At 39.8% G+C, this 72,089-nt stretch overlaps 1 protein-coding gene and 1 pseudogene across 1 annotated transcript; both read right to left on the bottom strand.

Moving 5' to 3' along the window:
• Positions 1 to 26,450: 26,450 nt before the first annotated feature.
• LOC142439174 (heterogeneous nuclear ribonucleoproteins C1/C2 pseudogene) lies at positions 26,451 to 28,845 on the bottom strand (annotated as a pseudogene).
• Positions 28,846 to 44,503: 15,658 nt separating this feature from the next.
• Positions 44,504 to 65,562, bottom strand: FAM174A (family with sequence similarity 174 member A). Its single transcript, XM_075541312.1, has 2 exons — positions 64,957 to 65,562; positions 44,504 to 44,642 (listed from the first exon to the last, which is right to left on the bottom strand). The coding sequence occupies exons 1-2, from the start codon at positions 65,367 to 65,369 to the stop codon at positions 44,504 to 44,506; spliced, it is 552 nt and encodes a 183-aa protein (XP_075397427.1). The 5' UTR covers positions 65,370 to 65,562.
• Between the last annotated feature and the right edge of the window lie 6,527 nt (positions 65,563 to 72,089).

The raw sequence follows: 72,089 nt of genomic DNA, 5'->3' as shown, positions 1-72,089 counted from the left end.
AACACTATAAGCCACTGCACATGAAGGCAAACGTTGAATAAATAAAAATCCTTGAAGCCATAGTGACACACACACAAAGATAAGAAAAAAAATTAATTTAGGCAAGATATATTTCAAATAGATTGATGACACTATATAAATGTTTGTAATATATGGCAATCATTGTAATACCTATAGCTAGAAAATAATTTTTTTCTCTAAGAGATATAAGCAACTTTCCAGTAAATACAGGTGGTTTTCCTTTCTTGACATTATTTGGCTTTAGTCAAAAGTGTAAGGCTGTAAACCTTGTTATCAAAATATACAATGATTAACACATGATATTTGAATTATCTATGTGTTTTCTACTGATAAAAATACTGATTCCTAAGAAGTAATTACTATAAATTTATAATTTATAAATTAGTAAAGTATTTTCAGTGGAAATACAAGCTAATTCATTAGATTGTGCTAAACAAAACAACAAAAGCATATTTAAGAAGCCTTATAACTATTGAAAGCATTTTAATAGCTGACATAATATGAAAGTAGGGAATATGTGGCATTTATAATTTTTTAATGACTGTTCTATGTTTCAAATTCCAAAAGGAAGCTCTCAAGATTCTTCATTCTTCCTGAATTTGTTTAGTTCTAATAAATAATTAAACCAGGGACCCTTCAATCATGGTACACATTTTAAAAAGCTCTTTTATTCTAGAATGGAGAGATCATAAATCCATGGCACTAACATGAAAGAGAGTGTGTGTGTCCACGGAGTTTATTTAGCCTGTAAAAGTCAAGATGGTGGTCTTTAAATAATTTATCTGGCTGGATGGTTGCTTAGGAAGCTGAAAATATGCCATTTGCAATCATTGCTAAAAAAAAAAAAAGCCGGTTTATCCATGATAATGTGTTGATTTCCTGTGATAATTGTCTGTTTTATAATGTAACACTTTCTGATTTTTATAATTTGATAAAACTCCTGTTTTATCCTATAAAATGAATTGCATACACATATCTGTAATTTCATGAACCGCCATTATCCAAAAGCCCTGGCTGTCCTTTTCCTCTTTATTGATGAAGCCTGCTGAGCAAAAACAGAAGCACTGACACAATGGGATTTCTTGTTTTAGGTATATGCCAATTGGAAGTCAATTCCCAGCCATTCTGAATGAATGCATGAGGCAAACTCAACTTGAGGACAGGGACTATGGATAATTCAAAGAATGCCCTCCAGGAATTTAAACATGAGTTACATGTAACCACGTTTCCCTTGTGAAGGTTTGTGGAAAACCTTCCTGAGAAACAAAATCAGCTATGTCCTTTTTCAGATTGCAAAAAGAAGTCCATGAAGCCTGTGTCTGTCACGGGAGCCAGGGTTTCCATGGTGTCCTTTTGAAGCTGGTGCTTGCTTATCCAGACTGTATAGACGTTTGTGTCTCATGTTTTAAAATGCTTGGCTGGAAAGGATCAGAGATACACAAACAATTCACTTAATTGAACTTCTGAAATAGAACATAATTGTCTTGTAGGAAATTGGGGAACATTCTGTTAGGCAGCTAGAAGCAGAATTAAGGGTGGTCCCTCTACATGCCAAAAGCCTCTGTCTCCCCTTACAGGAAGTTGGAAGCTGCTTAAACCTGGAGGGAGGCATGCACACATTCAGCTCTTTGGAAGTCACTACACTGGGTGGGACTCCATCCAGGCCAGTGGGTTTAATTCACCCAATGGCGTCGACCAGTCTTGTCAACCACACCTCCCAACGGTGGAGGCTCTGAAAGACCAGACATTTTTCTTCTGGCTGTGGTCTCATGCATTTGTGCCACTTCCAGGCTCTATAAACTCACTCGGATCACAAACTAGACGTTGGGATGAATACTTTCTCGCATGAAGCTAAGGACTGAAGTATTTCTCCCATGAGAGAAACCTAACCATTTTTTTATAAAATCATTTTATTTGGGTCTCATACAACTCTTATCACAATCCATACATACATCAATTGTGTAGAGCAAATTTGTACATTCATTTCCCTGATCATTTTCAAAACATTTGCTCTCTACTTAAGCCCCTGGCATCAACTCCTCATTCCCATCCCCTACTCCCTACCCTCTCTCCCCTCCCTCTTGAAGCCTTGATAATTCCTAAATTATTATTTTGTCATATCTTGCACTGTCTGACGTCTCCCTTCACCCACTTTTCTGTTGTCCATCCCCCAGGGAGGAGGTCACATGTAGATTCTTGTAATCAGTTCCCTCTTTCCACACCACCCTCCCTCCACCCCCCATTATCACCACTCTCACCACTGGTCCTGAAGGGATCATCTACCCTGGATTCCCTGTGTTTCCAGTTCCTATCTGTACCAGTGTACATTCTCTGGTCTAGCCAGATTTGTAAGGTAAAATTGGGATCATGATAGTGAGGGGGAGGGGGGAACCAAGTGATGGCATTTGAATTTTTAGGGAATGTTAAAAGTTTGTTTGAGACCTAACCATTTTTAAACGACAAATAAACTTTTAACATTTCCTAAGAATTCAAATGCCACCACTTGTCTGTCAGTGTCTCAGACTATGTTGGCTTATGTGTTGCTGGAAGCTATGCCCCTGATATTTCAAAAGCCAGCAGGGTCACCCAAAGTGAACAGGTTTCAGCAGAGCTTCCAGACTAAGACCAGCAACAAAGAAGGACTCCACCGACCACTTCAGAGGAAGAGGCTGCTGAGCACCTATGCATTGCGTGGAAGCATTGTCAGATGGGCCTTGCAGTGAACACTATGCAGTCAGGGCCCCAGATTGTAGTGAGCACGGCAATATTAAGTAATTCACCGTACTGCATGTTTGTTTTTACACAAACATAAAACTTGTTACAATGATAAGTTATCACATTATTTTTAATATGTGAACCTTTAATTCACATTTTCCAAAATATGTATTTAGAATATTAAAATAGATAACAAAAGCTTTAACTTCTAAAGAAAATACCAGATGTTTACATCGAAAGTGTAGCTGATGTAAAGGGCATTATACTTAAAGGCATATAATTAAGATATAACTTAATTTCTGATCTCTTCATGCAACTGTTTCTGGACACGAAAACCATTCCTATGTTTACTTACAACACTCCAGGCCTTGAATCTGGTATTTTGGTCCTGCTGCTTCATCTGGCATATGTTTGGTAAACAGATGGATTTCCCATTATTCCCTAAGGGCTAGAAAACTCGCTTTCTCTAGGAAAGCAGTAAATTATTTGTTAACATCCCCACTCACATCTCCGTTAATGACTTGGTAGATTAGCATGTCAGTGAAATGTGTAAACTAAGTTTGTGGTGGTGCGAAGAAAATCAGTAGATACATGAAGAACGACATTGATCAAAGAATCGGTATGGAAAGATTTACCAGTATATATTCCTCATTGACTTATAAGGAAAATAATGAGTTAAATGAAAGCAATGTAAAGAAGTAGTAAGAAAGAGTAAGTTAAATCTCTGGGATATGCTTTTATGATTGTGTGCATGTTTAGAAAACATAATAATATGGAATTTCCTACCGTGACCTATTTCTTCAAAACAAAATCCAGAGGGTTTATGTAATTATAAAAATGTACTGGACTAATTACTTTTATAAAACATTTTATTAGGGGTTCATACAATTCTTATCACAATCCATGCATACATCAATTGTGTAAACCACATCTGTACATTCATTGCCCTCATCATTCTCAAAATATTTGCTCTCCATTTAAGCCCCTAGCATCAGGTCCTCTTTTTACCCCTTCCCCCTCTTTCCCCTCCCCCATTAGTTCTTGATAATTTATAAATTATTATTTTGTCATATCTTGCCCTATCAGACGTCTCCCCCCACCCACCTCTCTGCCATCCATCCCCCAGGGAGGAGGTCACATGTAGATCCTTGTAATTGGCTCCCTCTTTCCAACCCACTCTCCCTCTACCCTCCCAGCATTGCCACTCACACCCCTGGTCCTGAAGGTATCATCCATCCTGGATTCCCTGTGCCCCAAGTTCCCATCAGCACCAGTGTCCATCCTCTGGTCTAGCCAGACTTGTAAGGCAGAATTCGGATCATGACAGGGAGGCGGGGGCGGGGGGGAGGAAGCATTTAAGAACTAGAGGAAAGTTGTATTTTTCATAGATGCTATATCGCACCTTGACTGGCTCATCTCCTCCCCTAGACCCCTCTGCAAGAGGATTTTCAGTGGCTGACAAATGGGCTTTGGGTCCACTCTGCACTTCCCCCTTCATTCACTATGGTAAGATGTTTTTTTTGTTGTTGTTCTGATGATGCCTTATACCTGATCCCTTCGACAACTCGCGACCACACAGGCTGGTGTGCTTCCTCCATGCAGGCTCCGTTGCTTCTGAGCTAGATGCCCGCCTGTCTACCCCCAAGACTTCAAGACCCCAGACGCCATACCTTTTGATAGCTGGGCACCATCAGCTTTCTTCGCCACACCTGTCCGTGCACCCATTTTTCCTCAGCGGTCAAGTCATGGAGGTGTGCACCCAATGATATGATTCTTTCTTCTTTGATGCCTGATAACTGATCCCCTCAGAACCTTGTGGTCACACAGGCTGGTGTGCTTTCCTGTGGACTTTGCCACTTCCCAGCCAGACGGCCGCTTGTTTATCCTAAGCCTTCAAGACCCCAGACGCAATATCTTTTGATAACCGGGCAACACCAGCCCCACTCAGCACATCTTATTCACCCGCTTTGTCCTCAGCGGTTGTGTCGGGAGGGTGAGCATCATAGAATGCCAATTTAATAGAAGAAAGTATTCTTGCATTGAGGGAGCACTTGTGGAGGCCCAATGTCTTTCTGCAAGCTTAATACTAAACCTATAAGTATAGGCACATAGATCTATTTCCCATCCTATATAAATATATTTGCATATGTACATGTCTTTATCTAGACCTCTATAAATACCCTTTGCCTCCCAGCACTTTCCTTTATTTCCCTTGACTTTCCTCCTGTCCCATTATCATGCTCCATCCCCACCTGGGTTTCAGCAATTCCTCTTCATTACATTACCCCTGATCATGCCCCACCAGGCCTCCCACACCCACCTCACCACCAATGTGGATCACCCACTGTTCCCTGGTCCCCTGGCCTGTCAACACCACTTCCTTTCACCCCACATCCCCTGTCCCACTTCCCCCGGGAACTGTCGGTCCTGTTGTTTTCCTCCAGATTGTTCATCCAGCCCATCCTATTTAGACAGACCTGTGGAGATAATAACATGCACAAAAACAAGACAGAGCAAAACCAAGCAATGATATACAACAAAACAACAGCAACAACAAATCACTGACATTGAACAAAACAAAACACAACATGAAAGAAAAGTTTGTAGTTAGTTCAAGGATTGTTTGTTGTCTTTTAGAACCACACCCTAGCCCCAAACTCCATTCCCTTGCTATTCCACTGCACTTCCTCAGTGCTTTGCCTCGGTGTGGTGGGATCAGGTCGGGTGCAATTCCCACACTGGGTTTCCAATGCTGTCCCCCGAAGCACCTGGTCAGTATGGGATGTCATGTCTCATAGTGGGGGTGACCATATGGTCCTCTCTGTGGACTGGCTGCTCTAATTGGGGTCCTCGTCCTCAAGGCCTGGTGGGCCAGGATGTGCCCCACTCTCTCCTACTCCCACTTCATCGGTTCCTGTGTGCTCTGATCAGATATGTCCATCCCCCAGAGCTGCAGATTCAATGCCATCCCTTGAAATAAATCCTTCTGGGGGAGGGGCAGGCATCCACTTAGTATTTGGTACTTTGGCCAGCCCCCAGACCTCTCCACTGGTTCCCTTACTCCATACCGGACTGTTGCATTCACACCTTGCGGCACTGGGTTGAAGTCTGGTCCCTCTTTCCCTGGGGAGATATAAACAATACCCTCCCCTTGGGTGGGTTAGCGCCCTGTGCCCCAGCTACTCATTTTTCCTTATTTTCATCCTTTTTTTCCTTTCCCACCTCCTCCACCATTGTCTACCATGTGCATCCCTGCATTTGATCTGGTCTCTGCCATACTACATGGTCCTCACCCCAAGAATGTTTGTATACAATAGCTTTATCCCTATGCCCCTTTTGCATTTTTTTTTAATGCTTACCTCAGCGGGCTCATGTTGTACTTGTCCTTTTATGTCTGACTTACTTTGTTTAGCATGATTTCCTCCAGTTCTTCCCATGCCGTGATGTGCTTCATATGTTCATCACTGTTTTTTAGTGATGTGTAGTACTCCATTGAATGTATATACCACAGCTTTTTAATCCAATCGTCAGTTGATGGAAATTTGGGTTGCTTCCAACTCCTTGCAATTGTGAACTGTGCCGCAATGAACATTGGAGCACAGATGCCTGGTCTTAATTTGTTTCTTGCCTCTTCTGGGTATATGCCCAGTAGGGGGATTGCTGGGTCCTATGGTAACTTGATTTCCATCTGCTTTAGATATCGCCAGATTGATTTCCATAGTGGTCGTACACACTTACAAGTCCACCATCAGTGAATGAGAGTTCCTGTCTCGCCACAGCCCCTCCAACACTTGTTGCTTTCTGACTTTTGAATTGGGTTACCTTTGAGGGTGTTAGGTGGTACCTCATTGTTGTTTTAATTTGCATTTCTCTTATGGCTAAAGACCGGGAACATTTTCTCATATGTTTGTTGGCCATTTGGATTTCTGCCCCTGTGAAACATCTGTTCAAGTCCTTTGCTCACCTCTTAAGGGGGCAATTAGTTTTTTTTCTTTTGAAAGCAGAGTATTGTAGATTTTAGTAATAAAGCCTTTGTCTGATGTGTCATTGCTACAGATGTTTTCCCAGTCTGTGGACTCTCTTATTACTCCCTGGGTGAATTATTTTAATGTACACAGGTGTTTTATATTCAGTATATCCCTTTTGTCAATTTGTGCCGCCTCTGTGTTTGTGTCCTTCCCTATTTCTGATAACCTATGTATTCCCTGTGCCAAAGTTCTCAAGTTGGTCCCAATTCCCTCATTGATGGCCCTAATAGTTTGGGGTTTAACTTCAAGGTCTGTGATCCACCTTGAGTTTATTTGTGCATGGAGTGAGATAAGGGTCTTGCTTCATTTTTCTGCAGGTAAATATCCATATTTTTCAGCACCACTTGTTAAAGAGGGCATCTGCTTCTCATTTGATATTTTGGGGGCCCTTATCAAAGATCAGTTGTCTGTATGCTAATGATTTTATCTCTGGGTTTTCAGTTCTTTTCCATTGGTCTGAGTATCTGTCATTTTACCAATACCATGCGGTTTTGACAATTGTGGCTGTATTGTATGCGCTTAAGTCAATTTTGGCTGTATTGTAGGCTAAAGCAAACCCTCCCACAGTGTCCTTCTTCTTGAGGAGTCCTCTGCTAATTCTGGGCTTCTTCCCTCTCCATATGAAGTTGGTAATCAGTTTTTTCATTTCTTTGAAGAAAAATGAGGGTAATTGTATGGGAATTGCATTAAACTTATATAGCACATTTGGCAGTATTGATATCTTGACTATATTGAGTCTTCCAATCCAGGAGCATGGGATATTCTTCCATTTGTTGAAGTCGCTCTTGGTTTCTTATAATAGTGTTCTGGAGTTTTCCCCATATAGATCTTGTTTTTTCAGTCAGGTGTATCCCTAGATATTTCAATTTGTGTTTGGCTATTGTGAAGGGTACCACCTTTTTGATCTCTTCTTCTCTTATCTGATGTGTATAACAGTCCGATGGACTTCTGTTTGTTGATCTTGTATCCTGCCACTCTGTCAAACTCCTCTATTGCTTCCAGTACTCCCCTTGTGGATCTTTTGGGATTTTCCATATATAAAATCATATCATCTGCAAATAATGATAGTTTCACCTCTTCCTTCCCCAGACGAATACCTTTGATGTCTCTTCTTTGCCTTATGCTGTTAGCTAAAACCTCCAGTACAATATTAAATAAGAGTGGGAACAAGGGGCATCCTTGTCTGGTCCCCTTTTTCAGTGGGATTGTGTTAGTCTTTTCTCCTTTGACTACCACATTGACTGTTGGTTTTTCATATATAACTTGTATTGTCGTGAGGAACTTTTCTTCCATTCCTATCTTCTTAAATGTCTTAAACAGGAATTGGTGTTGGATGTTGTTGAATGATTTTTCTGCATCTATCGATATTATGTGGTTCTTATACTTTTTCATGTCAATGTGACGAATAATAATAATGGTCTTTTGTATATTGAACCATCCCTGCATCCCTGGTGTGAATCCCACTTGGTCATGGTGAATTATTTGCTTTATATAATTTTGTATTCTGTTGGCTAGTATTTTGTTAAGGATTTTTGCATCAATGTTCATTAAGGATATTGGTCTGTATTTCTCGATTCTTGTGGGATCCTTGCCTGGTTTGGAGGTCAAAGTTATACTAGGTTCATAGAAGGAGTTCGGGAGTTTGACACCTTTTTTTATGATCTGGAGTTTGTGTAGGATTGGTGTTAGTTCTTCCCTAAATGCTTGGTAGTATTCTCCAGTGAAGTCCTCTGGTCCAGGGGATTTTTTGTTGGTAATCCCTTGATAACCTTTTCTATTTCTTCTATTGCTATGGGTCTGTTGAGATTCTTGACTTCCACCGAGAATAGTCTAGGGAGGGATTGTTTTTCCAAGAATTTGTCAATGTCTTCCAAATTGTTGAATTCATTGGAGGACAATCCTTCGCAGTACTATGTAACTATCCTTTTGATTTCATTAGGGTCTGTTGTAATGTCCCCTCTTTCATCCCTTACTCTTGCTATTGAAATTTGTATCCTCCTTTCTTTGGTTTGGTTTGCCAATGGTCTATTGATTCTGTTTATCCTTTCAAAGAACCAACTTTTAGCAGTATTATTTTTTTCCAGTTTTCTTATTTTCCCTCTCCTGAATCTCAGCCCTGATTTTTATAATTTCGTTTCTTTTGCTATTAGTAGGATTTCCTGCTGACTCTGCTCTAGTTGTTTTAAATTTTGTGCCAGTACATCAATCATGAGTCTCTCTTCCTTTCAAAGGTGTCCATGTATTGCTATGAAACTTCCTCTGATGACTGCCTTTGCTGTGTCCTATAAGTTTTGGTACATCGTGTGTTCATTCTCGTTGGTTTCTAGAAATTTCCTAATTTCATCTCTGATCTGTGCCAGTACACACTCCTTTTGCTGTAGAGAGTTATTCACAGTTGTCTGAAAGAGAGGTCTGTAATATTTCAATGTGCTTAAATTTATGTAGATTTGCCTTGTGCCCAAGCATGTGGTCTATCTTCGGCTATGTGCCATTAGAACTTGAAAAGAATGTGAATGTGTTTGTATTTGGATGAAAAGCTCTGTAAATATCTATCATGTCAAATTGTCTTATTGTGGTGTTTAGATCTCTAGCCTCCTTGTTGAATTTCTTTCCCTGTGTTCTCTTTCTCAGAAAGTGGCACCCACTATAATTGTTGAGGCTGTGATGTCTTTTTTCATCTTTTGGAGTGTTTGGTTGATGTATTCAGCGGGTCTCTCATTCTGGGACTATATGTTTATGATGCTTAGTGGTTCTTTGTCTACCATTCCCTTGAACATTATATAGTGTCCCTCCTTATCTCTTTTTATGGTTTGCACTTTGAGGTCAATTTTATCTGAGATTAGGATTGCAACCCCTGCTTTTTTTGTATTGCTGTTTTCTTGGTAGGTCCTTCTCCAGCCTTTGATTCTCAGCCTATTTTTGTCTGTAGCCTTGAAATGCGTCTCTTGTAGGCAGCAGAATGATGGGTTTTGTTTTCTAAGCCAGTCTGCTAGTCTCAGTCTTTTAATGCCTGAGTTCAGGCCATGGATATTCAGGGCTATTATCTCTATTATCTCCATCTGTGGAGTCTGTGATGTCATTTTATACCTTTTGTCTTGAGAGTTTTTCTACTTTCTCATTAGTGTGTTGTGCATGTGTGTGTGTGTGTATCATTTCTGACTTCTTTCCATCCTAAAGCCGATGCTATCTTGGGGTCTGTTTTCTCTTTGTTGTCCTCTGGGTGAGATTGTTCTATGTAGCAGTCTTATTTATGCTTGGTGAGTGTTGTTGTTCTTCTACCCATACTGTATTGGCAAGAATCTTTTGTAATGCTGGATTTCTTCTAACACATTCCTTGAGTTTTTCCTTGTCTGGGAAGACATTTACTTCTCCTTGTTTGATAATTTGGCTGGGTAGAGTATTCTTGGGTTGGCATTGTTTTCCTTCAATTTTTGGAATATGTTACTCCACTCTCTCCTCTTCTTCATAATTTCTGCTAATAAGTCTGAGCATATTCTTATTTGGGAACCTTTATATGTGATTGCTTGTTTTTCCCTAGATACTCTCATTAATTTCTCCTTTTCCTCAAAGTTGGATAGTTTAACTATTATGTGCCTTGGTGACTTCTTCTTGGGATTCAATCTTGCTGGTGTTCTTCCAGGCTCCTGAATGGTTGCCTGGTTTTCATTCATTAAGCTGGGGAAGTTTTCCTCCAAGAATTCTCTCACTATTGTTGCAAATGACTTCTTTGTTGTGTCTTCCTCCTGTAAGCCAATAATAATGTTATTCCCCTTCATAGCATCAGACATAGGCCTTAGGTTTTCTTCAGTTTCTCTGATGATCTTATTAGATTTTTGTTCACGTTTGTTAAAGTCTCCTTGGCTGTCCTCCAAGTCACTGATGCGGTTCTCTCATTCCTCCAGTCACTTCTCAAGGTCCATGTTTCTGCTACTGTTTTTGTTATCTCCTCCCTAAGCTCCCGTATTTCCCTTTGATGTGTGGCTTTTATCTCCTCTATCATTTCATCCAGTGGAGCTACAAGGGTTTAGTCTCTGCCCCAAGGCAGGCGACAAGCTGAAGCTGAGCCGAGGTAAAGCCACTGCACAGCCCTCAAAGACCTCAAAGACCGTGGGGGGACAGAGAGAGAGAGATGTAAACAAAAGCAACAATGTAGCTGAACCCCAATCCGTGGAGCTTGGAGAGTTTGGGTTTAGTCCCTGCCCACACATGGTGGTGTCAAGCTGTGGCTGTCTCGTGAAAAAGCCCCTGTGCTGCCTTTCAGGGCTGTGGGGGCAACAATGTAGCTGAACCCTGATCAAGGGTCTTGACCCTGCCCTGAGGCAGACGGGGCAAACTGTGGTTGTGTTGAGACCAAGCCCCCCTACAGGTTCCAAATGGTCCCAGCTCTGGCAGAGACAGTGGTGGGGCCAATGTCAAGTCCCAACTGGCTTCCACTATGATAAGCCAAAATCCCCCAACCCCTCAAAACCCAATGGGTCTGTGCCTACTTATCTTTATGATGTTCCTCCTGCATTCCAGCAGTTTTGAATTTCCCTCTAAGCAACTCTCCTGGTCTGGATTCTGCGGAGTCCCTATGGTATGTGTCACTCCGTCGCCATCTTCCTGGAAGACCAACTAATTCCTTTTAGGCCACTATACTTGAACATAATATAGTACAGTGAGCACTTTGTGGACTAGGAAAATGAGTGTCATTTCTATTCCTTAGAACTTTCCATGTACCTTAAGTTTTGAAATTATTATCGAATTTAGGAAAAATTGCTTGAAGTTTCCAAAAATTAAAAGAGAGAAGCAATTCTATATATATGAATGTTAAGTAGGTTGAATTCAGTAAGCCTATCTTTTATTCAATATACATGTTTTTAAAGTTTTCCTTTTTAATATTTCTGTTATGAAAATTATCTTTAAAAATTCCTTGGTTTTAGAAGATCTATCCTTGTTTAATTTTGCTGTCATCTACTATTTATTTACTTAGCATTTCCCTTCTTAAGTCTGAGTTGGCTTAGAAAAATAAATTGTTAGGCTTCTTTAAATGCTGACATCAGCATTTATAAATAATGAATTTAGTTGGCATAGAATTTAACAGAAATACACAATTGCTGCCTTAGCCAATGGAAATGGCTATTCCCTAAGTGTTGAAGGTATAATAGCTTTGAGATTTTTAGATGAGAGGGAAAGAAATAGATGTGTTTGAGTAGAGGGCAGCTATGTTTATGGGTTTTACTGATAGATATTTTGTATAAAGCAAGAACTGCTAAGCGTGGAAGCCTAAACTTAAATCATGTTAGACAGCCAACATTGATGGGTTGATGGTAAGACACAGCTGTAATGTAGTCTGACTCTGACAGCAGCCTTAGCAGATTTTCCCGTTGCTTCAGCTCTTATACAAAAGCATTCAGTTGGCTAAGGACCAAAGGTATGTTCTTAGTATACAAAGATAAGATAATTAATTAATAGAAAATAAACAGAAAGCTAATAGTAGATATTATCTAATGGATATGATTTATGAAAGGTATTTTCTTGATATCTGTAATGTAAACTATTATACTTATTTTTAATTCTCCTTAATTGATTAGAAATTTGGGGAAATAACATTCACACTTTAAGGGAAATGTATTAGTGACAAGTAGAGAATAGGTTGAATAAATCCAATATATTTCTTACAAATCACACTGGTTTATGTCCTCATAGAGGAGATCATTTATGTAATCAACATGATTTTAGTGCTCATATTCTTTAATTAAATATCAATTTATTTCCCATACAATTATTTATTTCCCATACAACTTATTGTATATTGACAAAATGTTAATGAACTTGCATTATATTAGCAACTTTATCTTTCAAATAATTGAAACCTGTTTCCAAGCCCAATATTTGAAATCACGAACAAACACAAAAATGAAGAATATGTACATATCAGTTCTATCCTGGTACATAGCCACCTGTCCTCATGGGACTTCCAAGTCTATACATTTTTATGGAAGCCGACCATGGCATTTTTCTCTTGCTCATGTGTTCAAACTGCCAACTTTTCAGGTAGTTGAGTGTATAACCACTGAATACCTGTAGAAAATAAAACTAAAGGCTTGAACTCTATGAAGCATGCTTGAAAATCACATTACATCATAAGATAAATAGGAAAATAATAATAGTAATCAGAATTAATACCAGAATGCAAACTATCCTCACAACTTAAATTTTAAATATCTAACAACCTCACACTATTTTCCATCAAGAACTATTATGAGACTAATGGCTAAATATTAAGACTCAGTTACAATATACTTGGTCCAAAGAAAGAAAAATATGAAGTGATACCATATAGTGACCCCTGAATATTCTGAGATATATTCTTATTTTGGGGGTCTTAATTTTCAACAAAGTCTTTTCAGTTTTCTAATATCCAGAATTATTTATATTGAGATTCAAATAATAAATATAATAAAGTCTTCAAATTGATAAAAATATAAAATGTTTTAGTTACTGAGAGCCATTGTAACAAAAATATCAGAAATGAGAGTTTAGAGAAGAGAAATGTACTTTTTTAAAGTTCAGAAAGCTAGAAATTGGAATAGCTTCAGGGGGAACATTCTTTCTTTTTACCACTTCTAACAGCTGACAGCAATCCTGGACATTTCTGGCTATGTAAATTTCTCTCTCTCTTCTGTCTTCCTCTTTTCCTTGTGTATTTTTCTGTGTCTATTATAGACTTTTTACAACTCAAAATTGCTTTAGAATCCACCCTACATTGGCCACTGGCTCTAGTGGACTACATGCTTGGCTACCTAACCTCACGGTCAGCAGTTTGAAACTACCAGCTGCCCCCAGGGGGGAAAGATGATGCTTTCTATTCCCATAAAGAGCTTCTGAACCCCATAGGGGCAGCCCTACTCTGTCTTAGACGATCCACATGAGTCAGAAATGTGTCAGTGGCAGTAAGTTTGGTTTGGGTTTACCTTTATAGATCAAGTAGTTAGAATTTCAACATCCATTATTAGAAGGAGACATAATTCAGTATTTGAACTTAGGAAGTTGTTTCAAAGTAAAAATAATATATAGTACCAATAACTAGGTCCCTTTAAGTACTTGACTGCTAGTTGTAAGTTTGCGGATTCAAACCTACCATTAGATGTTTTAGATGACAGCCCTGGAATGGAGCAGTTCTCTGTATCTATGTGGTTTTCGTGCATGAAGTGAATTGGTGGCAACTAACAACTGTAACTATAACTTCTGGGACTGTAAGTGGCACAAGCAATTAAGCAGTGAACTATAAAATAAAAGTTGGCCATTGGAATTCACCTGCAGATACCCCAGAGGAGAGATTGGCCTATCTGCTTCTAAAAGAATAAAGTCATGGAAACCATATAGAACCTACACACAGTCCAAGGAGCCAGTTGTTCAAGCAGAACAAGAGTTTTAGGAAAGGTATCCTTTCGCCATACTTATTCAATCTGCATGCTGAGCACATGATCCGACAGCTGGACTGCATAGGAAACATGAAGCCTAGGCATTGCAGGAAGGCTCATTAACCACTTGCAATACACAGATGCCACACCTAGATTGCTGAACGTAAAGAATACTGGAAGCTCTTACTGATGACATAGGAGCCTGTAAGTCCCAGTCTTAGTTCATGTGTTACACTGGGCTCTCTAGAGAAGCAAAATCAATGATGCTTATATGTATATGGAAAGAGATTTCTACCAAGACAAGGACCCACACAGTTGTAGTTCAAGTCCATAGGTCAGATGTATTATTAAGGCTTCTCCTAACTCCAGTAGCTGCGGGGGCTGATGAACAGGGAGTAAGAAGGTGGGTGGATGCCGAGCTGAATGAAACCAAGATTGGCTGAATGAATTCCAAAGTTGGCAGTCCGCTGATTGCTCTTGGGATCAGCAGGTGATATAATAGGAAGTTAATATATGCAGGATACAAATCCAGCAATAGAAATGCACTAGCTTTCACACATTGCCAATTTATACTAAGAAATCCCTTGAAACCCTCCACAATCTTATGAAGGCTGTGACCAGATCAAGGAGACGGATCCTCCCCACAATGGCTTGGCTGCTCCACAGCAGATCCCATCATGTCATGGAGCAAACTCTATTAGATCGTGTCATTGGAGAAGCCTAGCATACCCAGAGTGACATGGAACCGACCATAATCCCCATAGTGACATCCTTTCTGAACGAAGGTGTGGTATTTGCAACCACCTCACACGCACGTGAAAGTTATACAGTAAGTACGGCTGAAGAATTGATCCATTTGAATTGTGGTGGTGGCAACGAATATTAAAAGTACCGTGAGCTGCTGGAATAACAAATACACCTGTCTTGGAGGTAGGACAACCAGAGTGCTCCTTAGAAGCGATGATAGCAAGACTTTTGCCCATGTACTGTGGGATACAAAAAGATTTTCCCCCAGGTTGTCTCCTGCTTGCTAGCTCATTGTGTAGTCAGCTGCTTAGAAGTTTTCTCCCTGAAGACATCAGCCATCCAGAGCAATCAGACTATTGTCTATCCCACAGTAGGTAGGACTCACACCCTGCTGATAAGGATAGTGGGTTGCTTTCCTGAAGGAGAGCTCAGAATAGGTCAAACCAACTCAAGACCAAGGTTAGGCTGCCCTCTTGAATCTAGGATCTGCTCATCTTGTCACATGTGTACCCCTAGTCCATGTAATAGTCCTTCCTATTACATGTGGACCTCTAGCTTGTCCCTCTCCCATTGCTATATTGCCTATGGTACAACCTCTTCCTGTGACATATGTGGTTACCTGTAATCAGGGGGCTTGCATGCCCCTAAGTATATAAGACTTGGTTAGAAATATAGTCTCTCCTCTCATCTCCCATCTCCACATGGACCACCAAGAGGGACTGAGGCTAGCATGCTACAATAAAATGTGTCTGACTCCTTTGTTTTATGTTCTCTCTTATTCTATATTCTCTAGACTTTACTACAATCTTTATATATTATCACCATATGATTGTGCCTATGGACCCTCCATGGTTATTAGAGGCTGGATTACTCTGATAATGTACTTTGGACATGTTATCAGGAAAGGCCAGACACTAAAAGAAGACATCATTCTTAGTAAAGTATAGAATCAAATAGAAAGTCATCAGAGATAGATTAACTCAGCAGCTACAGTAAAGGGCTCAAATAAAACCCCAATTGTGAAGATATCAAATAACGTTTTATACATAGGATTGCTATAAGTTGGAATCAACTCAAAAACACCGGACAAAATAAAATAATATTTATAAACTACTTATTCTATCTTTGGAATTAAAAATAGATTTACATTAGTAGAAATAAATTCACTAAATCAAACTCAGTAGTTTATTGTGATCATTACTAGCTATCTTTTTGGTTGAAAGCGCCTTAAAGAATTTTAACTTCAATATTTTCTATGTATGGAAAAACCAAAACCAAACTCACAGCCATCTAGTCAATTCTGACTCATTGTGACCCTCTGAGGACAGGGGAGATTTCACCTGTAGGTTTCCTGGACTATCACTCTGTACAGATGGATAAAGCCTCTTTTCTCCTTCTTGGAGTGTGTTAGTTTTTAAATGGTAACCTTGTGGCTAGCAGCCAAACTTGTAACTTCTAGGGCACCATGGTAGATCATAGAATGGTACTCATGCGATTATTTTAAGAAGTAAATGAATTAACAAGTTTAAACCATTGAGTAAATTCAAACGCATTTAGTCTTAAATATGAATGATATATAAATGGAAAAGAGTGCTCTTGGGGAAAAGAAAGATGGAATATATCTACTGCAGTAGGTGACTATTTATTCGAGTTTAACATACTGTGGCATGTGTGTGTTTCTGTGATGCTGGAAGCTGTCATCAGTAATTCAAAAGCCAGAAGCGTCATCCAAAGTGAACAGGTTTCAGCAGTGCTTCCAGACTAAGAACAGAATGAATAGGCTGTCCATTTTTGAGAAGTGAGCAAAGGAAAACATTATGGACAGAATCAAAACATTAGAACATTGCTGAAGATGGGAGATGAATTTCTCGAGTCAAGAGGTCCTCAGACTATGACTGAGGAAAAGCTGCCTTCCAAAAATTGAGTTGCCTGGAATGTGAGGGAGACCTCGCTGCGCCATCTGTCACCCCACTGATCTCCAGGGCTGATTTGGCTGACCTGGCTGGCTATGTGGGTGCCACCTTCCTCCCTCACTGCTCCATGTGAGTCCCCCCAAGGCTGCATGCTCTGTTGAAGATAACGACCTTCCCTTATAGAAGGAGGATCATCCTTTGGTCAAGGGTATATAAGTAGCTACGCTCTTCTCATAGAACCTCCAAACAAGCCCTCAAAAATAGAGTTGACCATAGTGACATGGATGGAGTCCCCCTCCTGTGGGAGTAAGGCTTTCTGGACCTGCACTTGTTCAGGAAGCACCTTCAAAGTGAGAAGAAACAGCGATGAATATCAACTAATATTCAGATATTGGAATATAGGAAGTACGAATCTAGGAAAGTTGGAAGTTTTTTAAAAAATGAAGTGAAGGACCTGAAAATTAATATTTTCAGCATTAGTGAGTTGAAATTGACTGGTATTTTTCATTTTGAATCAGAAAACTATATGGTTTACTATTCTGAGAATGAACCAATCAAGAGGAATAGTGTTGCATTAATCCTCCAAAATGGCTATTTCAAGATCTAGCATGAAGTACAGAGCTGTTTGTCATAGGATTATATGTATGCGCATTCAAGGATTGTGATGGTGGCACAGGACTAGTAAGTATTTTCTTCTGTCGTACATGGGGTCACTCTGGTTTGGAACCAACTCCAGGGTACCTAACAATGACACAACAACAACACATTGAAGGATATCCAATCAATACAACTATTATTCAAATTTCTGTATCAACTAACAAAGCTAATGAAGTTGAAGAATTTCACAAATGTCTTCTTTCTGAAATCGATCAAATATGCAAACAAAATGCTTTGACAATTATTGGTGATTAGAATGCAAAGGCTGGAAAGAAAAAGGAACGGTAGTTGGAAAATATAATTTTGATGATAGAAAAAAAGCTAGAGCTTGCATGATAGAATTTTGTAAGACTAATGACTTCTTTAATAGCAAATGCTTTTTTCCAACACAAAAAACTATTATACACATGGATTTCCCTAGATAGAATACACAGAAATCAAACTTACTCCATCTGTGGGAGGAGCCAAGGGGAAACTCAATACCAGAAGCTAAAACCAGACCAGGAGCAGACTGTGGAATAGACCACCAATTGCTCTTATGTAAGTTCAGGTAGAAGCAGAGCAAAATTAAAACGAGTCCCTGAGAGAAAAAGCACAACCTTAAGTCTATCCAACCTGAATTTGGAAATATCTCAAAATTAGATTTGGTACATTGAATATTAAAGAAAGAAGAGCTGATGAGCCATAAGATGACATCAAGATATAATTCATGAAGAAAGCAAAAGGTCATTTAAAAGACAGAAAAGATAGAAATGGATGTTACGAGAACCTCTGAACTTGCTCTTAATTTTTAAAGCAAATTGAAGAAATGATGAAGAGCTGAATAGAAATTTTCAAAGGGCAGCTCAAGAAGACAAAGCATATTATAAAATGTGCAAAGGCCTAGAGTTAGAAAACTAAAAATGAAGAATTCATGCAATGTGTCTTATAAAGAACTCAAGAAAAAAATTCAATCCTGAAGCTGCAATATTAAAAGATTCTACGATCAAAATATCGAATGATGCCAGAAGGATCAAACAAAGCTGCAAAAACACCAAGCCACTGAACCAAAAAGAACTAGTCAACAAGCAGCAATTACGAGAAGTATGAGCGAGAACCTAGGTACTCAAAGAAGATGTCTAAGCTGCACTGAAAGCATTAGCCAAAACCAAAGCTCCAGGAATTGATGGAGTACTAGTTCAAATGTTCCAAGCTGAAGAAGCACAGGAAGTTTGGAAGACAGCTAATTGGCCAACTGACTGGAAGAGATCTATATTTGTATTCATTCCATAGAAAGGTGACCAAACAGAATGGTTAAATTACAGAACAATATCAATTGCTAGTAAAATTTTGTTGAAGACTATTCAAAAATGGTTGCATCAGTATATTGACAGAGAGCTGCCAGAAATTCAGGCCAGATTCAAAAGAGGATGTTAACAAGGGATAACATTGTTGAGACTAGATGGATCTTGGCTGAAAGAAGAGACTACCAGAAAGGTGTGTGCGTGTGTGTGTGTGTATTTGTTAAGGCATTAGACTGTGTGAACCGTAACAAAGTATGTATTGCCTTGATATGAACAGGGATCCCAGAACACTATATTGTACATATGTGGAACTAGTACATGTATCAAGAGACCGTTGTGTGAACAGAAAAAGCACATACTGTATGGTTTAAAATGACAAAAGGTGTACACCAAGGTTGCATCCTTTCAATATCCTTTCCTCTCCGCATAGTTAATCAATTGTATACTGAACAAATAGTGAGAGAAGATAGATTTTATGAAGAAGAATGTGGCATCAGATTTGGAGATTTATTAAGAACATTTTTTGCTGGAAATGGGCAGGACTTTAAGCACTTGCTGATGAACATCAAGAATTGCAGCATTTAATATGGATGACAACCATATTAAAGAAAACCAAAAAAGTGACAAGTGGTCCAGTAGGTAATATCATGGTAAAAAGCAAAATGATTGAATTTGTCAATGATTTTGTCTTGCTTGGATCTACAATCAATGCTCCCGAATGCAGCAGTCAACAGATTAAAGGAAACATTGCATTGGGTAAATCTGCTGCAGAAGACCTCTTTAAAGCGTTGAAAGAAAGGGTATCACTTTGAGGACTAAGGTGCACCTGATCCAATCCATTATATTTTCGACTACTTCATATGCAAACGAAAGTTGGACATTGAATAAGGAAAACTGAAAAAGAATATTCCAAGTATCATGGACTGTGAAAACGACAAACAACTTCGTCTTGGAAGAACAGAAGAATGCTCCTTGGAAGCAAGGATGGCAAGACTTCATATCAAGTACTTTGGACATGTTGTTAGGAATGATCAGTCCCTGGAGAAAGACATCGTTCTTGGTAAAGTAGCAGGGCAGTTAAAAAAAAATAGGAAGACCTTTTAGAAGATGGATTACACAGCGGCTGCATTATGGGCTCAGCTCTAGTAACAGTTGTGAGGGTGGGGCAGTGTTCCCTTGTGTGGAAGACGGGCAGCTCTGAGTCGAGACAGACTTGATGGCACCTAACAACCAGAGCACAACCTATGGAGTCAACCAAAAATAAAATTGTGAGCCAACATCCAGAATATATCCCCTCACTAGGAAGAATTTTAAGTACTTTTCTAGGCAATTAAATGAGAGGCAATAGATATAAAGATGTGAGAAATAAAATGGATTAATTTGTTGGTATGTATCAAAATTTATATTATCTTAAAGTCAGAAATAGCAAAACTATTGAATAGTGGAACATAAAATCCACACATCTTAAAAATAGAATTACAAAATCCATTTGAAAAACCCAGTCAAAAATTGTAATGATTACTTTTGGTCATCAGTATAATGCCTATGTAATGCTAAAGGAGAAATAATTATTAGCACAAAGGTCCACCCAGAGTTTGTCTTTGCTGAAAAGTGATAATTATTGATTTTATCTTAGTTGATAAGATTTGTTTAAAAATAAACATTGCTTACTGGAGCCATACCACAGATCTAACAAGTCATGAGCAAACAATCCAAGGTCACATATCTGTTTTTGGAAATAGGTAAATCTGGAGCCTTCTTAGTCCTTCTTGCATTAGAATGAGTTTATTTCAGGATTACTAGTTTATTCATGTTAATTTATTGGTCCACCAGTGTGGTAGGTTGGGTGCTTTAGAGAAACAAATCCACAGAAACTCATGTATAAGAGAGTTTTATATTAAATAGTAAGTGCACAACAAGAAAACAGCCCAACCCAGTGCTGACCAAGCCAACAAGTTCATTAGCCTATATGTCCGACACCACTCCACAAAGTCCTCCTCCATCTCACAAAACAGACGCAATGATGCCAACTACAGGAGGAAAGCTGAGTCAGTGAATGTGGAAGCATTTCAGCGCTGGCAGGGGTCTCCACACAGCTGCTCCAGCATCCAGGGCTGCATCAGGGTAGGTCCATGTGGCTTCCCCTTGGGGATGTCTTGCAGGAAGTGTGCCTTGCCAACTAAAGCAAAGAACTGGCTAAGGCAGCTGCACGCTGGTCCGACCATCACAAAGCAAGAGACCCCAGAGCTAGAAAGGCGAGATTCACCAAGTCATTTATCCCTCCACCCTTCAATTAATCCCACGTGTTTATCAGCCAGGTTGGCACAATAAACTACCTACCTCAATCCACCGCTTGCCAACTTGGCACCTGTTCATCATTCTTTACCCTCACAATTGCAATTAAGTAACACCTACACCTTAATCCTATAATCCTGTATGTTCCCCCACCCATGAAAGTTTGTAAGCCATCCACTTCATGTTTTTATCTCCCTAATTTTGGGTATCCAATTAATATACTGCTCACTTACATCAACCCAGTGCTCTCAGGAGACAATCATATTTTTTGGCATGAAGAGTTTCATTCCAGTTGGAACCTTGTGAAGACCACGTCTATAAGCAAAATCAAACCGGAAAGGCCATCCATGAAGTCAGCATCAATATACACCAGTTCACAGGCTCAGAAATCTCCAGATGGTCGGGTCCTGGTCAACTCAGTGTGGGCTGCCTCCCTCAGCCTCCTTGCCTTTAGACCATGGGCTCTAACAAATACTCAACAAGCCTAGCCCCCTAGTGCTAGGTCATGAACCTTAGACCAGTCACCCACTCTCATCTTCTCCTCTTTTTTCCTGTAAACTAAGTCCACAGGTGTTGGTGCCCAAACTTAACCCGTCTCTTTATTGCTGCATTTCTCCCACTTCCAGTCAACAAATAGATCCTGGTGGTCACCTAGCAAGCATCTTAGCCTGCTCACGGGCTCCCTTTAACATTCAGTCCTAGAGGGGAGTGTTCTTCATGGTTCCAGATTTTTCCAGCTTCTGACAAAGACCATTGGTTCCTGAGCACTCCAAAGCACTGGGGGAGGCATATCTTTTCAAAGCTTCTTTGCAGGCATGACCTAAACCTGTCTAAAGATCAAATTTTAGTGGCTGAAAGCTAGTGGGCTTACAAACTTTCTATTTTCATTTTCCCCATATTTTCTCCAGAAAACCACTGAGTAAACTGTGTGGCTTTATCTGACCTCTGGCTAGACGAAGAAGAAACACTACCATGAGGGCAAGGGGAAAACATCTACTCTCCATGTTATGATTTGTTTCTCTAGTACCTAACTCCCAAGGTACCATAATGTGTTAGTCTGGTTACTTTAGAGAAATAAATCCACAGAACCTAATGTATAAGAGAGTTCTATGTAAAGGTTAAGTGCACCTCAAGAAAACATCCCAACCCGCTAATGCTCAAGACCACAAGTCCAACATTAACCCATATGTCTAATACCAATCCACAAAGTCCTCCTCTATCTCACAAAACACATTCAATGATGCCAAATGCAGGAGGAAGGCTGAGCCAGTGAATGTGTAAGCATCTCAGCGCTGTCAGGGGTCTCCACATGGCTGCATCGGCAAGGGTCCATGAAGCTTCTCCTTGGGGATGTCTTGCAGGAAGTTTGCCTTGCCAGCTGAAGCAGGGAACTGCCTAAGGCAGCTGCACTGGTGCCACCATCACAAAGCAAGGGACCTGAGAACAAGAAAGGCGAGGCTCACCGAGCCATTTATCTTTCCATCCTTCAATTAACCCCACATGTGTTTATCAGCCAGGTTGGCACAATAAACTACCTGCCTCAACCAGAGATGTTCCTTCCTGGAAAATAGGTCTGAAGATCCATTAAGCAAAACTGAGAGATACATTTTAGAAGGCTAATGGGAAGTACAATCAATTAATCCCATGCAAAAGAAAAAGGAGGGGATGGGAGAGTGAAAGAAACTTAGGTCCTGTTTTAGGGAGGGATGTTGCCTCTATAGTAAATATAAGTATATGTAGTGAGATCAATGTCACAAAAGAAAACCATTAGAACAGGAATAAAAGGAAAGCAGACCCCGTGCATGGTTTTTAATTAACAGATTTTATTAGAGTTGAGCCCAAGCTGGGTGTTTAGAATGGAATGAGAGTAAAGGGGTCAGGGTGAGGGGAGCTTGGAAGACAGAGGAGAGAAAAGCCAGAAGTAAAAAAGGGGGAGCTAGAGAGTGGAAGAGACAGAGAGACAGACATGTGGTCACAGGAGAACGCAAAGAAAGTAAGAGAGGGAACAAAGGAATCCCGTGTTAATAAACTTTTGGGGCAGAAATAAATTATGTCTGAAAGGAACTTGTGCTCCCCTCCCATTGGCTGTGGCATCAGCAGTGGGAAGGAAGTAGAGGTTGTGTTTCTGTGAGAAGTCTTGAGAAGGGGAGGTATCAGATTACAATAGTTGGGCCTGAAGAAGGGCTTAGAGACCTTTAGAAACATGTATGAATTCCTGAATGCAAAATCAGTTTGCTCTTTACATTTTTATCCAAACCAAAATAAAAAGTAAAATATATATATATATATATATATATATATATATATACACATATATATATATACACATATATATAGTTGGTGGAAAAAACATACAAACTGAAGGAATAAGAGCTGAAATTTGAAGCTTAAAGACTATTATTTGTCTCACTTTCGGGGAAAAGCAATAGAGAAAACGGGATTAAGCTGTAGACTTAGAATGTCTTCAGGCAAGGAGCTGCTCAGGGACAGAGAATGAAATGTGCTCTACTCTCTTTTTAGGTCGTGATGGCACTTGTGAACTAAAGTTTCCCCCAAAAAGGACCCTGGTGAATAACAAGATGCTTAGTATACTTGTTTCAAAGAACCTATTTGATAAAGTACCTTTGAAAGAAGCTGTATACAAAGAACGGAGTCATGTCCAAAGAGAAATGCCTCGAGGGCTGCTTAAACTTTGCCCCCTCACGACCCCTTTTTTGCCCAAGAAATTTGCAACACCTGTAAGTGCTGCCGGTAACCAATTCATTCATTCATTCCACATTTGATTTAGCATTTTTTGCTCCTTCATGTTCAGAAACATTTTACTTTTGTAAAAATTTTCACCAGCCTACATTTAGTTACACAATCCCCATATGGGGCTGTGATCCAATATTTAAGAAGCTTTGTGAGAGTGGATACAAACAATTGAGTCCAAATCTTTGCTACAGATCCTAGATTGACAATCTATAATATGATCTATTATTAGGAGACTAGCACCCAGGGTTTCTCAAGCAGGAAAATGTAAGAAGTTGCATGCAGGCTTCCTTCCCCAATTTTTTCCTTATTCTTTTTATCTCTTGTTTTGGAACATGCTATTGACACGGGTGGGAAAAGGCAAAAGAAAATGGAAAATCATCAAACTGAATACGCTGATGAATAATGCAATACAAGGTACATCAGTAGTGTCGTAGTATATCAAGCACTTTTGCATAAAGACTAATTTTTGCATGATTCTTTTTAAGTCACCAGGGTAAAACTAGTTTTGTGGGGGTTTTGGTATATGAATCCCAGGATTGATGAGCCTATTGGGACAGCAGAATAAGGGGTTCCTAGGGTAGGGATACAGTGGTGGTGGTGGGGAAAGGGCGACAATGTCAAGGAGTCCATGCAGAAAAAGAACGGTTGGAAACTGATAGTGGTAGCAACTGTACAATTCTACTTGACATGGTTGAAATGTGGGAATGATCTGATATGTATTAAATCCCAACTAATAAAAAAAAGGGGAGAAAGAAAAAGAAAGCTACTCTTGAAAATGATAGGTAGCTATAAGATTGATCAGGAAAACCGTTTCTTTTGGGAAAGCCACATGGTATGATTAAGCCTTCCTCCGAGCTGCTCAGTCAGGGCCTGGGACCTGGAAATGGTGTTCACCCCTATTTGGTGCTATTACCTTGCCAAAGGCTTAATGTGTAATTATTAGTTCTGCATCTATATCATGCATTTGGCCAACCCCATTTCTTTATCCAGACAGGGATGGGTAGGGTCCTTTGTCTGCAATTAGAGGTATGTGTGCAACACACTATGCAGAATTATCCACAGGGAGTGACTACAGAGAATCGAAGCCCTTTAGTAATACTGATATTACTCTGCTCTTTTTCATGTAAGCACTGCTCTAATAACTAAGTCATGCCTTTCTTGGTGACCTTGACACCTGCAAAGTATGTGGTTGGGTTAACATCTTAGTGCTGTTGCTTCTGGTGGCAGTTGAATTATAGTCAATTAATATGGCCTCGAGCCAAAATTCTTTATGTACTATATAGTACAGTTACGGACTCTGGAACACCTGTGTCGATAGACCAAATTTGGAGAGCCTTTTCTAGTATATTAAGGAACAGAACAAGACATCTTCCGGTAAATAAATTCACTCACTGTCATCAAACTGACGCCAACTCACTCTATAGGGCAGGGTAGAGCTGCCCAAACGGGTTTCCAAACCTGTAACTCTTTACAGGAGACAAAAAAACCCAAACCAAACATTTTCCCCAAGGAGCTGCTGACCTTCGAGCCAGCTGCACAGCACACAACCCCTAGGACACCCGAGTTCTTTTAGATGGGGCATACTCGTACCACCGGAGCGCTAACACACCTCACCTCACCTCACCTCACCCAGAACGCCAGGGCACTGTTTCCTGAGCTTTCTTCCAAGAAAACCTGCTATAACTTTGGGATACTTTTGGCTTCTGGCTCCGGACTCTGCATTAGCTCAGCTCGGCCTGACATGTGGATTTGTGACTGAATAGCACCCACCTTAAGAGACATTTCCGTAGTGTCATGAGTCTTGGTGGGACACTGCAGTGAATTACAGAACCCAGCGATGTGAGACAATATACTCGCGGTAGGATTGGGGGGATTGGGGGTGGAAGAGCTGAACATTTGGAATATCTTATTCTTCAACACCTTGAGACTAGTCTGGTACTAATTCTTAAAGAATGTATTATAGCCTTTGTTATTTATCCTCCGTGTAGTGGCACTCGCTATTGTGGGTTGCTGGGTTGTGCACGTTTGAGGAATGGATTACTGTATCATATTCATCACATCAGCTCTTTTTCATGCACGGCTGTTTCGATAGAAGCAAACTCTCCTACTTTATTAGTTCATCTAACAGTAATTAGAAAAATAAATAAAATAAATAAAAATAAATAAAAAGGCAAACAAGGTAAAAAAAAAACCCAACCAATGTAAGGCAGGGAGAAACTGATTCCTCTTCTAGAGCCAAGCTGTGGTTACTCCCTAACACTTTCAGGGCATGCGTAAGACATCTTAGAGTTATTCTAAAACCACTCTCCATTTACGCTCCTTCTGAGCTATGCCAACTCAGTTCTACTAGTTTCCATTTAATCTCGAAATCCTAGGTTAGAGTTTTGCCGAAACAGCCAAAAGGTGGTACAAAATGAGAAAGCGAATAGTCAGTGTATCACCCTGTTACATACTTAATAAAGCTCGATGATTTTATATGTGTGCTTACCCTTTAATAAAAGTGTGGCTTGTTATGATGATTTTCATAGAGAACATTTTTAGCAAACACATTAGACTCTCAAATCTAGTTGAAAGTTGTCCTTATTTCTAAGTGTCACCTTGAGAGGTTAAATATTTTTAATAAAGTTTTTGTCACTACTCAAAATGTTTATTTTTAAAAGTCATACATCCTTTTTTTATTGCTAAGTCAAAGAGGTATCAAAAGGAAAAATTACATGATAAGACTTGTAACTACAAGGTGCGTCAAAGGAAGCAAAAGTGGGACCAGGCCCAGGGCAATATGAATCAATGAACGTGGGATGGAGAAGGATGGGGGAGAACAGTGAACAGGGGCTGAATATAACATGAGGGGACAGGATCTAGAGAAAAATCTAGGACAAGCTCCTGGGTAAAGAAATAATGGGACCCGATTTCTAAACCAATGTGCTTAACAGTCGTTCTCGCCATTGATGTTGTCTCTTCTCAGCCCTTCTCATCATCCTCGATCAACTCCAGCTGCTCATCCCTCTGGTCTTCATCATCACCATCATCCAGAAGAGCCCCCTCCTCAGCTGTGATCTGCATCCCACGCAGCCTCATCTCCACATTAGTCTCCTCTTTGCTCCTGCTCTGACCGACCGTTCTTCATCTTTACTTCTCGTTTGTTCTGTTCCTTTTCAGTTTTTTCCAGGCTTCCTAGTAGAGAATCCACTTTTGTTTAATCTGCGTCATCTTTCAATTTTCCACACTTGGAAGCTGCCCGCTGTCCACTCATGGAACTGGAACCACTGTTGCCCCTTTTTGAGACGTTTCCTGATACAGACTGGCATTTTGAGGACACTCTAGCCTGAGCAATAGGCCGAGGTGGAAGAACTCGTGCTGGGTAGCTACATATCCCATCATAATCCCCTTGAAAGCCATAGTCCACATCAAAAGAAGTGCCGCACATCCCCACTTCTGATGATTCCACACCTGCTTCTCCTCAGTTCATTTTTAGCCCTGTGGCCACATTAACATCTAAAACCCGGCCAGCAGGCATTCTGCCATCCTCCTCTGCTACAGCAGCGTGGCTTTTCCCTCCTTAACATGCTGCACAAAAGCAAAGCTTTATGAACACTGCAACCTACACTTTTGCCATACTTTGCGAGATTACCTCTAAATCAGACTTCTTGACCACGAGAGTTGAGATTTCCAGTAAATACATGGGAGCGCATGGAGCTCGGGTCTGTCTTGTTGCGAATGGTGCTGGATAAGGCGTTTGATAAGCGTGGCCATAGAGCTGGAAACATGTAGCTCAAGACCCCAAGCATCTCACAGGAAGGGGAAGGGAACATTTGCTCCTCCATTTTTGGACATTTAGCTGTCAGACAGACAGTACAGCAGTTTATGCTTTTAGCCTTGGTCCAAGAAAAAGACAACGGAGAGTAGAATCACAGTCCAAAACAAACACAGTAGTAGGAGTGAAAAAAGTTTTTGTTGATGTAAGTTACTGACAGTGGACAACCACTCTACAGTCTATCCGCAGCCTATCTTTACTGCTATATGCATTTACATTATCTCTGGTTCCTGGAAGCAACTAGGTTGGTGATCCTTAAATTTGATGGTACAGTTGTGACTCTTTTGAAGCATTGTCCTCTTCTAATTTTCACAATGTAAACACCTGAAGCTCAGGTTCAATAACTTTTCTTTAGACAGTGAGTCAGTCTCTCTCTGGCTTCAAATTCCAATCAATTACTTCAATTCATCTATCTCCAAATTCTTAACATGTCCAAGGCTTTAAATAATACCATGGTCTGAGGCTTTAAATAATACCATTTCCATTATTTCTATTTCTCACTATATTTAAATCAAATGGCTTTGGAATTCACTGGTTCCTGAAATTCCAATCAAAATAGATATCTTAATATGAAGTTCTAAATGCAAAATGCTTTTTAAAATAAAAATTTTAAAAATTGTATAGGATACATATTCTAATTTTAAGTTTACTTTATAAATAAATTTTATCCATACCACATTAACAAAATTTGAAATCACATTTATTGTTGCAGTTACAACATATTTATTAATATTTAAAAAATTCAAACACAAAGTAATAAATTTGGCTTTAACCTCCCCCCTCCATGGGAAATATGGTTTGGTAAAAGAAAAATCAAATCTATATACATCAGTTAGATGCTGAAATTTATAGTTCTTTAAATAATGATACCAACAAAAGAAAATTAACATCAACTGATTAGGACATAAAAGTAAATAGTTTATAATAATATAAGTAGCAGAAAACACCCTGTTCCACAAGTAATTTTTAAAAAAGATTTCTATGATAGTACAGTTGATCCCTAACAACTCTGAGCCATTAGGGCACTTCAACACATACGAAGTAAAAGAAATGGATATAGTGCTTATTGCCACAAATTAGAGGTCATCATCATTCATGAGACTAAATACCCTCCCCCTCCCCATTGATAATAGTGGCTTCTTATTCCTTAAAGGTAGAAACTCCACTCTTCACTGTAGAAAGATGAAGTCATCTCATCAAAAGGCACATTCTTATCTGTAAGACAAACAAACAAACAAGTAAATCCATAAAGTGCCTTTTTGGGATGAAATGTAAACATATTTAAGTATTCACCAAGATAACTTATTGCCATCAAGTTAATTCTGATTCACTGTAACCCTGTCGGGCAGAGTAGATGAGATCTATGGATTTTGAGGCTGTAAATATTAACCTGAGCAAGACAGTCTTGCCTTTCTCCTGAGGAACAGTGATGCCTTTGAACTGATGATAACGTGGTCCGTAGCCGGAGCTAACCACTGTAATTCCCTATCCCATCAGGGATTGGAAGGACAAAAATATGATAAAGTATTAAAGTAAGTTATAATGAAAAACATTGGTTGAAAATATATAATTACTCGGTCTATATTATTTAGCTCCAGTAACAACCTTTCAATGATAATTCTAACATTAAGGAGCCCTTGTGGTGCTGTTGTGTAAGAATTGGACTGCTAACCACAACGCTGGTAGTTCAAGGCCACCCAATTTTCCCTCACCACCCTACAGAGCCTGTGTACTATATAGGGTCACACTCTGAGGCAGTGGCATACCCTGGCTCAGGCTTTTAATTCAGCTTGGAATAGTACTTTCTTCCCATTTCCATCTCTTATTTGCATATTCTTTAGAATGCAACTACAGTTTAAATGTCACCTCGTTGGTGATATCTTGAGATACCCTAGGCTGTCACCCCTAAGGTAGCAGCTCTTTTCCCGTGTTTGTAAAAGGTGTGGAGGGTGAGAGCCAAATGGGGAAACTAGCCTAGAGAGTTGAACCATAAGTTGCCAAAGGGGGAAGATGCTGGAAGACTAAACCAAGAATGCACTTGGTTTGTGTGAATCAGCTATGGGAAGCATTCTAGTCTCTACAGAGGCCAAAGTCCCCCAACCAAGAAGGATGATCAGTACCATTGCTGTGGCCAGCAAAGAGAAAAGACAGCAAATGGATCCTCTCCTCTGAACAGGTCTACATTGAATAATTTCTAGGAACACATTTTTTGTTGATGTTTTATCCTCTCTGAAATTGGGATCCATCTTACAATGGGTGGACATTGACCATTGTTCTCGGTGAGGCAGGCATTCCTACATAATTGTTACTGCTTGTACATTCACAAATGTGGTCATAAGTCTACACTGCTGTCACTTGAATTATATGCATTGCTGGGTCTAAAAGGGTTGAGTTTATCTGATGTTTAAGATGCTGTCAAAGAAATGATAGCCACGAAACATCAATGAAGTGAAAGTTACTGTACATGTAGAACAGTATAAAAGAGAACAGCAAACTATGATTTGGTATTAGCGAGGCAAATGCTAATACTGGAGAAATAGCATCAATTGTGAATAAAAAATGTAAAACTATCATACTATTATTTCACAATTAAATCTACTGTGATTTCTTTTTTTCTTAGTGGTACATCTTTTTAAAATTGTCTTAAATTAATGAAAAATGGTAGAACCCTCTCCAGAAATTACATCACAAACTGAGGAGAGGAGAATAGAAGTGATAAGAATCTTAACGAAGATGCTTAAATTCTGAATTGAAGAAAGTCAACGAAATTAACTGACATGTCCTCTGGATGCCAAGATCTCTGTGCCAGGAACCTCCTTGATCCATCAGACACAGGGGCAAAGCTGCGGCAGCGGCGACAGACCCAGGCGCATGAGGGAGTGCAGCCCACAAAACAAAGATCGCCAAGTACTTCAGGGAAGAAGGTTGGCTTATGCAGTGCGGTGCCTTTTGGCATTTGTTTTGGGGAGCTGGGTTTGATGGCCCATGGAACTGGAGCTGAGAGTCTTCAGGTGGAGGGTTAGTAGAGAAAGGTAGCTCTGAGCACTTAATTCAGGGAGCTGGGTCACTGACCCTCTGGGTATTTGTTAGCAGCCTTAAAAGAACTTTGTAACATGTCCTGACTAAATAAGTATATCGTGAGTAGTTCTCAATGATACTAAGCTTTTTGTATTTATATATTTTAATATTTTTTAAATTTAAAAAATCATTTTAGTAGGGGCTCATACAACTCTTATCACAATCCACACATACATCAATTGTGTAAAGCACATTTGTACATTCATTGCCCTCATCATTCTCAAAACATTTATTCTCCACCTAAGCCCCTGGCATCAGGTCCTCATTTTCCCCCTCTCCCCCACTCCCTCATGGACCCTTGATAATTTATAAATTATTATTTTGTCATATCTTACACTGTCTAACGTCTCCCTTCACCCACTTTTCTGATGTCCATCCCCCAGGGTGGAAGTTTTGTGTAGATCCTTGTAATCGGTTCCCCCTTTGATAACTTTCTTAAAATAACCCTTTAATCATGAACATTGCCTGCACGTTTTGTGTGGCCATTGCAATGAATTATAAAACATATAGGTATAAAAGCATGCTGTGACAATGAACACAGCACCATACTGGGCTCTGTGTGCTTTGAAAAATTAAACAGTCAAACTTTTCAAAATGACATTCACTAACTCAATCACCAAATATATATTGGCCTTTTATTACTTGCTGGGAATATAAGTATTGCTTGATGCTGGGAAGATGAAAACAAGAGAGAGAGAAAACAACGACCTGCTGTCTTACTGCAGACCACAGGGAAGCTTCCATCAGAACTGAGAGTGTGGTGGAGAGAAATTCCTTAGGCTGGCTCTCCTAAGGGAGGACCGGGAGGAGCTCTGTGATGGAGTGGTTACCCAATGGGCTGCGGACCAAAGTCTGCAGTTTCAAACCAGCAGCCTCTTCTTGGGAGAAAGATGGGGCTCTTTGTTCAGGTAATCAGTTATTTACGGTCATGGAAACTCACAGGGGCAGTTCTGCCCTATAGGGTCACTATGAGTCGACACTACTCAATTCCATGGCAGTGAGTTTGTTTTTTAAAAGATAGACCAAAGAAGAATCAATGCATCTGAATTATGATGCTGGGGGAAATTTGAAATTACCACGGACTGCTGAAAGACCAAATAAAACTGTCTTGGAAGAAGTATATCCACAATGCTCTTTAGAGGCAAGAATGGTGAGGGTTCATCTCATGCACGTTGGACGTGAGAGAGACCAGTTCTGGGAGCAGGACAGTTCTGGGAGCTTGGTAAAGTAGAGGGACAGTAAAACACAGGAAAGCTCTTGACAAGATGGGCGGACACAGTGGCTACACTGATGGGCTCAAACATGTGAACAATTGTGAGGACCATGCAGGTGTTTTGTTGTTGGACATATGATCGCTATGAGTAAGAACCTACTTGATGGCACTGAACCTAGTACAAAATAAAATGATCCAAATCTCCACAACGCCTATCAAATGATTGGGCGGTACTTTACAACTAGGGCGTGTGTAGCATTCAAAGAGGGGACTGGTCGGAACAGGCCCTGGCTATAAGGATGAGCCGTTTTTGAAGCAGAAGCAGAGGAGAGGGAAACCGCGTGGACCTTAAAAGAGACCGCTCAAAGTTTCTGGCTGAAGTGGCAGAGGCCTCCGAATCCAGATGCATCACGTGCAGAGGGGCAGCTCATAAACTATGGGGTACCTTCTCTTTCTCTGGCCTGAGACTATGGCCCTGTGAGCCAGAGTGACAGGTCAGCTGATTTCCGGCCTATGGAGGCAATGGGTGGCTGGGAGACTAAGAACCAGAGAAGGAATTGACTACCATGTGGCTGAGAATTGGAGAGAAGCTTGGCTACCCACAAGGTTGAGAAATGGAGAGACTTGGCTGCTGGCAGAGGTGACCAAAAATTTTATCCCTCATGTTTGCTGATCCTGACTTATGGTAACCGATTAACTTGTCTAATAATCCCCCTTAATTGTGCGTATAGTCTGTGACTTTTGTATGACTATTGCAATGAGTTACGGAACCCAGCGTAGACGTAGAGCGGCACGTGAGGAACTGTCGGCACCAGACCAGGTAAAGAGACTGGTCTGACACGGCCTGTGGCAATAGGGACGCCTCTACTGTTGTTTACTGCACAGAGCACAAAAATTATTTTTGTTTGCTAAGTAAAATCTGTATTTTTATTGCTTAGAGGTGGGGAAAGTCTGAAAGACACTGCTTGCTTCCACGAGCAGCAGATTTGGCAGGCATGGGTTCCCTTTTTCACTGGGCACGGATGTGACAGCTGAAGCTACAGCTGTAATGTGATCTCAGCAAGACAAGCAGGAGGGAAGTAAGGAAACTGCATAGTGTGGCCTTGTTATCAAGAGGCACTGAATCAAAACCAACCACTGCAAATTTATCAGGACAAGAGAAAAACAAACTTAGTTTCTGCAATGGAGGATTTTCAAGTTTCGAAAGCAGTAATCCATTATGAAAAGCATTCACCAGTTTAGTTTATGTTAGGGAAAGAAAATATACATAAATAATTAACTATGAAACTCCACTTTTAGCATTTTGTAGGTTAAAACACAGCTTTGTTTCTACACATTGTATTATGACAGACACACACACAGAAAAATAGAGGACATTATTTTAAAGATAGCTTAAAATATAAATAAAATATAAATAGCTATAAAACCTGTTCAAGTTGTGAGTAAATGAATATTGTTACAGTTCATATATTTAAATTATTAGCAGATTGTTAAGGATTATTCCCAGCTTCTCTGAAAAAAAGATGCAATACCCATCCAAACACGTGTAAGTGGATCACACTGTGGCGACATGCATATTGCTATGTTCCTAGAAGCTATGCTAGCTATACGGTATTTCAGACACCAACAGTTACCGAGAGTGGGCAGGTTTCAGTGGGACTTTCAGACTAATATACATCAAGGAGGGTGGCCTGGTGATGTATTTCTGGAAAAACAAATAGTCAGAAAGCTCTTCAGGACATCAGTGAAAGGCACACAAAATACACCTGGGAAGAAAAGCTGCCTCTGCAAAGTAGGCTCACGCTTAAGGTTGTGGGTTAAAGCAGGGAATAGCCAACGTTTGAACCTAAGAAAATTAAAAGTCGTCAAAAATAAAATACGATGTAGAAAGATCAATGTCCTAGTAGTAGTGGCTAGTATGAATCAGTACTCATGTGGTCTGTTATGCCAGGTGACCCAGGTGCATGCCAGGTGCATGAAGTAACAGTGACATAGCTTCCAGTAAGACCGCAACTACAAGCTAGCACCGTACAACAAACAGGCAAGCAGTGGTTTTCTTTGTAAATAAGTATAAAGAAAACAAAAATTCTCCCAGCTGGACTAGTAGCCAACATCATGGTAGAGAAAAGTTGTCAAGGATTTCCTCTTGCTTGGATTCACAATCAATGTTTAATGAAGCAACCATCAAGAAATCAAATGCATTACATTGAGCAAATCCGATGCACAAGACCTCTTTAAAGTGCTGAAGGGCAAAGATCTCACTTCGAGGACTACAGTGCACCTAACCCAAGCCATGGCATTAGAAAAAAAACCTTTTTATTGAGGGGGGGGGGCTCTTACATAATTCCATACATCAATTGTATCAAGCATATTTGTATATATGTTGTTATCATCATTTCCAAAACATTTTCTACTTGAGCCCTTGGGATAAACTTTCCCCCCCCTCCCTCCCCTTGATCAATTATACACAAGCCATGGTCTTTTCAATCACCTCATATGCATGTGACAGTTGAACTTCCAATAAGGAAGACCAAAGGGGAATCAAAACATTTGAATTGTGGTGCTAAGTGAAGAATACTGAAAGTATCATGGACTGCCAAAAGAACAAACAAATTTATATTAGAATAAGTAGTCAGCGTGCTATTTAGAAGCTAGGTGGCAAGATTTTTGTCTCACCTATTTTGGACGTTATCAGGAGAGACCAGACCCTGGGAAAGGACACGAGGCTTGGTAAAGTAAGAGGGCAGAGAAAAGAAGATCTTTGACAAGATGGACTGTCACAGTGGTGGCAAAAATGAGATCACACATAACAATTACGAGGGTGATGCAGGACTCGGGCAATGTTTCGCCTGTAGAACAAACAGTTGCTATGAGTCAGAACTGACTCAAGGGGACCTAATGACACCAACGACAATGGCTCCCGCAGCCATTTCACGAGGTAGTATCTGACCCACACTGATACTGCTGAAGAGTAGAGGTCGTCCAAGCAGCCTTGACGCCATCGGTGAGAAACTAAGTTCAGGAATTTACAAAGCATCAACTGAGATGTTTCAACAAATGGATGCAGAGCTGGAAGCACTGATTTGTCTAGGCCAAGACATGGGGCTGGCCAACGGACTCCATTCCAAAGAAAGGTGATCCCAAAGAAGGTGGGACCATTGAACACTAGCAGTTATCACCAAGAGAACCAAACTCACTGCCACCAAATTGATGCTCCTCACTCATAATGACCCTGCAGGACAGCGTAGACCTGCCCCTATGAATTTCGGAGACTGTTAACTCTTTACAAGAGCAGAAAGTTCTGTCTTTTCCCATGGAGTGCCTGGTGGTTTTGAACTTTTAGACCTTGTTGACTGCAGGCCAACATGTAACCACTACATTACCAGGGCTCCTTCACATGCAACTAAAATTATGTTTGAGATCATTTTAAAAACATTGCGGCAGTATATCACGAAGGAAATTTCAAAAACTCAAGCTGGGTACAGAAAAGGACATGAAACAAGGTATCATTGCTGTTATCAATATGAATATTGGCTAAAAGCATAGACTATCAGAGACATTATTACCTGTTTTTCATTGACAATGCAACAGTATTTGACTGCTCAGACCATAGAAAATTATGGATACAATTTTAAAGGATGGGAAGAATTCCCATGCTATTAGCTTAATCGTGTTTGGCCAGAACCTGTATATAAACCAAGAGACAGATATTTGAACAGACCAAGAGGATGCTATGTGGTTTCATGTCAGGAAATGTGTGTTTCTGGGTTATATCTTATCATTATGCATTTTCAAGCTATATGCTAATAAACAAATAATCCCAGATACTAGATTATCTGAAAAGACACAGCATCAGGATTGAAGGAAGATTAAGTGCATGTGATAGACACAACCTTACTAGCTGAAAGAGGACTTGAAGCACTTACTGATGAGTATCAAAGACTGTATAGGGATTTCCAAAAATAAAGAAAAAAATCCCCGAAATTGGACCTCTAAACATCATAAAAAATGGAGAAAAGATTAAAGTTGTGAAGGATTTCATTATACTAGGATCTACAATCACATAATCAACAATCTACATAAAGAGTAGTCAAGAAATCAAAGTACTTATTGCATTTGGCAAATCTGCTGCCAAGAACTCTTTCAGAGTGTTAAAAAGTAAAGATATCACTTTGATGACTCTGGTATTTCCAAACGTATCATGTTCACTGGTCTCAAAGCTGGATAATGACTAAGGAACATGGATAAAACTGGTGTTTCTAAATTTTGGTATTGGTGAAGAACACTGAATATACTAGACTGCTGAAAGAATGAACAAGTCTTGAAAGAAGTACAGTGAGAATGAACTTGGGAAATGAGGATGGAAAGACTTTGTCTCCTATGTTGAGCATGTTATCAGGAGGTACCAGTCTCTGAAGAAGGATTTGGTAAACTAGTTCGGTGAAAAAGAGAAAGATGCTCAATGAAGTGAATGTCATAGCGGCTGCAAAAATGGATTAAAACAAGAATCGTAAAGATGGCACAGAGCTGGGCAGTGTTTGTTCTGTGTTATATAGGGTCACCACGAGTTGGGAATGACCTGATGACAACTAATTAGAACATCTTATAGATGTTATAGAATGAGTACTACTGGAAAAATCCATGGGAAAGGTTAATGATTTAATAATCTTAAATATTTCACAATCAAACCACAGGACTCCATCCCAGTGTTTCCCTGGAAACCCACTGTAAAGCAACCACATGTCTATCCAACCTACTATAAACTAGAAAGATTGCTATCTAACCACTGGTAAGTGTAAATGCTGAACCAATACCACCATTTCATGAAATGCACTAACTGCTGTATAATCAGAAATGTGATCTAGGTTCCCTTTAGTTTCCTTTGACATAATTTAAACCCGATCCATCAATCACTTTTAGTCTCTGCAGCCCCAAAACAACAGTCACTGGCACACAGGGCAACTTAACATTTCAATGATCCCAATTCTACCTTGCAAACCTGGTTAAACCAGAGGATGTACAGATGGAAACTGGAAACACAGGGAATCCAAACAGATGAACCCCTCAGGACCAGTAGTGAGAATGGCGATTCTGGGAGAGAAGTGGGGGTAGGAAAGGGGAACGATTACAAGGATCTACGTGTAACCTCCTCCCTGGGTAACAGAAAAAGTACGTGAAGGGAGACACTGGGCAGTATAAGATAAGATAAAAAATAATTTATAAACTATCAAGTGTTCATGAGGGAGGGGGGAACCGGGAGAGAGGGAGAAGGGGAAAAAAGGAAAATGAGGAGCTGATTCCAGGAACCCAAGCGGAAAGCGAGTTTTGAGAATGATGAGGGCAACAGATGTATAAGTGTGCTTTACACAATTGATGTATGTGTAGATTGTAATAAGAGTTGCATGAGCCCCAATAAAATGATTAAATAAATAAACAAATAAATAAAATGAAAAGTCCCAATTCTGCAATGTCACCAAAGTTCAATTGCTCAAGAGGCCACACATAAGGTAAATCCCTATTAAATCCCCGTGGCTTTAGACTGTGTACTGAGAGAAGCCAGCATCACAGATCAAAAGTACATATTTCAGGAATTTGTTAAAATAATATGTAAATGATTCATGATCTTAAGTAGTAAGCACATTCTGGTGTTCCCTTGCTAATAAGGGAGCACTTTTTTCTAAGCTTCAACATCCAAAGAAAGTAAAACTAACAAAGACCATGATGAATTCTCTTTTATTATATGTTTCAATAAGTACAAATACTGCATACATAAGTGAATAAATAAAATATGGGTTGTCTAATTCCATTACCAGTGCCTATTGTAAAATAAAAAGTAGGTCTGAAATAAATATTAATACAATTTTATAGTCTACTTATTTTGGCTAACCTTAGTGTTTACTTTAATAATATGTTATACCCAACACCAAAGGCAATATTTTAGGACTCACTACTGCTTTCAAACAGATAACTAAAAATACTCTACTAAATGAAAGTTTCTAGTTGAACACTTATCTCCATTTTGTTTCTGATTCTTAAGTAATGGTTAATAACCAGAAAACATCTTCTGGCATAACAACATGGAGCATAAAATGTAATGAACATACATAATATTGTATTAAATTTAGTGAAGTGGAATAGAAATAGCCAGAAAGAGAATGTAGTGATTTTGAAATTACATCCTAGGCAGAAATTATTAGACAAACAGCCTTGAAGTGATTTTAAGTACTAGCTCTTAGAAAGTGCTAACGAGATTGTCAAAATGTCCTCTAGCATACATTAGTATAATGATAACAATAATAACCACTGTCCATTAGAACTCAAACACAGCAGGAAGAAGGTATTGTTCCTATTTGTTGAATCGCCGATAGGAAAACAATGTTTACAGCTTGCATATTTGAGAGAGGTTATGAGTATTTATCTTTTCTTTGGGAAAAATGAATGCAATTTTGAGTTTTAGTCAGCTTAAATATTTTAAATCATAGTTAAATAATTGAGTTTTTCAGTTTCTAATTCCTTTGTGTAAAATGTTTCAGTGACAAAACCATCACCACCACAAAAAATTGTCTCTTCTAAGGCTACCTAAATGCTGGCCTTGGAAGCAGTGTGGCCAGAATGCTCCTTCGAGGCAAGACTGTCTCAGGCACTGTGGCCATGCTGTGGGGAGAGCCCAGTCTCTGGAGAAGGACATCATGCTTGGTAAAGTCGAGGGGCAGTGAAAGAGGGGAAGACCCTCAATGAGACTGATTGACACTGGGGCTGTAACAAGGGGCGCAAAGACAGGCACAGTTGTGAGGATGGCCAAAGACCTGGCAGTGTTTGTTCTGTGTACAGGGTTACTATGGGTTGGAACTGACTGAAGGGCACTTAACAACATATAAAATACCAACAGCATGTTCTATCGAATGGATATAACCAAGTTACTCAAGCTACTTTACACATACCCTGATACCTGTAAAAGCTGGGACTTGATGGGACTTGCCTTGTTCTTCTAGGTCGTGGAGGTTTTCTGGCTTTGACAAGGTGTAGACGTTTTCCTATTCTGACAAGTTTCCGCCTCGACAGTGTTTATGCACAACACTCTCTGCCTTCATTACTGCCTCCCGTAGGACCTTCTGCTTTTCAATTAGGGTCTATATTTCATTGCAATGGCCACACAGAACTCACGGATAATGTCCCTGACTGTAGAGTGTATTATGGAAGTTAGCCCATTATAATTCATGTTACAAAGTTCCTTTCGGGCTGCTAATAAATGGCCCAACTACATGCACTCCACTACAACCCTCAACCTACAGTCAGTCAAGTCCAGCTGTAGGAGTCAGTAATCCCAGCTCCCGAAATCAGTGTCCCGAAGCACCCAAGTCCAAAAGCCTCCTTCCCAAAGTACTCAGCTTTAAACGCTCTGTTTTCTGGTAAGTCCACCATTCTGTTGCACGCTGTCTCTATTCACTCCTGGTTCTGCTGTCCTTTCTCCTGTGCCACTCTCTAGCATCCGTGCTACCTTCCTGGATCCAGGAGGTTCACTGTGCAGGAATCTCTGGGACCAGATGATGATGGGGTCCATTCCTGCCTTTGGGGGTAGTGAGACTCACGACTCCGCTTTCCAAGATGGCTTATTTTATACCTAGCAAGATGGCCATCACGATGAAGCCTGTTAACAAGCACTCACAGCTGAATCCTGTCAGTATCTTCCCCTACTTCTCACAGCCGAAGAAAAAGGTCTTTTGGTGGAAATTACATAGATAACTAGAATATCCCCCTCCCTCCAAAAAGATTATCCGAATCCAACAACAACAAACAAACTCACTGCTATCTCTTAGCGACCCTACAGGACAGAGTAGAACGCCTCTGTGGGCTTCTAAGACTGTAACTCTTTACTAGAATTGAAAGCCTCATCTTTCTCCTGTGGAGCAGCTGGTGGTTTCAAACTACTGGCCTTAGTTAGCAGTTGAATGCACAACTACTACCTCACCAGGAGTCCCCAGATGGCTAGAAGAACCATATTAAATAGTTTGCTGCTCTGCACTCAGATTGAGGCTTTCACATGTTATACTCTCTCTGTAAAATTTCCCCATTTGGGTGGATAAATCTCTGGGCTTAAAGTACTAGATACAGAGTTAATGGTAATTAATTGCTCAATATTCACAGTGCCCTAAATAGTACGGCTAATCATGGTAGTTTATTTTCCTCCTAGTATATTGTTCAGGAGTGATCACATGACCAACAAAGACAAACACAAAACAAAAGGAAACAAAACCACAGGCAAACCATATCTATTAGAGTACTTCCTGGGAAATTATTGATATTCTTAAAAGAAAAACAAAAAGCTAGTCCCTCAATTCCACAGAAAGTTCTCCTTCTGGGTGTGCTTACAGGAACAGTCATGACCATTTCAGGAAACCTGAGAACAACGCCAACATAAGAAGATCGCCGGGATCACGGGACTCACTCAGGAGCCAGAGCCCTGATTTAACGTGCATGGAGTCCGTCCTTGCTATGTGTAAATCATAAATGTCATTATTGGTGTCCTATGATTCATTTTCATATAAGAAACTAAGGAAATAATTATCCCCAATCCTTTTTTAAATTTAATAAATCTTTTTATTGGGGCACATATAACTCTTATCACAATCCATACACACATCAATTGAGTAAAGCACCCTTATACATTCGTTGCCCTCATCATTCTCAAAATTCGCCTTCTGCTTGGGTTCCTGGAATCAGCTCATTTTCCTTTTTCCCCCTCCTTCTCCCTCCCCGCTCCCCCCTTCCCTCTGCACCCTTAATAGTTTATAAATAATTATTTTATCTTACAATACAAAAAATGGGTGTTAAAACTCCGGTTGGAAAACACTCCTCTAAGACAGCAAACTTCAAGAAATGTGCTGTGTTAAATGTTGTAAGCAAGGAAATTCATTTACCGCTTTAGAAATGACTTGCTTCCTCCTACTTTGTGGATAGGATTTGATAGTAAAGAACTAATTTTAGAAAACACTTACACAATGGAGACAGCATCAACAAAAGATCACTGTGGACAAATAGGACATTGCATTCCTAGTGGGCAATACATCACAATATTCCAACTTGTCATTTTCTCCATTTGGAAACAAAAGAAAGTGGCAGTATAGAAATCAGAATGAAGATAATTTCGAATGCATCATTTTAATAGGCATAAAAACTAATAAATATTAGAAAAATTGAAGGAGAGAACACATAGCAGGAAGAGAAGCCCCAGTTATTTAAGTTTCCTTATCTGCTTTGATTTTCATAGCATATGCAAATAGCCTGGCACAAACCCTAATACAACGTGTACAACATATATATATTGGCTACTAGCTATTACTGTCATAAAACTTTTAAGATAAAAAATTCAGCAAAAGAATAAGAAACCCCAAACTATAATAGGTTTATGTCTCCTGGTTTTCTTAGAAAACAGGCTTGAATTTGCTTCGGTTGACAAAAATGAACTTGTATGTGACTAATCATTACTCTAACCATAATTGCCAGAGACATCGGTACAAAATAATTATAAAACTGACCCCCCTTATTATGGGAAGTTTGTCCTAATCCTGGCAATCGATGGTAGAGTAATTCATAACAACTCCGACGATCTCACATGCCGCAATTCTCAGCTCTGCTACTACTACTCTGTGGCTTTCAAAATGATTAATGAGGCTATTAGAGGTCATGGTTCTAGGGGTCAATGAGGTCCAAAGAGCAGCAATAAGCATTAAAGTGGAAAGGTAACACATGTACAGAGGTTGATCTCAAATGGAAGCAATCACACAGGAAATGCTGCTTCTGAATACTTGTAAAACAGTTTTTTCTAAAAAGTACCAATTTTGAAGATCTAACCCAACTCTTATTTGAAGTACATAAGTAATATATACCAATTATATAAAGGAGCTACATAAAGTTCATGGAAAAATGGAATTAAAAGATGACAGAATTCTTCCGTGAATTTTGTGAAACCTCCTCAAAGACATTTTAAGTATTTAGCAGTCAAAAGGGAAAGTTATGTGAAAACTATTTGCAATAATTACTATTTTCAAATAGTTTTTGGAAGATTAGTACATACAGATCATTAGAATTTCAGAATCATGTAATCTAGGGGTTCTAGCTATATTCAATAAAAAGAAAAAACACCATGGTTATTGAGCAGATTTTAATTCAATTCATAACAACACTAGATGGGGTTCTTTTTTTAAGATTGTAAATCTTTAGGGGTCAGGACATCCTCGTCTTTCTCCTGGTGGATTTGAAACACAGACCTTTAAGAGAGCAGGCCATACGTACCCAACAGCATCAAAGGCTTCTGATATTCACTATAGACCAACAACTCACTGCCCTGGAGTCAGTAACGACTCAGAGTGACCCTACAGTACAGAGCAGAGCCGTCCCTGTGGGTTTCCAAGGCTGTCAATCTTTACAGAGCAGAAGCGCAACCTGTAAGCCACCAGGTAACATATGTTCAACATCGAGTCGGTTAAATGTTAATCACATGAACACAAACAATTATTATGTTAACTTATTTAAAAAATTAAGTTTTCCAAAACATTTCCTAAAAACCAGTATCCTGAATAAATTTCTTAAAAAATAAAATTTACCAATATTTACTAAGAGAAATAGATAATCTCAATAATCCTAATATATTACCAAAAATAGAATTTACAGAAAAAAAGTCTAAGTATTATTGGTTTCACTAATAATATTCAAGGTACAAGTCATAGGTATGTTACAGAATCTTTTTTTAAAGCATAAGAGCAAAAGAATCACTGACCAGTTTATTTTATTATTTTTATAATATCTTCAGTTTATTACTAAATCTGTACAAAACAAAGCTTTCACTGAGTTGTGTTTGGCTCTACCTGCATTCAGCACTTGCCCTGGCAGTTCTCTTTCCTTCTTCTTCTTTTTTTTTTTTTTTTTTTGCATTTAACATCTTGATGAGATTCTTATATTGTTTAAACCGTCTTTTTTTTATGTGGATTTTTTTGTCCTCCCCTTAGTTATAAGATTTCCAGAGTCTTTTCATTTATACCTGTGCTCTAGTTAGTTTTCCTTCACCTAAGAAACCCCTTCCACTCTGACATTTCTTTCCTTATCTAGTTTGTCCTGCCACCAATTCCCTATCTAGTTAATTTATCCAAACCTCTTAGTAAAGATCCTGACATTCAGTAGCAGCAAATATAAACTTAAATATTACAGTTAAATGTCATGATTTGTGCAGTTGGCCCTACAATTCTGTCACTCATTGTACACAGCTAGAATAATCAAACTAAAACCTAGATTACAGACTACAAAAGAAACTCAAGTTCATTAAAAATTTCACACATAGATACTAAATATTTCAAAAACATATATAGGAGGTAACCCCCAAAATTCCAGATTCCCCCCCAAAGCTATATATATACATACATATATATATATATTTTTTTTTTTTACAAAATAACCTCATCACCTTCAAAGTTCTCTCCATTACACTTAATCCATTTGTCAAATCTGCGATTCCATTCTTGGAAACATTTTTCACACTCATCTGTTTGGATGGCTGACAACAACAACCTCGTTTTTTCTTCACCTCTTTTATGTCATTAAATTGCTGTCCTATCATGTCCCTCTGCATTCTTGGAAACAAAATGAAGTAGCATGGAGTGAGGTCAGGTGAGTAAGGTGTGGGGAGCAAGAGAGATTTTTGCCCCAAATTGGCATGCTGAGATGGCTGTGTGAGCAGATGCATTATTGTGGTAGAAAAACCAGCTCTCGTCTACCACAAATCAAGTCTTTTTTGTTGGATACTGTTATGCTATTTTTTCAGAATCTCTAAATAGAAAACTTGATTAACCATCTGACCTGATGCAATGAACTCCAAATGAGCTACGAGTTGACATTTTCATCTGTTTGGGAAGTTGATGGAAGTCCAGAGCGAGGTTTGTCAGCAACTGACATTTCACTTTTTTTAATACAAGAAAACCACTCATACACTTGAATTTTTCCCATAACACTGTCTGTGTAAGCTGTGTTCAACATAACAGTTTCTGTGGCATTTTTCCTGAGCAGGAAACAACATTTCACAGCCGCATGCTATTCTCTTCAATCAGTCATCACAAAAAACAAGGTTCGAGCAAAATTGCTTTTACAAAAAAATTCACTTTGACCAGAAAAAACCTTCCCAGGTGACGCCACTGGGTGCACTAACTCAGAGCGAGCTGCTCGATGCTCTCCTAGCAGGAAAAATATATACTATGGAAGCTCTGCCTGGCTTAGCTTTTTTACATTTTTTTGTTTGTTTTTTTTTATTAATGGTACTCCATTGTATAGTTCTTGCATTTTACTATCATTCTAGTTAAGAGGACAAAATTCTGCGACTAGATATTCAGTAATTACTGAGGATGACATCCTGTTCATGACTAACTAAGCAAAATAAATGTGAACATAAGCCATGGGCTGGATAACAGAAATAATTTCATTAAACAGAACTGATTGTTGTAATAAAAACCCTGCTAAGTAAACCTTCAATTTCTCTCTTCAATTTACATTAAGGGTGTATATCTTAATTCACAGAATTAAATAAATGAACACTTACCTTCGAGGGTGGTTGGCATCAAACAACGTGTTGTTATCATCTTCATCATCTTGTTCTAAAGGTGTCAACTCCATGTTTTCTATGTTAGTGTCCAAAACGCCATATCTTCTTGTCTTTCGGTTTCTTCTTCTCATTCTATTAAATCAAAAAATAAATTTTAATATATTATACATTTATATTCATTTTGAAATTAAAAATAAAGTACTTAGGGGATATATTTATTTACCTTTGACACAAGAGGCAACTGATATCAAAGTTGGATTTCAGGAATCAATTTACTGTTTAGGATTACTTATAAATCATGAAGAAACATGTTTGTATGTTATTATTTCTTCTGTGTGAAACTTTCACTCCCTCGGACAACCCATGATATTGATAATCCTTTAAGTCTTAAAAGTAACAAATTTTTACTTAATCTTTGCCTTTTGCCCACCTACCTCCCATCTACACGTAGGATTAGGTACTCTTTCCTTCAAAGAAATGCACTAAGATATTCCCATGCTAGACCAGTGGTTCCAAACTCTGGTTGTGCATCAGAACCATCTGGAATAGTTTAAAAAGTTCTATGCTCAGGCTATACCTTCACATTAATACAATGAGAATCCCCAAGAATGGACATTAGGCATTAACACTTTGTTAAACGTTTAGAAATGATCCTGTGTGCTAAAATCCAGTACACTACACCAGTGGTTCTAGAAGTTCAGTTTCCTGGATCAGAAAAGTAAACATTACGTAGATTCCTATTAAGATGAAAATCTTAGAGACCAACAGCAAGACATAATAAATAGGAAGCTTTGAAGATGGGAACCAGAAATGTTTTTAAACCACCGTGTGATGTTGTTATGAGAACTGAATTGGAGGGTGGGATGATTGCAAACTGCTGGGCAGTCACTGCCGTCACTTGTGCATAGGAAAGGTTTCAGGACTCGAAGCCTTCCCCAGTATCTCTCTCAAATACCTTGCTGTTTTTTTTGTCAAATCATTTATTCAAATTGCCATTTAAAACAGGTAAATGTTTACTTGGGGATTTATCAAGAGCCCAATTGGTATACTATGAATTGAGTGATGGATGATTAATATGGCCCTTTAGTCATATTCTTTATGTGATACTATTAATTCTGGACTTTCAATGTCTGTGACTATAGTCCCATTTAAAGGGTATTCTCTGCTAACAAACAGGACAGAATGGGATTGAGATCTTTGATAGTAAAGGGTATGAATCAAGCCACAATTTTGGTTTCCTTCATGACATCTTTAAGATTTTACCTTAGCACAGAGCATGAACCAGGCCACACTTTTTTCCTTGGATATACACTGGTTCTGTCAAACATTACCACATTCATTCACTCCCTTATCTGGAAAGCTACACTGCTATTTCCTGACTGAGCTTTAGTAGAAGTAAAAAGACCTACTCTGGATTTGGGACATTTTGGCTTCTAGCTCTGGACCCTGCTTTTGACTTAGCTCTGTCTAATATTGGACATTTCCTCAAAATTTTATGAGTTTCCTTGTAACACTGCAGCAAGTAGCAGAACCCAGTAATGCAGTGCTGCAATATACTCAAGAAGAGTGGGGAGATAATTGAGCAGAGTACTTGGAAGAGTTGGAATATGTGGGGCATCTTCAATCTCCAACTCCTTGGAAGTAGTCTGGTATTAATTCTTACAAAAGAAATGATTACCACAGTCGGTGTCAGATTGGCAGTACTTGCTGCGACAGCTCTGACTCACTGTAAGAGGTAGTTTGGGGAAAGCAGAATGAATAGGGAAAATGAGAAGCCTTTGGTTTCTGGATGAGACAAAGAAGACCCATTAAAGCCACAGTTAGGTTGCAATCCATTTCCCAATGGGTGGGTGTGCATCTAACTCCTGAAGAATTGGCTCACTGGATGCAAATGGAAATGTGGAGTGATAAGGAAAGGGTTTCTATTAACAGCAGCTGCAATGTAGGGATGAACTGCAGCACTGATTCAAGTCTTGTACCAGTTATGTCAAAGTTATGACCTGTGGTCTCAAGGGTGACTCAGAAAGAAACAATAGTGTTAAAACAACAGGGAATACCCTACACTCACTGGTCACCAAGAAAGTAGTCCAGGAGAAGAGGGGAAACAAAGGAACTACTGAAACCAGGAGGCATAGTGTAAATGAGTTGTTTCAGTTTGTAGACCAGTACTGTCAGCTTCCTAGGAACTGTTACTAAAATTGGATAGAGCGACTCTTTTAGAGACAGTGACGTTGGTTTTGAATGCTCCTAAATGGAAGAGCATGTTTGGGTTGATGTAAGACCCATTGCTGACAGTGAAAGAGTTGGAATTGATTGATCGATGGTAGTGAGTTTTTTGCGTATAAGCACCGACTGTAAAGAGCAAACATCTTCAGCAACTGCTGTCTGGAAAACTCAGTGCCCTAGACATACATACATAAATTCAGTAAATATCTGCCATACTATGTGTCAGGCACTGTGTTAACTTCTAATTATGAAGTACTTGGTTTCCATAATCAAAATTTATAAAATGTCATGAAGTCTGGATAACCACCCCCCAAATTTCACCAATCACTGGCTTTATCTATCAAAAAACAAACAAATAAACAATGCAACTGGTAACAGTTATAGTATGTAAAGCTACAAATGTAAAAATCAACAATGAGAAAGCTAGATTGGTGGTAGTTTGAAGTATAAACTAGAGTATGCTTTTATAATAAAACTTAATTACATGCCTAAATTGTTCGATTGTGTACCAAAAAAGGTACACGCATAAACACATACACATAAGCATTCCTTGCCAGAGGTTTATAGGATCTGATTGCAAATATTTTAAGCTTTCTGTTCCACATATAGACTTTGCTTTACATTCTACCTCTACTTCTTTCTTTTTAAAAATATTAAAATAAGCACACACACACACCCTTTTTTTAGTTCTCAGTCTTTACTAAAACAAGTCAATGTATGGGAAGTGGTCCGTGGGTCACCATTTGCCAAATCACATTTACACTTATGAAAATAATTTTACTCAGCTCTGGCTACTTTTGAGTCAATTCTGACTCATAGCGACCCTATAGGGCAGGATAAAACTACTCCTGTGGGGTTCTCAGACTGTAACGCTATTGAAGTAGAAAGCCTCATCCTGCTCCTGAGGAATAACTAGTGGTTTTGAACTGCCAAATTTGCAGTTAGCAGCCAAGACGTAACTTCACTGTGCTGCCAGGGCTAGTAACTGGTTAGTGCAATCATAAAACATACTTGTTTTGCTCCTGGGGAACATAAAAAAATAACAACTCTATCTACAAGAGATAAGTGTGGAAACTTCAGAGGTAAAAGGAGAGATTTTTAGATTTATTATTTTGAGTTAAATTCACTATCATATTGCATATGCAATCTGACTCTCACCAGATCCTTCTAAGTATTTAAATTTTATTATTATTCAAATATTTGTCTTAATACCGATAGAGATTTCCTCAAAGTTCTATTACCCACAGGTTGGCAAGAACTATTTCTGTTTGGATAGCATGTATAAGCTATTGTAAAAAAAAAAATCAAACTACTAAAGTAAGCCTGATAAAATTTTATGTAAAAATGTATGATGCCACATAAAATAAACACAACAGAATCAAAGTCCATTTCATTTTACCACTCTGTGAAAGGAAGAAAACTGATCAATGTAACTGGCTGTGCTCACCTGCTTCCTGTCTCCTTTTCTTTTAACTGAACATGTATAAGGTATGTATGAAGTAGGAAATCGTATTAGTAATATCATTCCTTAATTTCTCCTACAGAACAATCAAACCCAGAGTGGGGAATATATATCACTGCAAGGTATGTCTGTGTATATGTGTGCATATGAACAAGCACACATGTATTGGGGCAAAACATTAAGCACTTGACTACTAGGTACAAAGTTCGTCATTAAACATCCCCGCACAGCTATCTGAGAAGATAGTCCTGGAGCTCTCCTTTGGAAACCCACAGTAGCTCTACTTTGTGCACACTGGCTTACAACAAGTCACCACGACTTGACAGCAACTAACAACTATGCACATACACATGTATATGCGTTACTGAGCAAGGTTGCCCATAGTCAAGCTTGTATGCAGCCATGCTCTGATCACAGAAATGTTTACACGTTTACTTGGAATAAATCCATATATATACATACATAATATATACATACATACATAACTTTCTCCCCTAGGATATTTGAATATTCTCTCAACTCTCAGAAAAGAAAACTCCTATGTCTTAGAGGAAGTGTAGCTTTTCAGAAGCAATGATGGAAAGACTGTCTCACATACTTTGGACATGCAATCAAGAGGTACCAGTCCTTCATGTACGACATCACACTTTCTGATAAAGCAGAGAGTACAACACTTTTTTTATCCTATTTTTAACAAAAATGGTGAGTTACCAAGAATGATTTTGAGACTTATTTCTTAACATTGCAATATACCTACCAACCCACTGCCAAAAGCTGATTGTGATTCATAATGATCCTATGTAGGGGTTTTGAGAATGTCAATCTTTACAGGAACAGAGTCTCATCATTCTTCTGAAGAATGGCTGAGGGGTTTGAACCAATGGCGTAACCCTTGGGACCCAGAGAATAAAATTCAAAGAGCCACTATGCTACTTTAGCTGTTAGGTTTTTACCAGGCAATCTGACCTAACTGGATTCATGCCATATAGTGAAAATCTTTTTAATTTCTCTTCATTTTCCTTTTCTGTAACATAGTCTATCAAATATTATCTTGACTCTTCTCAAAGCAAACACCATTAAGTGATTCAAGATTTTTTTTAAAGGGAAAGGGCCTATGAATAAAAGGGAAGGGGAGAGAGAAGGCAAGCTAGAAGCTGTCAATCACCAATGGGTCCTGTAGCAGGTTCTCTTGAAGGGAGCTATGACCAGAGTACTTCCACTGTGGCCTCAGGTACAAAGTCCTATAGATTGTGCTTCCTGCGAAGCCCGCCCTGAAATTCATTAATTTACAATATACCATTGTTAATAATTATCTCTTGCCTTGTTTATGAATCTAGCTTAATTGTTTACCTCTATCTTTTATCCGCTAGCCTCTTTCATCTATAGTGGTTTCCTATTGTTCCTAGCATGAATTAAGCTGTTACATGGCCTCCAAAAAAATCAATAAGGTATTGTTCATACTTTCTTCTCTGCTTGCATCTTGCTCTTCACTCCACACTCTAGTCCACTCTGTGCAATCTAATAGCTCCAACTTTCCCCTGCCCCCACAATACTGCTGCGTTAGTGCCTATTCCAACTTTCCCCTGCCCCCACAATACTGCTGCGTTAGTGCCTATTCATGTTTAAGGTCTTAGCTAAGGATAAAGAGGGCTGTAGAAAGGAAGCCGCCTCTAGGTCCTTTGACCACAACTAGTCGTCAGCCTATACTATTTCAATGTGTCTGGGAAAAAGCGGGTGACCATGGAGGAGATGGGTTGACACACTGATGGCAACTGTGGAATCCAACATAACAATTTTGAACTTTGAGCCTGGTACAGGCTCAGGAAGGGATTCATTCTGTGGTACATAGGATCACACTGAGTTGCAACCAGCCTGTCTGTAAATAATAACAGCATCGACATGGGGCAGGGAGGTGAGTGAGTGGACGCGTGTGTGAATGTGTTCCAGATGTGGTGAACACTAGTCCTGTCTGTAAGGACTCCTGGAGGCGTGCGGTCAGTTATGAGCACCAGCTGCAAGATGAGCTTTGTGAATCTACCATCTGCTCCCAGGGGAAAGTTGAGATTTCTACTCCCAGAAAGATTTCGTCTTTGAACCCAGAGGCAGGGCTTATCTAGTCTAGTGTCGTTGTATGTCTGAAGCTACTTCAGGGAAGTGAGTTTGGGTTTTTGGAGTGAGAGCTATTGTTTATACCCACGAGCCACTCCAGGAGAAGCAGCTGTACCAGTCTGCTTCCATGAGAACTGTAACCGTAGAAAGCCTGGGATGCAGCACTACTCTGTCCGATAGGGCTGCTATGGATTAGGATCCACTCAGCCAAAACGCACAGTGACGGCTAACATACAAAGGAAGCCACCAACGATCACAAAGCTGCAAAGTGCCAATATCCTGCAGAAATAAGAGTTTCCAATTCTACTTTTTGAATTCTTTTTATATTTCTGAATGCATTATGGAAATGTTAATTCATTATATTCATAGCCTTATTGTGTAGTTGGGCTAAACTTGCATCTTAAAAATAATAAAATAAATTCTCATTCAGATATAAAATAAGCAAAAAAATAATGATCTTGCAATTAGTTGATGTGCTTTATTTACCCATGCATTTTCATAAATTTTAAACATTATACTTGTGACAATGACATGAGGGCCATATACAACTTCCTTTGGATTTATAAGGGACCAAGAAAATCCATCTCCCAAGAAGCCAAAAGTCAACTGCCACAAGTCAGAGATCAAACACACCTCCATGATAAGCATATGGCTGTTAGAACGCACAGGATTCCATGTGGGAAAGATAAGGAGACCGGTATAGATCACACACAGCCTTGGAAATCCTCTTGTGGAGCTCCACTTTGTCTTATAGGCTTGCTGGGAGTTGTAATTGGCATGGGTTTTTATGATCACTGGCCCTACTATATGAGGGGTTACCCCCCACAACCCTCGCCCGCCCCCCAAAAAAACTGGAAAAGAGCTTCACTGGGCAGAGCTTTTGAAGTAAGCATTTTTCCTACTAGGCGAGCATCCAGCAACTTACTCCAAGTTAGTGCACCCAGTGGCGCTACATGGGAACGTTCTGTCTCCTCAGTGTTGCTTGGATATCAATTTTTGTGATGGCCAATTTAAGAGCTGTGAAGTTTTGTTTCAATGGGGTAGGGGTGGGGGAATCCTGCAGAAATTGTGATGTTAAACACAGCTTACAAGGACAGCGCTATGGGGAAAACTCAAAAGTACGAATGGTTTCCTTGTTTCTTATAAAGGTGACAGCAAACCTTGTTCTGGACTGACAGCAAACCTTGTTCTGGACTTTCATCAGTTTCCTGAACGGACAAAAAAAGTTGACAAAACTCGTCCACTTGTGCCAGAAGGGCAACAACGGACATTGAAGAGATGGGGGAGTTCTTTGGACTGTCTTGGAGCTCAGTTTGGTGAATTTTCATGGAAGATTTGGGAATGAGAAGGGTCACTGCAAAATTTGTGCCTCAGGTTCTGACTGAGCAGGAAAAAGAGCTTCTCGTGGAAACATGCTGTGCTTCGAAAGAACAGCTCCGAAGTGACCCAGACTTTCCCCAAGGTCATTACTTATGAGGAGACACAGTGCTATTCTTACAACCCTGAAAGCAAACATCAATAAACCCAGTGGAAGATGCCATTGTCATGTCGCCTCCCCATCCCCCCCAAAAAGCTCATCGAGTGAAATCAAAAATCAAGACGATGCTCATTTGTCTTTTTGATGTGAGGGTGATCGTGTGCATTTGGAGTTTGTTCCACCAGGTCAGACTGTTAATCAAGCTTTCTATTTAGAGGTTCTGAAAAGATTGCAGAACAGTGTGCGACAAAAAAGGCCTGAGTTGTGGCAGACGGGGGATTGGTTTTGCCACCACGACAATGCACCTGCTCACATGGCCGGAAACCTACAGTGTGCCAGTTTTTGGCAAAACAAAATGCCTCTCTTGCCCCACACACCTTACTCACCTGACCTCGATCTTTGCTTATCTGTTTTTGTTTCTGTGAATGAAAGGACAGCAATTGATGACAGAGAAGTGAAGAACAAAATGAGGGAGGTGCTGTCAGCCATTCAAGCAGATGAGTTTGAAAAAAATGTTTCCAAGAATGGAATTGCAGATTTTACAAGTTTAATAAATGTAATGGAGAGTATTTTGAAATGTTTAAGGTTGTTTTTAAAAAATGAAATTCAATACATAACGGGAAAAATTCAGGTACCCCCCCCCATTACTTGCGTTTTTTCCATGATTTATTTAACTTTCAACCGTTCTATATGTCATTTTCTCCTGTATTAACTTTTTAAAATAGATAATCTGAGCAGTTTATCTTTGTCAAGTAGGCCACTTTATAGGTCACAGTCTAGACTAGAGTTCGTAACGGTGGCATAGTGAAGTGTCCACTCCCATAGCATATCAACTGTGGCTCAAAGAAGAAATACAGCCTAATCTTACATGGTAGGCAAATACTTGACCACTGCTGTCCATTAGGAGGAATTTATAATAGGAACAAACTATCCTTAGGTAAGACTAGGAAGAGCAGACATGGCAGATCTTGTGAATAGCATGTCTTGGCATTGTTCGAATGTGACCTCTTTATAAGTGTCAGAATCCCAGTAAGTAGATAGAGCCACCTTGTGCTAGTGGACCACAGTGCTCTCTATTTACTCCTTTAAATTCTAATAGCCGTTACAATGGCTACACAGAACTCACAGACTTAATTCATGATTAAAGAATTTATTAAAGAAGAAATATTATAATGCTTAAGCTGGACTTGCAAAAACAAACAAACAAAAAATGGGCAGACCTGCCTTGACAGTACAGCCAGAGTGCTCTTTAGAAACAAGGATGGCAAGGTTTCAGGAGCGACCAGTCACTGGAGAGGGGCATAGTGATGGGTAAAATGGAGGGGCATGGAAAAAGAGGAAGACCCTTGGTAAGCGGGACTGTCCAGTGGCTGCAACAATGGGCTCAAGAATGGGGAGGATGGCTCAGGTCCAGGCAATTGTTCCTTCTGCTGTTGGTTGGGTCGCTTTGAGTCAGAACCAACTCTATGACAATTAACAACAAAAACAACAATGCCATCGAGACATGCTCAGGGTTCAGTAGTTCTTCAGCACGTTACAAAGTTCTTTCAGGTCTGCTAAGAAATGCCCACATGCGCACATCACTGCGGTAAGCCTCAACCCGAGGACATTCAACTTCAACTCCATGTGTCTGTCAGCAAGCCCAACTTCCTACATTAAGTTCCTGGTGGCACCCTACTCTAGTGAGCCTTGGCCAGAAGCTGCTTAGCTCCACTTCTGTGGGTCAGCCAGCTCCACTTCCCCTAGTTAGCGCCCAGAGGCACCCTGCTCTGCAAGGCAGCCTCCTGTCCAGAAGCGCTCAGCTTTACTTGCCCCATGGGTCAGGAAGGTCGCCACTCTGCTCTTTGCTCTGGCCCCTGGTTCTGCTGCTGCTTCTCTGATGTTATAACTGTTACCTGGATCCAAGGGGTTCTCTGTGCAAGGATATGGGTATGCATTATCTGATCAGAGGACGCACTCCACCCCGGGCTCTTCCTTTAATGAGATTCCCTCTTCCTGCTTCTCAGAGAGCTCCTTTTATAAACAGCAGGATGGTGGCATTTTAGAGAATCGTATTCACAATTTCTCACAGGTAAATCCTATCAGTATCCCTCTGCCCCCTCCCTTCTTCTGAGACCCATTCCGGGAAAGGTTGTTTGGTGGCAGCTAGGGACTTTAGCTATTAGAGCCACATTATCTGGACTGAGCTGAGATGTTTGCTTGATATATAAGTACTTCTTGATCTAAAGCTCTCTCTTACACGAGTGTCACTGAATTTGTTTTCTAGTCAAACCAGCCTAACACAAATATCTGAAAAACCTCTGAAGGCACTACTGCTTTACCTCAAAGTGGAATAATCACAATGATCTTGAGACATCAGAGATGAGTAGAATTAACTCATTTTATCCTGTATAAAAACCCAAATATCAAATCCACTGCCATCAATTCCATTCCAACTCATAGTGACCCTATGCAGTATTTCTGTGTCTGTTAATCTTTTCCAGAGCATACCCAGCCTCTACTTTCCCTCATGCTACAGCTGGTGGATTTGAACTGCTGGTCTTTCGATACGCAGAACACCACCCAACAGCTCCACCAGGACTCCTCTCGTGTTGTTCTAAGCAGGAATAGCTCTATCATAGGCTCCATTGGAATGCTGAGCAGTTGAAAGACACACACAAAATATTTTTAAGCCAGTTTGTCTTTTGAAACGATCACATTTCAATTATTTTGAGAGTGTACATGGATATTCATGGGCTACATTATGATAATTTTACACACCTAAAATATAAAAATGAAACTCCTCAGCACAGGCTATGAACTGAATATTAGTGATCCTCACTTGAATAGTGGGTAAGAATTGCCTATGCTGTATTGGAACAAATTAAATTAGAATCTTAGAGATCCTTAAGTGATTGCATTTACATGATCAAGTGCTTTTTTGTTCTAACCTATTAATTCACCACTAGAGATCTATGCTATGATTTTAAAATTAGCGAGCTCCCCTACCTCCGGTATATTTTTGGAGACTACTTTCTTTTAAGTTTCCCTATTCCAGTGGTGATGATTTGCATGTAAAATTTCAGATATCCTAGTTACATCAGGAGGGGAGGGGAGTGAATCCATATATTCAATTCGTTTATTTTTGATCAACCAATACTTAACATCTACTTTCTGCCAGTCTCTGTGTACTCTGAGTATATTAGTGAGCGACAGATACAGCTCTTGCTTCCGTGGAACTGATGATGCAGTAGGGAAGAAAAATAACATCCGGCATACCTTGGCTAAGTACTTTAAAGAAATGTGCCTGGGTGCCACAGAAGATAGCAGTGGAGGGCCACAACCCAGCTGGATATGTCAAGGAAGGCTTCCCTAAGAAAGCCTTTATACTTAGCTTTTGGCTCAATGGTTAAGTAATTGTGTGGTAATTCAAACCCAACACCTGCTCTATAGTTGAAAGATGTGGCAATCTGCCTCAATAGAGGTTATAGCTGTGGAAATCCCCTGGGGGCAGTTCTATACTATTTAATAGATAGTTATGAGTCTAAGTCAACTTGACAGTCAGGAGTAGTAGTAACAGGAGTAACATTTCCAGGCTGAGGCAATCAAAATTTCCTGTTCATTCTCCAGTCCTTCTATCTCACCAAACCAGGAAAACTGGTGGTCTTCCATGAAAATGGTAAAACCTCAAGGGTAAAGCAGAATAAACTACTAAATCACCACTGAGGAAAACTGTCCTGGAGAATAGCCCTGAAAAGTAACTAAATTTCATAAAGGAGAAATGCACTTCTATTAGAATAAACTATTGAGATTCAGACTGTTTGTTACCTCAGATTATCTTACAATGTACCAATTAAAATACTTAGCTTCCCATATTGATTCTAAGATCAGCAAAATTTCCAATTTACCTAAATGAGGATATGGTAAGATAATGTTACTAATATTTACTGTAATGTGTAAGGGAGAAAGATGGAACTGTCTACTCCCATTAAGAGTTTCCGTCTCAGAAATTCACAGGGCAGTTCTACCCTATCCTATTGGGTGATGCTGAGTGGGCATTAGCTTGATGGCAGTGAGTTTTTTGCTTTGTTTTTCAATAGATTATAAAAACTATGTATAAGTCTATATGATTTCAAACTGCTTCTAATATGCCCAATAAAAGAAATAAAAATAGTTAGTTTATAAAATAGTTATAATGGTAGCATAAACATAAAAATATGAGTCAAAAAGTATTACTATAAAACCATAGGAAACATTAAATTTTTAAAAAGTTAAAGCTATTCTTATTATTTCTACCCATTCTCCATTTGGTGCATACTCTGAAGGTGGTGATTCCACCTCTCTAAACCACCCTTGAAAATTCTGCACTTAGGTGCACACCCTATCAAGAGCGGCAGGTGTGGTGTCCTTGAATTTGGAGAACAAAAAGAAGTCTAAAAAGGGTACAGAGGAGGGCTGTAGGTTAACAGGGGTGAGGTTTTACAATGAGCTTCTCAGAGAATAGCCCTTGCTACTCTCAAAGAATGAACAAGTGCATTGTTATTAAAGAAAAAAATTCATGTGTGAATTTTTTCTGATCTTTTTTCAAAAATATGTTTTCAATTTTTAAAGCCTTTTCATTAAAAACAACAACAAAAAAAAACCCTGTAATAATCTTGGATCCTTCGAGAAACTCCACCATGATTACCCTTTTGAAGTCCCCACAAAGCCATCATAACCTTCTGAGCTGACTGACCTCTCTGCCTTGAATTTAACCGACCCAGCAAATCCTCTCCGCAGCCGCTCCTTTGAATGGCTCTTCCTTCTGAAGGCATCCTGACAAGACTAAGCCAAGCCGGGCGAGCGAGTGAGAGAACTTCTCTGCAGCTGTCCGCCTATCGCTGAAACATGTTTGAGCCCATTCTGTTTCAAATAGAGCTGAGCGCATATGAACTAGGACACCACAATCATGCTTGCGGAAAAAACTTTTCCCTTGGAATTTTAGAAGCTTCCTCATATAAAATGCTAAGATGAATGAACTTCCCCTGGACATCAGCAATTACAGAAAGAGTTAAATATCCTGAAGCACTTGCTAATGAAGATAAAAGATCAGTCTTCAGTACAGATTGCAACTCAATGTGCAGAAAACCAAGATCCACACAATTGAATCAGTAGCTAACATCATGATAAATGGAAAAAAATTCGACACTTATCAAACATTTTATTTTCCTTGGATGCACAATCAAGGCTCAGGGAAGCAATAGTCAAGAGACCAAATGACACACTGTATTGGATAAGTCTGTTTTGCCAGGTTTCAACCCTGCAAAGTATCATATACCTTATTTGCATTATTTACCAAATTGTCTAATCTTCTTGGTAGGTCAAAGACCATGTCTAGAAAGGCCATATAAAAATGACCCATCCCACTACAGGCTATTCAGTTTGGTATTTAGAAACGGCCAGAGATGCTTCATTTGTTTAAGCAATGGTAATTTATAAGAGCAGTAATGTACTCATAAAAGGATGTACCTGAAGAGCATTGCTATTGAAAAGCCTAATAAAATAATTACTACTATTTTCTGTACCTAAACATTTATTTTCTTGGCATTATCCAACCTAAATGGAGAGATTTGTGCTAATGTCTTAAGATTATACAAGTAGTGCTGAGCCATATGTCTTCTGGGAGAATACGAAGATAAATTCCTAACTGAGATTCCTCTTACATAACCAGATGGAAGAGACATCATTATCAACCCCGCACTCAGAATTCATTAATAACTTGCTCCGAGAAAAGCTGGGGCAGAAATACGTATGATCAGATTAATGGAAGCTGCTAGAAATAGCAACATTCCCTGATTCTAGCAAATGAATAGAATATTTAATCAAGAGGGAAGCAGGGGTTGAGGTAGAATTTTAAATTATTTCAGTCTAACATAGATATGATCAATAAACACTAAGACTGATTTATTTCTAAAGTACTGAAACTTGTTTGAACATTGAACAAAAATCATTTGTTTTAGTCACAAAGGAATGTGGACAATAGTCACTTCAATGATCTTCCATAAATAAGCTAGCCATCACTATTAATTTAAATTAATGTTAAATTATAATATTACTTTATATTAGTTACTCTAAGGATTCACAAGAGAATCACCAGTGGTTACTTATGTTGAGTCAGCTTAAGCAGAACTGGATTTGAATGTAATTCTGCTGGGTTCTGTATGCGTGCCCCTTGGCAAATTAACTTTGTGTAGCCTCATCTGTACAAAGACTCATAGTATCTTCTTCAAAGGTTGTGACAAGAATTAAATGGGAAAATGTATATAAAGTTCCTACTTATTATATTTAAACAGTGGTAACAATAACTGTAAACTACTGTGATGATGTAAATCCCAGAGGACATAAAAGTGTTAAGCAGCTTGCTGTTAATGAAAAGGTTGATTGTTCAAATCCATCTAGATGTGTCTCAGAACGAAGGCCTGATGATCTACTTGAACACTTGAACACTTCTATTCTGACATAGTTCTACACTGACATAATCTGTTGTCAATTTGAGACTTAAGAGTGAAGGGGTAGAGTGTAGCCTGTCAACCAGGTCACAGCTTGATGACCTCATTTGGAGGCACTAAGGAGATAAACAGCTCCTTAGAAGTGAGACACTAGCCCATTCCCTGTGAGACATTCCTGACAATGAGCCAGGTGGAGCTATGCTGATGCAGTCAGAGCCCTGGAAGCTGGAGGAGCCACGTGGAGACCCCTGCCAGCATGAGATGCTTCTATGGCCACTGGATCCACAAGACCTTCCACCCAACTGGCCTGTGATCTTCCTCCATTCAGCATTATTGCATGGCTGCATGAGTCTAAAAGATGAATTTATGGACTAGTTTGGACATATGGGCTAATGCTACACTTATGGACTTGATCTGGACTGAACTGTTTTCTTAATGTACAATTACTCTTTATATAAAGCTCTTTCGTATACACATAAGTCTCCCTAGATTTGTTTCTCTATTCAACCTAGACTAACTCGTCAAGAGGCAGGTTCAAATCAGAGGCAGCTAAAAACAATGTGATAAGTTTCAAAATTAGCGCTTCCATTACAAAGCCTAATTTAATTTTGTAGCATATTAAAAACAAAACAAAAACCTATTGTCATTAAGTCCAACTCATAGTAACCCTGCAGGACAGAGTAGAACTACCCTTTTGGATTTCCAAGACTCTATTTACTGAAGTAGATACCGTCATCTTTCCCCCATGAAGGTTCTCATGGGTTTTATATAACAGATCTTGTGGTTAGTAGCCAAACATATAACCTACTATACCTCCAAAACTAATTACTAAAATTAATTTGATATTTGCTGTGTAATTCTATATTAGAGACATAGATAAGGTTTTGTACTCCCATAAAGAGTTACAGTATATGGAAACCCACCGGGGCAGTTCTACCTGTAGGGTCACTGTGAGTCAGAATCAACTTGATGGCAGTGAGTTTCTTAGTTTAGTTTTGTACTAAGTATTAGAAGGACTTAAACTTTAATACCTTCTCATAGCATACTTGGAGCTCCTTATTATCAATGTGATGATTTCATTAAGGTCTTGCTGCTTTTTCAGTCTAGAGGTGCCATACAGGTAAAATATTTCTATTTTGCTGACAACTGCATCCCCACTGTCTAGGGATTTTGATATTAGGTAGCTGAGTAATAGTAGGCTTTGGACTACATGAAGGTCCTAGTTGCTGTTTAAAGAACACAGCTTTTATTAGTCATAGCTCAGAATTTTGCTACTAATTCTTGTTACGGAGTCACCCAAGATAATTTGATGGAAAAAAATACTGTAACTTTCCAAGTATCAAAAGTAAATGTTGTAAGGAAAATAGAAAATCTAAGTCAGTAGTCAGTTTTATACAAGATTAGAAAGTGAGCAAGGTCAAGGAAGAAAAAGAAGGCATAACCCCAAAAGCTCAACATTTGGTTCCTGATTCTCCAAAGTAAAAGAAATATACTCCAGGGAATGCTGGGCGTGATAGTTAGGTTTACTGTGCCAACCTGGACAATGAACACATGCGGAATTAATTGAAGGACACAGAGATAAATGGCTTGGCGAGCCTCTTCTTATCTACTGCTCTTTAATGATCGGACCAGTGTATGGCTGCCTTAGCTGGTTTTCTGCCTTTACTTGCGAGCTACACTACCTGTGGGACACCAAACCTGTGGACTGTGTTGCTGTAGTTTGAGGTTTCTTCACACCTGCTTCCCCATGCTATAGAAGTATACATCGCTTGAGCTGGGGACTGTTGGACCTGTCATCTGGCTGACTGTTGGTGACTTGCCTTGCTGTTTGCTGCCTGTGTCTGGATTGCCTGAATTGCTCTACAGAGGACTCAGTTGTCTGCTTCCTTGACGTGCCCCAGCGGCCCTCAAGACTTGAAGGACTGCCAGGGTATTAGCTGTCTCAGGGAAGTGAGTTGCACTGTCATTTGTACTGCTCTATAGACTAATTAGCTATTTATTGCTTATGTTGTATATATCTATCTATATAAATATGTATAAAATCATGTGTCCTGGCTTTGTTTCTCGAGAGAACCCTGTCTAACATAATTGGGTATCTATACAAATTCTACAGAGAGCAATGAGAAAGCACTGTTATAAAGTGAAAAATTTTTTTTTCATTTTAATTTTCTTATAATCTTTTCTTATATCAAAAAGAATGTCTTAGTTTGGTGTTAAAATGTCTCCCAGACCTCCCCAGACATTTTCTAAGTCCCCCTTTCACACAGGACATGCTGAGCTAAATGAACTCATCACATCTTGAGATTCCTTTACATTTCAAAATGGAGGATTGTTTTATGTGGATTGTTTGTGCTATCAATACATATTAGTGAAGCTGAAGATAAACTGAATATTTATCAATGATTTAATAGAAAGATGATCCATTATATGCTGACAATAGTTTAGGAATTGTTAGGTGCCATCGAGTTGATTTTGACTCAGAGCAACCTCATGCTATGGAGTCAAAGTGCCTCCCAAGGTCTCCTAGACGATGGTGTTTATGGAGGCTGACAGCCTTGTCATTCTTTCACAGAGGGGCCAGGGAGTTTTCAACTGCCAACCTTTCACTTAGCAGCCAAATGCTTAATCATTGCACTTCCTGGACACCACAGAAAAATAACTATAATAAAAAGAAATAAATGTGGAGGGCATTTTATAAATTTTGGTATCCCTGTACTGTTTGGCACAATAGAAAACAGGTAGATTTCATATCTGCTTCATCATGCACTCTGCAAAGTGTTATCTGGTTGAAGACTATGAAAATAATCCAGTTTCTCAGAGATATAAACTTGGAAAATGGAGAAACATTTTAACGACATTCTCAGGTACTACAAGGGGCCCTGGCGGTGTAGTGGTTATGCATTAGGCTGCAATCCGCAAGGTCAGCAGTTCGAAACCACCACCCACTCAAAGGGAGAAAGGTAGGGATTTTCACTCCTCTAAAGAATTACAGTTTAAGAAACTCACGAGCGTAGGTCTGTTCTGTCTTACAGGGTCACTATGAGTAAGCATTGATTCGATGGCTGTGAGTTTGGTTTCAGAAACTAGGAATTTTTAAAATATATATTATACCAAGACTCCACAAGGTACAATTTATTAAAGGTTAATGGAATATAAAAATGCTACCAATGACTATAGATCTCCTGAAGAGGACTATGAGACCTCTTTTCCTCAGGATTCCCTGGTCCACACAGTAAGCACCACTGGCTTATGCTGCAGTTTGCAGACCAGCTATTTAGGATAGGTGATGTTGGTTTTCCATTCGTGGTAATATTGACTTCCGTAAGAAGAAATTTCAAAGTTAAATAACTTTAATATATATTAAATATTAGAAAATAGTTATCAGATAATGTAAATGTATAGTTTGCAAAACAAAGAACCAGTCTAATCCTGCAAGCCTATCCTTTTTCATGGATAAGAAAATTGTCTCAGTAGCTTACCTCATTTCTTGCCTCTTTCTGATACTAAGACTTGGCTTCTATGTAAGTCCTCAGAAAAGGGGGTCCCAACAAACCCATTTAAAAGGCCTACTGGCACAAGCTTGTCTGCTGAAAGTGAGGAAAACTGGAGTCATTAATGGGCTGAAGATCAGATTGCAGACTTTATTATGGATTAAAAAATATAAAGAACACAAAAATGCTCTTTACTGAACTAGTAGGCAACATCATGAAGAATGGAGAAAGAATGAAGTTGCCAAGGATTTTGCTGTGCATGGATTCACAATCAATGCTCACAGAAGTAGTCAAGGGATCAAAGGACAAACTGAATTAGGTCTATCTGCTACAAATGACCTCTTTAAAGTGTTGAAAAGCAACCATGCTACTTTAAAGGCAGAGTTGGGCCTCAACTAAGCCATGGTATTTCAGTCACCTCATATGCATGTGAAAGATGGACACTGAATGACCCAATAAGGAAGACCAAATGAAAATTGATGCATTTGAATTGTGGGGCTGGAAAAGAGTACTGAAAGTAACACAAACTTCCAAAAGGACACACCTATCTGTCTTGGAAGTTCAGCCTGACTGCTCCTGGGGGGAACGACTCGTGAGACTTCATCTCATGTACTTTGGATATGTTGTCAGAGAAGGACATCCTGCTTGGTAAAGTGGGGGCTATGAGAGAGAGGCAGGTCCTCAACAAGACAGACTCAAATGTAGCACCCATTGTGCAGATGGCACAGGACCAGGCGGAGTTTCCTTCTCATGAGGGCACCTAACAAAAACAACAGCGGCCCCGCCTTTAAATGCTCAGCAGCCAGCCAAAAGGTGGATGGTTTGAATCTACCCAGTAGCTGCCCAAGGTGATTGGCGTCCACATAACATTACAGCCAAGAAAACAATCGATGGGGCAGTTCTACTCTGTCAGCAATGGCATTAGTAGTTGGGATCCACTGCTTGCACCCAACATTCGCAGATTTAAAAACAAATCTTACATTGTTGGGATATTATAGTATGATTGATATGATTAATGTTGTAACATGTTTTATCTGAGTAACAAGGGAACATATCAATTATAGTATACTAGTAAAATATCACTAAAGGATTTACAAAATTCTTTATGTACTTGCTAAAGATTAAGGGTGATTAAATATAAATAACATTTAAAATTTTTTATTTATGAAATTGTATTTTCAACATTATAGTTTGCTTAATTAAAAGAACGGTCATTTGCTTAATGAAAGATTGGACATATGCACCTTGTTATAATGTATACGTATGTTTACCATTGTTCCCCAAAGTGAGTGATACAGCTCCCTAGGGGTGCTGGAACGATCCAGGGGGGCTTCAAAAGTAGATACCTACACTTTATCCCAGACTACAGGTGATAATATAAAAGCTTTTAATTATTACAGGGGCATGGAGTAATTTTGTTTTCCCTGAAAAGGGTACAGTAGGCCAAATAAGTTTGGGAATCTGTAGCATTTACACAAAAGGGGGGGTTTCAATATGCTTCTGAAAAAAAATTTCAGTAATTTTTGAAGCTCCCTAGTATATATTATATGTCTATGAATATATAAAAAACCAATCCCATTGTCATCCAGTCTATTCTTTACTCATAGTGATTCTATATAGGGTTTCTAAGGTCTTTGCAGGAGCCTTTAAGGGGCTGGTGAGTTTGAATCACCCACCTGTAGTTAGCAGTCCAACACGGAATGGACAGTGCCACTAGGGCTCCTTATGTGTGTGTGTGTGTACACACACATATGTATATGTGCGGACATATATACGTGTTCAAACACATACACATACATGCACACATACATACAGTTCAGAAAAATGAGCCCCAGTAGCACAGTCGATTATGCTTTGGGTTGCTGACCACAAAGTCGGCTGTTCAAAACCACCAACTTCTCCCCAGAAGAAAGATGAGGCTTCCTACTCCCATAAAGATTTATAGTCGCAGAAACTCAAAACAATTCAATGGCAGTACGTTTGGTTTTTGAGTTTTTCATCTCAATGTAATTAGTTGATTATAAAATTATATCTTATGATAAAATCCATGTGGTGCCAGGCAAATCATTTTACCTCCGGGGGCAAGTGTCTTCAACTATAAAGCAGTATGTGTCATTGAAGTGATAATATATGTTCCAAATCTGAAAGTTACATGAGTCCATAATTTATCATTCTTTAGAACACTTAGATTTATAAAGCTAATTTAATTTATTGCAGATTTAAACTTTTATATAGCATAAAATGTTAAAGATGAAATCATTTTAGAAAGGCTATATGTGTGAAACATTTAAATTACCCATTTACCTATGTGAAATATACAAGGGCATCAAAAAAGTTGTGGAAAAATTCCATTCATCATTTAATTATACTTTCCATGAAATTTTTGAAGTACTCTTATAGTCATAGGTTTGCTAAGATCATTTACTTTAATGTTAAAACAGGATCAATGCTTCAATTATTTTTCTTTACTGTATCAGCAGTTAGGTTCCCATCTTACTTTGCAATTGATCACATTATACTTTGAAATACTTTGTGAAATGCAGAATAGGAGGTTGAACCTAAGACAAAAACTGTTGCTTTTCTAGGTTTAAAAAAAAAAGGCCAGTTTATGTTGTATAACCTAATTATTTAGATTACAGATAAGATCCAATGCTAAAAAATACAGCTGCTGAGTAAGAGAGCTTCCTTTTCAAAATGTTATCAATGAAATACCTGTAATAAGACATATCTACATTACTACTAATCCATTGAAATGGTGTTTCCTATTAAGTGGAAGCACTGTGCAAGGGTTTATAAGGCAGATTCAAAAGGCATCCTTAAAATAAAATTTTTAAGGGAATCCTGCCCTTAAAATATTTCTAAAGGGCAGAATTTAAAGTTTGGTACACAACAACAAAGGGAGAAGTATCATAAAGTAGAGGTTGAAACTGAAGGGGATACCACCTTACTTCCTGTTCATGGTTATGGTTCAGTGTGGACAGATACGGAAGTGAACTCAATGTCGACACGACAGGGAGCAACCACTTGCACGCTAACACAGAACTCCACCTTTGCTGCAGAGCTATCCGTCCAAGCTTCCGTTCCGCCCCGAGCAGATGCCCTGGTGCGGGCGACAAACGGGGCCACTGTGGGCCCCAGGGAAAAGCGCCGGCCCAGGACGCGATCGGGAGGGCGCCGGGAGGCGACCAGAAGCCCAGTGGAGACCCGGCCTCACCTGACAGTCCTGACCACGAAATACACCAGCACGGCGCCGCTCACCACCATCAGCACGGTCAGGGCCCGCTGGGTCAAGGGCTTGTCGCCGGGGTTGGGGCTCACGGCCAGGCCGCCGCCTGCCGCGCCTCCTCCGCCGGCCTCCCCTTCCGGGCCCTCCGCCGCCAGGCCGCCCCGGGGAGTGCTGCCATTGCCGCCCTCGGCACCCCGCGGCCTCGCGGCCTCCGCAGGCGGGGAGGCCGGCGGCAGGGTGAGGCGCGCGGGATGCGGCGGTCCGGGGCCCGGGGCCCCCTCCGCCGCCAGCAGCTGCACGGCCGCCGGCCCGGGCAGCGAGGTGGGCAGCAGCAGCAGCAGCAGCAGCAGCGCCAGCGGCGGCGGAAAGCGGGGCACGCTGCAGCCGTGGGGGGCCCTCATCGTCCCCGGAGCGCTCTCAGCACGCGAGCGCCGCCGGGCCCGCGGCTCCCGTTCCCGGACGGACCATGGGCGCGGCGAAGGCCGGGAAGAGGCGACCGAATCCCGGCGCGCCGCCGCGAAGACGGCAGGTGTTCCAGGCGGGAGCGGCGGCGGCTGCCGGCAGAACCGGAAGTTCGTACGTCCCGGCAGCCCCCGCTGCTAGGGACGCTTGCGGTTGCTAAGCGATGGGGCAGGGCGCGCCCGGTGATGTCAGGGGCGCGGGGACTCGGTTGCGCGGGATTGGCTTGATTAACTGGACCCCTGGTTATTAGGGAGGGTGTATGCTCGCCTCGTTTTTTCATCGTCAAAGGCTGCTTTGGTAAGTGGAACGGGTCACAAATGAAAAGTAGAGAAAAGTATGATGTCAATTGTGCACCACCTTTTCATGAGAAAGCTACCAAAGCTAGGAAGCTCATATTTTGAATTCCCTGGTGCCGGACAGTCAATTCATGATCCAAGGAGGGAAAATAGGAAGACATTTTCAAAAAGTTCAAAGAGCAAGTAGCGTAACTAAAATTGAACAAGGGAAAAGCCCATTGGGGAACCCAGCACATTCTAAACATACTTCCAACAGGAGGCTCTCGTTCTAACCGTGCGTCTGAATATTTTCCCCTCTGCTTTAGTTTCCAGGAAGTCTCTTGACTTAGGATACATGGATTTCAGATTGTCTTGGGAAAACATCATAGCATCAATAAATAGACATGCTGGGAATCACAACAATGTCATACAATGTATTTTACTTTCTTCCCCATTTTGTATGTAACTAACTTGAAGAGTGTTAAACCTTAGACACATTTATTACTGAGTCAGGGGCCCTCAAACTACGGCGGCCACATGCGAGGACCTTTCTTCGGCCGCCAGGTGTTTTTGCCGCCTCTGCCTGTCCTGCTTAGTAGCCGACTAGTCCAGTGTGCATAGGAATTTGTTCATATTTTTTTTAAACTGTAGTCCGGCCCTCCAACGGTCTGAGGGACCGTGAACTGGCCCCTGTTTAAAAAGTTTGAGGGATCCTGAAGTAGTCTTTGGACAAAAACGGAAACACTTCTAATCAACAGAAGCCAAGGATGGCTTCCCAAAGTTATGGACTGTGAGCTAATTGGATTTCAAGTGTGTATTTATTTGGGGTTGCTTTAAATGGGCAATGTGGGTTTATTGGTAAAACTTTTTCTTAAAAGCTATTGATATAGTTGCTATTTGTTTTCATATTCATTGCTTTTGTATTATATACCTTAAGTTTTGTAGTCTAAGGGTTTTGAATATGATGAAATGATCAATTTGTGATTTATCACCTGTTTTATTAATTTGTAGAGATAAACCTTTCCATGTGATTTTACTTATTTTTTTCTCATTAGTATTTTAAATATATACCATTGACTACATTAATGATACTATTATCATTAGATAGACGAGCTCTGGTAGCATAGTGTTTACACATTGGTCTTCAATCCACAAGGTCAGCAGTTGGAAATCAAGGCAAGGCTTCTTATTCCCCTAGAGCAGTGGTTCTCAACCTTCCTAATGTCGCGATCCTTTCATACAGTTCCTCATGTTGTGGTTACCCCTAACCATAAAATTATTTTCATTGTTACTTCATCACTGTAATTTTGCTACTGTTATGAATCATAATGAAAACATCTGATATGCAGAATGTATTTTCACTGTTACAAATAGAACATAATTAAAGCATAGTGTTTCGTCGCAAAACAATATGTAATTATATATTGTGAACTATTTGTTTATTTGTCTTGAAACATGGTGTAGCATGGGTAACAGTCTTCACACTGGGTACTCGTATCTATGTGGGGGAACCCATGTGGAGATGGCTAGAGGAGCGGTGTCTCAATTCTTAAGACCATCAGAAATATGTGTTTTCCAATGGTCATAGGCAATCCCTGTGAAAGGGTCGTTCAACCCAAAGGTGTTGTGACCCACATATAGAAAACTGCTGCTCTAGAGGATTGCAATCTCAGAAGCTCACAGGGACAGTTCTACCCTGCTGTATAGGGTACTATGAGTCAGCATCAACTCAATAGCAGTGAGCGGGTGTGTATTATTATTACAATTATCATATGTAGTGTGAAGTTTATTTATAATTACCAGGAAGCTAAGATGCGAGAGAGGAGAGAGGGATTCTATGGAGAACTTTAAGTTCCAATTTTAGGGCCTATGGCCTAACCAAAGAATAAATAGATCTTATAATATGGACCCTCTTCATACTCGATCTTATGAGGCAATTATTGAAGATTAGGTACTTTAGTAAAGTAAAATGAAAGAACCAGATGGCGCCTCGCTACCAACAAGGACAGTTTCTGAGGTCTTACATTTGGCAGGAATACATGCAGCCGTTTAAAGGAGCCATCAACTAGTCCCTGTAGAAGAAAGCATACTCGCCTGCGTGTGATCAAAGGGTTTTAAATAAAAGGCACATATCGGTGCCTGTCCCAGCCATGATGAACCATGATGACTCTGGGATGTTTTTGGCTTGTTTATTTTCTCTCTTCGGTATTTAGTCATCTGACCATGAATCCTTTGGATACCTTTATGGCTTACTGATGATCATGTTCTTCATCCTGATGGTTTGTCTTTCACTTTTGTCCTAGTTTAAACTTGAGGTGTCTTCCCTCCCTCCCTGAGGTCAATTATCTATTATTCACTTCAGGTGATTTTTGTTCTTGTTTCATAGTATTATGCTAAATTCTAGATATTGAATTGTGATCTATGAGAAGTGCTTTTGTCTTGATAGGATTAACCAACAGAAAGGCTCCAGAAATTGATAGACTATCATTAAGTGTTTCAACAAACTCGTGGAGCATTGGAAGTAGAGGATCAGCAAAGAAAAGGAAGATCCTCAATGGGATTGGCTGACATGGTGACTGCAATACTTTGCTCAGACACAACAATTGATAGAATGATGCAGGACAAGGCAGTGCTTTTTTTCTAATGGATACAGGTCACTATGAGTTGCTGGTACTTAGCAACAACTACAGTAACAACAGTGCTATGTACTAACCATGAAGCCCTCCGGTAAAACGTTTAAGCACCAGGTTGCTAACTAAAAGTTCAGAGGCAAAATCGGATTCCCTAATAGGCAAGATGAGCACTGGTTTACTTGGGTTACTACTCTGCAGGAAGTTTACTTTGCTTCGGAGGTAATCAGTTTGTGGCAGTTAGATTTTCTGTCAGCCTGACCCTATGGGAACATGTAAGCATGCAGTCCAACCTATCGCTCACGTCAGCCTGGTGTTGCCTTCTTGGAGGTGTGGCCTTTCCACATGCAGGACAATGCGAATATCTCCTTCCTCTCTCTGCCCTTTTATCCCCCCTACTTCCTGGAACTGTGTGTCTCTGTCTCCAGGAGCCTCCCCATTTCGCTGAAAGCATCAGCCAAAATCAAAGATCCAAGAAGCGATATAACATCAATTGAAATATTTCCACAAACTGATAAAGCACTGGTATACTCCTTGCGTATGTCAGGACATTTGAAAGATGGAGAGAGCTGTATTTGTACCCATTCAACAACAACAAAAAAAGACGACCCAACAGAATGCTCAAAATCTAGAACTATATCATTAATACCACATGCAAGTAATTCTGCTGAACATCATTCAACAACGGTTGCAGCAACACATTGACAGCTCACTACTTGAGGCTCAGGCTGAATTCACAAGAGAACATTGAACAAGGCATATCATTGCCAGTGCTCGATGGATCTTGACTGAAAGCCCAGAATACCAGAAAGATGTTTACTTGTGTTTCACTGATCATGTAAAAGCATTCGATGGGGTGGATTATAACAAACTATACATAGTTTTGAGAAGATTGGGAGTTCTAGAACACTCATGCAGAACCTGTTTGTGTATCAAGAGCCAGCCATTCTAACAGAACAAGGGACTCCTGCATGGTTTAAAGTGCTATGTCATTTACTCCTAATTATAGGTTTTCATAATTTCATTCTTACCAATGTTTCAAACAAGTATTGCTAAAATAAAACTGCATAACCAAAAATATTTTTAAAGCTAAAAGATTCAAGAAATAGTGGATCAAAGGACTAATGTAGTACATGAACCCCGGCCTCTATGACCCTGAGATGAGAAGAACTAGATGGTTTCTCTCAACGACTGCTGACTGCTCTAAAAGGAATCACATTAGGAGGTACTATATGCAGTGGGAGAAAACTGGATCAAAACTGGAAATGATAAGCGAGGTCAGGCGTCCTAGTCTGAGGAGCGTGGTGTAACCCCTGAAAGTGTGGCCCTCAATCATCCCTCAAGTCGAGCTGAGCTCAACCCACAGCTCAACTTTCAGCCAAAGGATAGGCTAATACGTTTAACATCATGTAGGTGTGCACAATGGAATAATCAATCACATGTAATCAAAAGGAAGTACTTGCCTGTGGATAAAACTTAGAGGCCAGGAAAGCATAGGAAGAAATAACAAAAGAATATGATGAACACAGGGAGAAAGTGTCAAAAGTGGTGTTACATTTTGGAGACTGAAATCAGTGTCTGAAAACAAAAAAATATATGAATTTTAGTGGAATTGTTTTCTCTGTAATCTGTCACCAAAATCAAAATTAAAAATGAATAGTGGCTTTACTGCATCATCCATGTAATATATATCACTATAGTTTATGTTGCTGAATTTCACATGTAAAAATATTGAAATGGCAAATTTCTTAGTCACTTGGATCAACTCTCCGCGAGTTTATAACTTCTGTCAAATGAGTAGGTGGGAACATGCGATCAGCGTGGATGGGACTGGCATGAGAGAATTGGTCAGTGCTGTCATTTCTTTGATCACATGATCATCAAGAAGGGAGGAAATTGAACTTGTTCGAGAACATTCTGCAGAGGTGCGGTTGCAGAGACAGTTGTACACAGAGCAGCAGCTTTCAAGTCCCAAGAAATACTAAGGAAAGCTGAGTGCCATTGGGCAGGAGGCTGTTAGCAGAGTGGGATACCTGTAGAGCATTTATCAGAGTTAAAGGAGTTTTCTAACCATTGCCTGAGCAGGGTAAAAGTCCAGGACCACTTGACTGCAAGACCAAGAGCCAGTAGGAAAGATAAATCTGCCAGCATGGGTGAGAAGAGTCACTGCAGATAAAATAACTGTATCCTTAATTTTCCTGACCATAACTTGTAACCGGTTAGCTCCCTTAATAAACCTCTATAATTGTATTATCTGTGGGTTCTGTGGTAGCTGTGCTAGCCTGAATTGTCTAGAAAAACAAATCCAGTGACAGTCTTCTCCATATAAGAAAGATCTTTACATCAAGAAGTAATTATACATCAAGAAGGTATCCCAGCCCAGTCAAACTCAAGACTATAAGTCCACTGCTAATCCATAAATCACTCTTCTGACTCATATACCAGCATGCCCCTAATGCAGAAAAATGAACCAGAAAGCAAGAAGATCACAGGCTGGTGGGTACAGAGTCCTGTAGATCCAAAGTTTGTGGAGACATGACAGGGCACCCACAGCTCTCAGGGTTAGTGGCAGAGTCCCAGAAAGCAGAAAGGTGAATGAAGTCACAAAGAAACGGAGACATTTCCAGTGTTCCATTTACAAGAAGGCCACACCTCCAAGGAGGTACCAATCAGGCTGTGACCAGATTGATAGGTTGGGCTCTACCCCTACTCTTCCATAAAAATTCAAGTTGACATAAAATCACTCTACCTTTCACATTGGCCATTGGAATGGATTATCAAATCTAGCCGGAAAGTACAGTATCCTGGAAGAGACAGCTGTTGTCTGAATTTGGGAAAGGGAGTAAAAGGGTAGAGGCACATCTGCTCTCTGGCTCACAGGAATCATCTTAGGGAGATAAGGACTTGGAGAATCTTTACCCCAGTGAAGCCAGAGGAGGTCAAAAGCAGCTCCCATATCACTTCTTCAGTATATGTTTATCATAATTTAAAAATATTAATACTCTATTATTAACTTCAGTGATGGCTATATATATCTACGAATATATTAAAAATCATCTAATTGAATCCTTTCGATGGATGAGTTGTATGCATGTGATATAGCTCCAAAAATACAGGTATAGCTGCAACCCAGGTGGGGACGGAGCATGGTAGTGGGGCAGGAGGAAAGTCAAGGGAGATGGAGGAAAGAGCTAGGAGGCAAAGCGCATTTATAGAGGTCTAGACAAAGACATGTGCATGCAAATATATATATGAGGATGGGGAAATAGATCTATGTGTCTATATTTATAGGTTTAGTATTAAGGTGGCGGAAGGACCTTGGGCCTTTATTCAAGCACTCCCTCGATGCATGAATACTCTCTTCTATTAAATTGGCACTCTACGATGCGCACCCTCACGACACACCTGCTGAAGCCAAAGCAGGTGAGCAAGTAAATGTGGTGAAGAAAGCTGATGGTGCCCCACTATCAAAAGAGATAGTGTCTGGGGTCTTAAAGGTTTGAAGATAAACAAGCGGCCATCTAGCACAGAAGCAACAAAGCCCACATGGAAGAACCCACCAGCCTGTGTGATCACGTGGTCCCGAAGGGATCAGTTATCAAGCGTCAAAGAACAAAAAACCATATCATTGGCTGCACACCTCCATGATACGATCGCCGAGGACAAACAGGTGCATAAGCAAATGTGGTGAAGAAAGCTGATGGTGCCCGGCTATCAAAAGAGATAGTGTCTGGGGTCTTAAAGGCTTGAAGGT

This window comes from Tenrec ecaudatus, chromosome 2 (assembly GCF_050624435.1).
Source record: "Tenrec ecaudatus isolate mTenEca1 chromosome 2, mTenEca1.hap1, whole genome shotgun sequence".
NCBI classification, from domain to species: Eukaryota; Metazoa; Chordata; class Mammalia; order Afrosoricida; family Tenrecidae; genus Tenrec; species Tenrec ecaudatus.
The sequence above is the reverse complement of the archived record's forward strand: the minus strand, read 5'-3'. Positions and strand labels throughout refer to the sequence as shown.

Coding starts and splice junctions, on each gene's coding strand:
- FAM174A (XM_075541312.1), bottom strand. CDS start 65,369: ATGAGGGCCCCCCACGGCTGCAGCGTGCCCCGCTTTCCGCCGCCGCTG. Junction 44,643..64,956: donor TTCGTGGTCAGGACTGTCAG/GTGAGGCCGGGT, acceptor TTGATTTAATAG/AATGAGAAGAAGAAACCGAA.